The sequence below is a fragment of the Somniosus microcephalus genome, unplaced genomic scaffold (genome assembly GCF_052327205.1).
Source record: "Somniosus microcephalus isolate GS21.2 unplaced genomic scaffold, FLI_Smic_1.0 unresolved_chr7, whole genome shotgun sequence".
NCBI classification, from domain to species: Eukaryota; Metazoa; Chordata; class Chondrichthyes; order Squaliformes; family Somniosidae; genus Somniosus; species Somniosus microcephalus.
In genome coordinates, this window is record NW_028225185.1 from 8,967,922 (window position 1) to 9,039,820 (window position 71,899).

At 46.2% G+C, this 71,899-nt stretch overlaps 2 protein-coding genes and 1 pseudogene across 2 annotated transcripts; 2 read left to right on the forward strand and 1 right to left on the reverse strand.

The window, feature by feature from the left end:
* Positions 1–3,978: 3,978 nt before the first annotated feature.
* On the forward strand, positions 3,979–56,412 carry LOC147086455 (immunoglobulin gamma-1 heavy chain-like). Its single transcript, XM_085978255.1, has 7 exons — positions 3,979–4,123; positions 4,276–4,629; positions 8,111–8,437; positions 14,661–14,923; positions 52,090–52,168; positions 52,321–52,674; positions 55,752–56,412. Exons 1-7 carry the CDS (start codon positions 4,075–4,077, stop codon positions 56,078–56,080), a joined length of 1,755 nt encoding a protein of 584 aa, XP_085834381.1. The 5' UTR covers positions 3,979–4,074; the 3' UTR covers positions 56,081–56,412.
* On the forward strand, positions 21,979–27,209 carry LOC147086456 (Ig alpha chain C region-like; annotated as a pseudogene).
* On the reverse strand, positions 35,955–42,816 carry LOC147086457 (uncharacterized). Its single transcript, XM_085978561.1, has 8 exons — positions 42,762–42,816; positions 41,793–42,119; positions 41,382–41,702; positions 38,992–39,093; positions 38,863–38,893; positions 38,593–38,645; positions 38,043–38,091; positions 35,955–36,209 (listed from the first exon to the last, which is right to left on the reverse strand). Exons 1-8 carry the CDS (start codon positions 42,814–42,816, stop codon positions 36,005–36,007), a joined length of 1,143 nt encoding a protein of 380 aa, XP_085834687.1. The 3' UTR covers positions 35,955–36,004.
* Positions 56,413–71,899: the final 15,487 nt, after the last annotated feature.

The following is a 71,899-nucleotide window of genomic DNA, read 5'->3' on the forward strand; positions in this document are numbered from 1 at the left end:
CTTTATGTTCTGCGGGCATGGAAAGGATGTCACCGCCTCTACCTTCGAAGGTAAAGGAACCGCTCCCTCTGAGGTGATGCGATGCCCCAGGAAGTCAATTTGGTGCAGGCCAAACTGACACTTGGCCGGGTTGATAATCAGGCCGTGTTGGCTGAGGCATCGAAAAAGGGTGCGTAGGTGACAGATATGTTCTTCCTTAGTAGGACTGGCAATTAGAATGTCATCCAGGTAAACAAAGAGGAACTTGAGGTCCCGCAGCACGGAGTCCATCAGGCGTTGTAAAGCCTGGGCGAAGTTCTTTAACCCAAACGGCATTCGTAAAAACTCAGAGGCCGAATGAGATGATGACTGCGGTCTTCTGGACGTCTTGTGGATGAACTGGGACCTGGTGGTAGCCCCGGACGAGGTCGACTTTAGAGAACACGGTGTTCCCTGCCAAATGGGCAGAGAAATCCTGGATATGGGGGATTGGGTACCGATCGGGAGTGGTGGCGTCATTTAGGTGTCAATAGTCACCACATGGCCGCCATCCACCACCAGGCTTCAGGACGATATGGAGGGGTGAAGACCAGGGACTATTCGACCGGCGAATAATCCCTAACCATTCCATGGTTGCGAACTCTGCATTTGCAACTGCCAGCTTGCCAGGTTCCAGGTGCCGGGCCCGCGTGTAGACCGGGGGGCCGTTGGTGGTGATGTGGTGTTCCACCCCATGTTTTGTGGCTGTGGAGGAGAACGTGGGTCTTGTCAGGTCGGGCAATTCGCCGAGCAGGCGAGCGAACTCATCAGGAGTCGGGAACGCACAGGAGATGGTGCGTGACATAGTGTTACTACGGTAACACGGAAGTGAATTAAAAGTTGCTGCGTTGATGAGCCGCCGGTTCCTGACGTCGACCAGGAGGCTGTTGGCGCACAGGAATTCTGTGCCAGGGAGGGGCTGGGAAACTTTGGCCGTAACAAAATCCCAGTGAAAACGTTGCCCCCCAAGGCACACCTCCACTTGCCGTCTGCCAAAGGTCCGAATTGCTCCGCCATTGGCCGCTTCAAGGGTGGGGCCATGATTCCCTGTGTGCACGTCGAGGGCAGACCCAGGTAAAATGCTGCACTGCGCTCTGGTGTCGCACAGAAAACGACGACCGGAGAGAGTATCGGTAATGAACAGCAATTTTCCCGCATTGCTGATCGCCATCGTGGCCGCGGGGTGCCCGTTAGACCCTTTCCTCGGTGGTCGCAGTGTCAGTTGTTGTTTTTTTTGGGGAAAACTGCAGGAAGGGCGGCAACGCTTCGCCTTTGCGCCGAACTGCACGTGGTAGAAAGACAGTCCAGCAGGCTGATGAGCTGGGGTGGTGTCTGCGGGGGATGCGTGCCTTGTGGCGGCACAGTACTGCCGAGTTAAAGTGAAAATTTTGTCAGCCTCCGCAGCGAGTGTTGCGCAGTCTTCAACTTCAGATCTGGCCAGGGCAGCTTGTACCTGTTCAGGCAGTTGGCTGAGGAAACATTCCCATTCTGAGCCCAGGAGTGTGAGCATTTGGCTCATCAACTCTGAAGTCTTGGAGTGCCCGAGCCCGGGCATAGCGAGTAATCGACGGGTGCGCTCGGATTTTGTGAGCCCGAAAACCTGCAGTAACCGCGCTTTTAGGGTTTCATACTTGCGCTCCGTTGGGGGTTTTTCGAGGAGGCTGATGATCCGAGAGGTGGTAGAGCTGTCGAGTGTGGAGACCACATAAAGATACTTGGTCTGATCTGCATCGATGCTCCTCAGGGCGAACTGGGCCTCGACCTGAATACACCACGAGGGCGCTTGCTGCTCCCAGAACTGCGGTAGCTTCAGCAAAACGGCGTTTGCTTCCATGCTGTGCTCTTCTTTTGTGAAAACTTTCACAAAAACGGGATCACCAATGTAGGAATTAACGAATTCGTACGAATAACGGAGATCGACACAAGAGAACAATCAAACAGGTCTTTACTCAACGGAGATGCCATGAGGACTGCCTGTGCAGTCCCGTGGTTTGCAACGTGACATCATCGCATTTTCCCGCGCTCTTAAGGGGCCACGCCCCGTACATGCAAACTCTATATACAAAACACAGTAATGCCTAACAGGTTTAGGCTGGTGTTAGAACATCGTTAAAGAGAATTATATACAGTTAGCCAGAGTCATTCAGTGGTTCTGCCACATGATGATAAATACCATAAAAAAATTAACAGCTCCTCTGGGTAACACCTAATTATGTAACAGTAATTTTTTACACACATAATTTGTATTCTCTAAGTATCCTCGACTCACTGCATTATACTGGAGAAATCACCCAGCTTTTATCAGGCGAAGTTGCTCACTTCCGGTCATGAGTTCTGTTTGCTGTAGTTTTTAAATGCTCTTTTTAAATAGACCCTGTAGACTGTTTGCTGTCACGCGTTGCTTAAATAGACTCGGTCTACTGAATTAATAGAGTTTGGTCCTCCCAATATTTAGTTGGAGGAAGTTTCTGCTCATCCAGTGCTGGATGTCAGACAAGCAGTGTGACAATTTAGAGAGAGTGGAGGGGTCGAGAGTGGTGGTGGTGAGGTAGAGCTGGCACAGTGGTGTCAATAGACACGCTGATCTTGGCTATTGCCCAATGTGGAACTACAGTTCCCAAGGTGCAGTGCGTGGTGTGGCCAGTGCTGCGTTGTGATTGGTTTTCCAGTCAGCCGTGTCGGTGTCAGCAGTAACAAAGCCCTTGGATCCTGCGCAAGGTTGAGAGAGCAGCTCCAGTCACAGCTCCAAAGCCCCTTTAATAGTTCTAACAGACCAGAGGAATCAGTGATCAGTTCAAGCGCAGAAACAGAACCAAGCACCTGGGCTTCACCGAAAAGCCCCTTGTCCAGGTGAGAACCAATCCCCGCCCGAATTCAGTGCCGGCTACCCCCGTGGGCGAGAATCCCTCCGGCCGCTCTGGGTGATTTTCTAAGGAACAGGGGAATACCTAGCTTCACAGTTACACAGTTCAAATATTTATTAAACAAAAATATTATACCTTTAACGGTAATATCTCGAGACAGCCCAATTATTAACAATCTATTGCAGTTTCTTTCGCCCTCAAGTAACTGACCCCAACCAGTTTCAATCTGCCTTTTAAAAACATGAACCCAGACTCAGTGTGGGGAGTTAGGGACTGACTCCAAACAGGGGAAGTGTTCAACATCACAGAGCCCCAGAAACAACTGGCCCCGCCGCTTAATAATTCAACTGGAACAGGGTTTAAAACGGGAGCTGCGCGCATTAATCGGACCGGCAGCAAATTAAAGGCAAGGTGTCATTTTATTAATATTGTGCCGAGTTTTATTTGCCCTCCTGAGTTTTAAAGGGGGTGACTCAGACTATAATAGAACAACTTCTCTTTAATCCGGGGCAGGGTGTAAAATGCCGCTTTCTTCCCCTCTTTCTCATTCATCTAATTCACTCTTTACTCCGCCTCAGGAATATTCTCATCAGAAATGTATTTACAGACTGAAGCGCAAATCATATTTATCAATTGTAACACCAATTTTAAAGGGATTGACAAATCCAGGGCTGTCTTGCTGCTGATTTAGAGAAAAGGACGTCAGTCTATTATGAAATATGTATTTTAGGGGGAAACGTTTATTTTAAAATCTGATGCAGTATATCAGAGAGTAACAGCGCGTTATCAGAACGATTCCGGCCGAAGTGCATCAGCTGATTCCTATCTCTACAATCCGCCCCTCATTTTTCTGGGGTAGAACACAGGCTAAATATTCATTAAACGCAAAAATCTTCGGAATCTTGGAACTTTCGCTTAACAGATACTCCAATTGGAGATTAAACATTTTTATATTAAAGGTTTAAGATTTTAATAATTTAATCCGCCAAAAGCAGATTTAAATAAAACGAAATAATAATCTGACTCCATCCAATTCCTGGCCCCACCCAGTCATTTGCATACCGGGTAATAAATAGACCCGGAGTCTCGGGTTTGCAGACACTGTAACCGGACCGGGTCCCGGAGTTTACAGGAACAGCGCACGGTTCAGTCGGAAATTTGAGCGGCGGCTGTTGGCGCTTCTCCGGAGGAAATGGCTCCTGCGATGTATCTCCTGTGGGCTCTGCTGATCCATTTAACAGGTGAGAGATGGATGGTTTTAGTCACGGGTTTATCCGCAACTAAATCGGTTCAATACCGAGAATCGGACGGTTTTCTCTCCGTGTTTATTGAAGCATTAACGTCCTCTTTGTTCCAAGTCTCTGAATGAGTTGATTTTTTTCTTTTATTGAAGGTGTCCTGGCGGCTCCCGTCCTCAATCAGTCTCCAATATCCGATCCTGTCTCCGCGGGTCAGACGGCCCGGTTACAGTGTGCGATGCAGAACGCGGCTGTGGGGAGCAAGTATGTGTACTGGTACCGACAGCGCCCCGGGGAAGCTCCGGTGTGGGTGATAAGACATGATACAGATGGTGATATATACCGAGGCACCGGCTTCACGGATCGTTTTCAACCTTCCAGAGACGCCTCCAGTAACAGTTTCATTCTGACCATCGGAACCCTGGTGCCCGGTGACTCCGCCGTCTATTACTGTGCTGTGTGGGACTCGGGCTACATCTTCGGACCGGGGACCGTCCTGAGTATAAAGAGTAAGTGACTCTCTCATTCTATCATTCACATTGTTTCAATTATTATTAATTTACAGTCGCTTTCATTCCCGGGCGCCAGAGAAATCTCCATTCAGTGAATTTTGACGATAGATCTATTTATACCCAAAACATGTTAAACTGGTCAGAATTGGAATTATTGAAGCGCCTCGGGGAATAATACTGCGCTGAAATGAAGTTTGACACCATTTCTTGCTCCCATTCAATAGGGGAGATGAGGAGAAGTGTTCTTTTTACGCAGCGAGTTGTTGTGATCTGGAACGCGCTGCCTGAAAGGGCGGTGGAAGCAGATTCAATAGTAACTTTCAAAAGGGAATTGGAGAAATACTTTGAAGTTATAAATTAACGGAAATAGTAAAAAGGTTTTGAGAAAACACTTTAGGAAGAATGTCAAGTCCTTGGAGAGCGCGCAGAGGAGATTCACTAGAATGGCACCATGTGGAGAGACTGGAGAAGCTGGGATTGTTCTCCTTAGAGCAGACAAGGTTAAGGGAAGATGTGATGGAGGTGTAAAAAATCATGAATGGTTTCGATAGAATAAATAAGGAGAAACTGTTTCCACTGGCAGGAGGGTCGGTAACCAGAGGACACGATTTAAGATAATTGGGAACAGAACCAGAGGCGACGGGAGGTGATTTTTTTTTTACGCAGCGAGTTGTTGTGATCTGGAACGCGCTGCCTGAAAGGGCGGTGGAAGCAGATTCAATAGTAACTTTCAAAAGGGAATTGGAGAAATACTTGAAAAGGAAAATGCAGGACTTTCGGGAAGAACAGGTGAGTGGGAATAATTGGATAGGTCTATTCAAAGAGCCGGCACAAGCACGATGGGCTGCATGTCCTCATAGGAGAACTGATTGATAAAATAGTGACAGAGGGACAAGAGGAGGCCATTCAGCCTCTCGAGCCTGTGTGAAAAAGAGCTTCCCTCCTAAACGGCCCGGCTCTATCTTTAAGTTGATCTCCCCTTGTTCTTGATTCCCCGACCGGGGTAAATCGTTTCTCTGTGTTTACCTGATCGAATCCTTTTTCACATTTTAAACACCCCGGCCTCGTAATTTAACCCTCGAAGCGCCGGTATCATTCGGGTGCGGCAGGAGACAGAGAGAGAGAGAGAGAGAGAGAGAGAAAGCTGTGAGCTACACTGTGAGGTTCTGACAGTGGACACTGAATATGTCCCTATGTTACACTGAGACTTGAACAGGAGACTATTGCAGGGCTGTGGGGAAAGAGCAGGGGAGTGGGACTGATTGGAGAGCTCTTTCAAACAGCCGGCGCTGGCACGATGGGACGAATGGCCTCCTCCTGTGCTGTGTGATTCTATGCCATGCATTTCTTATTTCTTTGTGTATGTAGAATTATATCTATTGTCCAGAGTGGGGACCGTTTGATTTTTAAAGATTGACCGGAGCCGGCGGGAGAGCCCCCGGGGAATCCCAATCCATTTACGGACATTTGCAACTTTCAATGTTGCTGCTGGTTTTATTCCTGTGGCGTATTGTCCCCCTGACGGCAGCCGTCGGGTGTCCGGCTCTGGGCTGGGAGAGAGAGAGGACCCTCCCGAGACCCGCTGTCCCAGCACACAACCGGTTGGATCGACTCCCTGTCGCCAGCAACACCGGGACTAGTCGGGATTGTATTCACTTGCCGGGACTAGTTTTATTCTGAAATACGTGTTCAGATATTTAATCTGTCTGAGCTCATTATTCGCAATCTCCCCGCTGTTTATAGAGCAGAATCGGCGCTTTACCATGGAGCGGCGCAGTGACAATTACTGACCAGCCCCGTGTGTGTGAGTGAGACTGGATGATGTTTGTTGAAGGGAAATTTCTCTCCATCTCATTCTCTCGCTGCTGACCCTCTCCCCTCCCCCAGGCTGTGTCTGCTGACTCTCCCTGTCCAGTGTCCCCGGGGATAGCGCCGATTCTCCTGGGTTGATCTGTCGGGTCCCGCTACCGCCCAGTGTTGAACGGATCGCTCCGGGACCAGCGAGACTGAGCTGATCCCGAGAGAGAAATCAGTTAACCCGCGCGGGGAGGAATCCTTACTTGTCTCTGTAGCGAGAATCTTTTACAATCCTTGATCACCCTTTCACTAGAAATATTGAACAGTGAAAACCCTTCATCAAACCGGGGAAAGCGAAGGCTGAGGGGTGACCGAATAGAGGTCTTTAAAATGATGAAAGGTTTTGATAGAGTAGACACAGAGAGAATGTTTCCACTTGTGGGGAAGAGCAAAACTAAAGACCATCAATATAAGATAGTCACCAAGAAATACAATAGGGAATTCAGGAGAAACTTCTTTACCCAGAGAGTGGTGAGAATGTGGAACTCGCTGCCACAGGGAGTGGTTGACGAGAATAGTATAGATGCATTTAAGGGGAGGCTGGATAAACATATGAGGGAGAAGGGAATAGAGGGTTATGCTGATAGAGTTAGATGAGGAAGGATTGGAGGAGTCTCGAGTGGATCATAAACACCGGCATGGACTGGTTATTCCGAATGTCCTGCTTGTGTGTTGTATATTCTGTGTCATTCTGTGTTAACTATTTACAATATTGTTAGACAGAGTCAGTGCATTAATTCCCAGCCCGTGTACAATGTCCTCTCTTTATTCAGTGAACTCTTCAATAGCCGGAAACAGACCCGGCTCAATTATCATCGCCGCAACATTGAAAGCGGATCAGTTTCTAACACGCAATTCTGAAAAACATGAATTGAAAAAAAAAAACCCGAATCTTATAGAATGATGCAGCACAGAAGGAGGCCATTCAGCCCATCGTGCCCGTGGCGGCTCTTTGAAAGGGCTGCATCAGTTTGAGATATCAGAACATATGTGGACTCTCGGTGAAAAGCGGGTCACAGCTCCGTGAATTCACCTCTTTAAAGTTAACACTGACCGCATTTTAAGGCAATCAAACCCTTTATTATATTAAAGTAAAAAGGGAAAGAACTGCAATTATAGGAAATTAAATAAAAACAGAAAATGCTGGGACTACACGGCCGGCCGGTCAGTGTGTGTAACGGGAACAGACAGGTTAGTGCGGTTCCGGGGGTGTAACCTGCACCTGAACTGGTCAGTTACTGATCTTTCCACCTCACACATGCTGACTGACCCGGTCTGTATTTCCAGCATTTTCTATTGTTACTTTACAAGATAGAAAGAAAGAAAGAAAGAAAGACTTGTATTTCTCCAGCTCCTTTCACGACCTCAGGACGTCCCAAAGCGCTTTACAGCCAATGAAGTACTTTTGAACCAAGTCACTTTATTAATGTGGGTAACAGAATTGTCAGAGGAGCAGAGGAATTAGAGATTAAAGAATTTATTGGAACTCCTGTATTAATCAGTAATTTATTTTAAAGTGAATATTGTTCGGGGATTCTTTGGTGCCTTTGATTTCAGATCAGAGCGTCCCACTGCTGACGGATTCCATCAACTAATGAATTTTCTCTCCCCCCACACACAGGCAGCGAGGATCGAAGCCCCTCGGTTCTTCTCCTCCCTCCCTCCTCGGAAGAAATCGGCTCGGGATCGGCCACTCTGTCCTGCCTGGTGAGTCGCTTTAAGCCGGGCTTGGTGCGGCTCCGCTGGAGCGTGGATGGCCAAGAGACAGACAGCGGGGTGACGACAGGCGCCGTGTCCCCGGACAGCGATCAAACCTACAGCCTGAGCAGTTACCTGAGAGTCCCCGCCGCCGCCTGGAACAAGGGCTCAAGCTATTCCTGCAGTGTCAGCCACGGCTCCCTGAGCTCGCCTCTTCTCAAGACCATCAGCGCCTCCTCGTGTTCCGACTGAGGCGGTGCAAGTTGGCAGTGGAGTTTGATTTTTGCTGGTGTTTAATGTAATGGAACAGATCATTCAATGTGTGCAATCTGCATTTTTGCAATGTAATCGCTGTAGCAATTTCAGTTTTTGTCAAACAATCTCAATGTTTAATAATATCAGACGTCAGTGAAATGATTGTCCAGCTTTGTGAGATGGAGCTTTCGGTACAACTGTCCCCAATATCTTGTGTGTTAACTTTCGCTGTGTGTAGAATGGGGACAGATTCCCCTTTAGTCTGTGATCATATTGTGATTGGGAACTTGTGTAACACAGCTCTTAATAAACATGAAATGCTGCCACGAGCTTAATGTGGTCCGTCTTTACTCAGCACTCAAAGGGACATTGAGTGGATTACACAGAATGTACAGCAGAAACAGACCATTCAGCCCAACTGGTCCATGCCGGTGTTTATGCTCCACACGAGCCTCCTCCCAACCTATTACATCTCACCCCATCAATATATCCTTCTATTCCTTTGTCCCTCAAGTACTTATCGAGCTTCCCCTTAAATACTTCTCTGCTATTCCAGTCAACTATTGCATGTGGAAGTGAGTTCCACATTCTCAGCACTCTCTGGGTATAAAAGGTTGCTGCTGAATTCACTACTGAATTTATTAATTTTAAGGTTATGCCCTATTGTTCTGGACGACCCCAACAGAGGAGCAATGTCTCTCCATCTAACCTATTAATTCCTTACAAAATCCTAAAAACCTCAATGTTAAATCACCGCTTAACATTCTATATTCCAAGGATTACAAGCCTAGTTTTGAAATCTCTCCTCATAATTTAAACCTTGGATCCCTGGTAACAGTCTGGTGAATCTGCGCTGAACTCCCTCCAATATATCCTTTCTGAGATGCGGTGCCCAGAACCTGTACACAGTGCTCCAGATACTGGATTATTGAAGAAGGGTGGGAGAGATAAACTAGGATTAACATCAGTTGTGGGGGAGTTAATAGTGTCTGTCATTAAGGATAGAGTGACTGCACAATTATGCAAATATGAGCTGATCAGAGGGGGCCAGCGTGGCTTTGTTAAAGTTAAATCATGTCTGACTAATGTAGTTGCGTTTCTTGAGGAGGTCACTAATCAGATAGACAAAGGATTGTCTATGGATGTAATCTATATGGACTCCCAGAAGGCACTCAATAAGGTTCCACGTTAAAGATTATTGGCCAAGTTGAGACCGCATGGATTTGGGAGAGCCCATTGATCTGGGCTGGAGTTTGGATGGGAAGTAACAGACAGAGAGTCGGGATAATGAGCAGGAACTCAGATTGGCAGGATGTAGAATGTGGTGTTCCCCAGGGATCTGTTCCGAGACCTCAATCTTTCCATCGTATTTATTAATGAGTTGGATGAAGGAATAGAGAGTTGTATATCCAAGTTTGCAGGTGGTGTTAAGACAGGAGGCACAGTAACTTGTGTAGATGGGAGCAACAATTTGGAAGGGGATATGTACAGGCAGTGAGTGGAGTGAAATATGACAGATGACACTCAATGTGGGGGAGTATGAGGTAATCCACTGTGGATCTACTCCTGTTCCTACTGCCTGCGCTCCTAGATCAGCAAGTGAGGATTCTGAATATGTTTAATCATGCATGTGAAATGTCCAGAGAACACTGGACAGAGAGTGTCGCCAATGAGCATGTGCAAGGCTGGTGGGGGGAGGCGGGGGTGCGAGTAGCATGCGTGAGCACCAACGAGCTTACATAGGGGACACAGATTTAAGGTTTTGGTCAAGAAATTCAGGGGGGGATGTGAGAAAAAACGTTTTTACGCAGCGAGTGATGAGGACCTGGAACTCGCTGCCGACGGAAGTGGTGGAAGCGGAGACACTCAATGTTTTCAAGGGGAGACTGGATAGGCACTTGAGGGAAATAAGCTTGCAGGGCTACAGGGATAGAGCGGGGGAATGGGACTGACTGGATCGCTCTGCAGACAGCCGGCACGGACTCGATGGGCCGAATGGCCTCCTTCTGTGCGGTTATGACTCTATGACTCTATATTAACCCTGCGTGCGAACGTAATAACCGCACGTACTATGAACGTGCTGACGTACGATCACCGTGCTTACCTTGCATAATTAAACAGCTGTGCTTTGAGTACAATTGAGGTCATTCTGATAGAACAGGAGGTGCTAAGTGTATTGATAAATAACGACTATCAATCTCTCTATCTCTCGAGTCCACCAACATATGAAGGATAAGGATTATTCTGACACCACACATCACGGGGCTGTTTGGTTTCCAAACCTTCAGCTTCTGTAGATCGTTGCCAAGACCATATGTGTCATTTTGGCGCCCCAGCTTCAAAAGTAAAATTGATCCATTGCAGGCCATTCATTAAAGAGCGCCACGCATCATTCTGGGATTAGATTACGAGAGACATTGCTAAAACTCCGTCTGGTTCCGTTGCTCAATCAAGTATTGAAAGGGGACATCATCCAAGTCGGAAGATCACAGATATTGAATGTATGGTCAGGGTCTTTGGGCTGGACTGTGAACATGGAACTGGAGGATAGCTACTGGACTACACACGGGGCAGCAAAAGAGGAAAAGATGAACATTTCCCACACAGTATAGTCGGGATGTGTCAAAGGCTCCCTGTGGAGACACTTAAACCGAGATTTCCCCTAACTGGGCGTGTCCGTGGCGGGCGAGGTCATTGGCGGGTTGCGGCCTCACTGCTGGCTCAATCCCGCCCTCCGACATGACTTGCCCATGAATTGACTTGTTAATCCCGCCCAGTAAGTTTCCCAGCCAATTGACGGAAGCGGGTCTGATGACGTCATTTGCTGCCGCGTCATCAGCCGGTTTTCTTAAAGGGACCGTGTGCAAATTTACTTTGACATTTGTGCTATTCGTGTTCTGCAGCATTGAAGTGCTGCAAACATACACAAGCACTTCACAGAGGTGCACGGCTGCACCCAGGCTCTCCCATGACTCCCTCCAGAGCACGTAGGGAGGTTATTTTCCCTTCCAAAGAGACCTCCCCAGTTGACCAAAGCAGCCTGGTTCCACAATGCACAGGAGGACACAAGCAGGGACCAGGCTTCAGTGGCGCAAACCTTTCAGTGATCTCAGTAGAACACGCATTGTTAGTGCAAAGCCACTCTTAGCCTTATCCTGCTGTGTCACTCATCTCATCCCCATCATCTGTCTTCCCTATCCGACTCCTGCACAGCCTTACTCACACCAACTTAACTTGCACCTCCACCCATCCCACTTTATCTACATTCTCAGTTCCACATCTCATTAGCCAACCCTCACACTCCCCCTCATCCTAGTCCAATGACACCAACTAACAACACACAAGGGTAGGAACTTGTGTGTTTTAGCCGATTTTCATTTGAAATTTCTGTTCATGCGCTGTCAAACATTGAAATCTTTATTTTCAACACTTTCCGTTCTTGGACCGACTGGTGTTCTCCTTTGAAAGTAGCTTAGTGAGTTGCAGGGAATGGTGAAACATAATCGTACGCCCACCCAACAATGCTGATGAGTGAGAAAGGAATGGCTTGGGCATTGTAGGGATGCTTTACGTTGTTAGTGTGGGGTGGTACCAACCTGGCGCATTATGTGGCAGCCATATGGGTGTGAAGTGTTAAATGAAGTAAATCTGGCCACGGTGAGGCCATCCCTGATGCCCTCTGCCCTGTGCTGCATGAGCTGATTGTGGAGAAGGTTGGCGTTGCTGTTGGTGCTGCTGGTGTTCCTGGTGATGCTGGTGTTGCAGCTGATCGTGCTCAGATTCCGAGGACCAAGGTGAGAGGGTATAAACCGTAGCCATGCTGGTGGAATAGATGGCCAGTGAACTATAGACGAGAGAAGGAATCTGTCAGTGCTGCGAGAGGTTGTTCCAATGAGGTGACGCGAGATAGAGAGTTTGCTCCAAACACTTGCAAACTGCATAAAGCTCAATCTGCCTTCCAAATGCAGTAAGCAACAGCTTTTGAGCTTGGAAAGTGAACAGCTGTGAGATGGGAGCTTTTATGGCACATTTCCAGATGTCAAGCAATGAGATGATTCCATGACCATTCAATTCCCGCTCAGCTAACGCGACGTGATACCCGAGCTGCATGGACTTTGTTGGTGAGCTTTTAAATTCTAAAGGTGACCTCATAATGACTGACTTGCCTCCCCTACCACAGCGTGTCAGGACTGCTTAGCGCTGACAGACCCAACATTTTAATAATAATAATAATAATAATCAAATTTATTGTCATTGTTAGTGCACAAGTGCAGTACAACGAAATGTAGGCTTGCAGCTCCCGAGAGTGTACATTTAGATTAAGACATTTAAACATTCAACATTCATTTGGCTTGTAATACATTAACATAAACATAACCATAATAAAGTGCATTGGCAGATGTGCAGGCTTTAGAATTTATTTGTGGAATTCAGTTGGATGACAGCCCTGGGAAAGAAGCTGTTCCTAAATCTGGTCGTACGGCTGCGAATGCATCTGCAGCGTCTCCCAGATGGCAGGAGGGCGAACAGACTGTGGCTGGGGTGGGTAGGGTCTTTGATGATGGTCTGTGACCTCTGTAAACAGCGTTTCTGGTATATGTGCTCTATGGTCGGTAGCCGGGTGCCGGTAATGCATTGGGCAGTTTTGACTACCCGCTGCAGGGCTTTCCAGTCACAGCGGCTACAGCTGCCATACCATACCGCCGATTCTCCTGGGTTGATCTGTCGGGTCCCACTACCGCCCAGTGTTGAACGGATCGCTCCGGGACCAGCGAGACTGAGCTGATTCCGAGAGAGAAATCAGTTCACCCGCGCGGGCAGGAATCCGTACTTGCCTCTGTAGCGAGACATTTTACAATCCTTGTTCCCCCTTTCACTAGAAATATCGAACAGTGAAAACCCTTCATCAAACCGGGGAAAGAGAAGGCCGAGGGGTGACCGAATAGAGGTCTTTAAAATGATGAAAGGTTTTGATAGATTAGACACGAGAGAATGTTTCCACTTGTGGGGAAGAGCAAAACTAGAGACCATCAATATAAGATAGTCACCAAGAAATGCAATAGGGAATTCAGGATAATATTCTTTACCCAGAGAGTGGTGAGAATGTGGAATTCGCGATCACGGGGAATGATCAAGGCGAATATTATAGATGAATTTAGGAGGAGGAGTGTGAGGAAGAAGGGAATAGAGGGTTATGCTGATAGAGTTAGATAAGGAAGGATTGTAGGAGGCTCGAGTGGATCATAAACACCGGCATGGACTGGTTATTCCGAGTGGCCTGTTTCTGTGACGTATATTCTGTGTAATTCTATGAAATACATTGAGAATATTGTTTGACAGAGTCACTACATTAATTCCCAGCCCGTGTACAATGTCCTCTCTTTATTCAGTGTGCTCTTCAATACCCGTTAACAGACCCGGCTCAATTATCATCGCCGCAACATTTAAAGTCGATCAGTTTCTAACACGCAATTCTAAAAAAAATTGAATTCTTAAAAAAACTACCGAATCTTATAGAGTGAGACAGCACAGAAGGAGGCCATTCGGCCAATCGTGCCTGTGGCGGCTCTTTGAAGGGGCTGCATCAGTTTGAGATATCAGAACATATGTGGACTCTCGGTGTAAAAACGGGTCACAGCTCCGTGAATTCACCTCTTTAAAGTTAACACTGACCGCATTTTAATAAATCAAACGCTTTATTATATTCAAGTAAAAAGGGAAAAAAGTGCAATTATAGGAAATTCAATAAAAACAGCAAATGCTGGGAATACACGGCCGGTCGGTCAGTGTGTGTAACGGGAACAGACAGGTTAGTGCGGTTCCGGGGGTGTAACCTGTACCTGAACTGGTCAGTTACTGATCTTTCCACCACACACATGCTGACTGACCCTGTCTGTATTTCCAGCGTTTTCTATTGTTATTTTACAAAATCGAAAGGAAGACTTGTATTTCTACAGGGGCTTTCACGACCTCAGGACATCCCAAAGCGCTTTACAGCCAATGAAATACTTTCGTCCCAATTGACTGTTGCATGTAGGCAAAAGAATTGGCAGAGGAAGTAGAGATTTAAGAATTGATAGTAACTCCTGTATTAATCAGTAATTTATTTTAAAGTGAATGTTGTTCCGGAATTCTTTGGTGTCTTTGATTTCAGATCAGAGCGTCCCACTGCTGACGGATTCCATAAACTAATGAATTTTCTCTCCCCCCACACACAGGCAGCGAGGATCGAAGCCCCTCGGTTCTTCTCCTCCCTCCCTCCTCGGAAGAAATCGGCTCGGGATCGGCCACTCTGTCCTGCCTGGTGAGTCGCTTTAAGCCGGGCTTGGTGCGGCTCCGCTGGAGCGTGGATGGCCAAGAGACAGACAGCGGGGTGACGACAGGCGCCGTGTCCCCGGACAGCGATCAAACCTACAGCCTGAGCAGTTACCTGAGAGTCCCCGCCGCCGCCTGGAACAAGGGCTCCAGCTATTCCTGCAGCGTCAGCCACGGCTCCCTGAGCTCGCCTCTTCTCAAGACCATCAGCGCCTCCTCGTGTTCCGACTGAGGCGGTGCAAGTTGGCAGTGGAGTTTGATTTTTGCTCGTGTTTAATGTAATGAAACAGATCATTCGATATGTGCAATCCACCTTTTTGGCTATGTAATCGCTGTAGCAATTTCAGTTTCTGTCAAACAATCCGAATGTTTAATACTATAAGAAGTGACTGAAATGATTGTCCAGCTTTGTGAGATGGAACTTTCTGTACAACTGTCCCCAATATATTGTGTGTAACTTTCGCTGTGTAGAATGGGGACAGATTTCCCTTTAGTCTGTGAGCACATTGTGATTGGGAACTTGTGTAACACAGCTCTTAATAAACATGAAATGCTGACACGAGCTTAAAGTGGTCCGTCTTTACTCAGCACTGAAAGGGACATTGAGTGGATTACATAGAATGTACAGCACAAACAGGCCATTCAGCCCAACTGGCACATGCCTGTGTGTATACTCCACTCGAACCTCCTCCCAGCTTCTTCATCTAACACTATCAGCATAACCCTCTATTCCCTTCTCCCTCATGTGTTTATCTAGCTTCCCCTTAAATACATCTATACTATTCTCCTCAGCTATTTCCTGTGGTAGCGAGTTCCACATTCTCACCACTCTCAGGGTAAAGAAGTTTCTCCTGAATTCCCCACTGGATTTATTGGTGTCTCTCTTATATTTATGGCCCCTAGTTCTTGGTCTCCCCCACAAGTAAAACATTTTCTCTGTGTCTACCCCATCAAACCCTTTCATTATTTTAATGACCTCTATCAGGTTACAGACATAGTGAGCGGCGAAGGCATAAACGGATTTGAACAAGGGGATGACAATCTTAAACTGGGGCCTTGGGGGATGAGGAGTCCCTGCAGTTCAGCAAGACCGTGGATGGTGAGTGAGTGGGAGTTGTGGGGGATGGGCTACCGGCGGAAGAGTTTTGGATGAGCTCAAGATTACCAGGAGTCTTAGGTAAGGGTGTCCTGAGCATGGCACAAGTCACGTTAGGAGGTAACAAAGGCTTGGATGAGGGTTTACCGGCAGGTGGACTGAGGTAGCGGAGGAAGCACGGAAGGTTAGCGAGTTGAAAGTAGGCGGCCTTTGAAACGGACATGTCATGGGCCGGGGAACTCAGATATGGGTGGAATACAGCCCTGAGATTGCGAACAGTCTGGGTCAATTGAGACCGGGAAGGGGGTGGAATCAATGGGCGAGGGTGGCGAGTCTGTGGCGAGAGAGAGAGCGTGCTTCCCTCGGGAAAAGATTCCCTGGTGAAAAGTTCCAAAACACTACATGGAGACCACCTTCAAGTACAGGTGACCAGTTCTGCCACCTCGCTTTCAGATGTTCTCAGCTTCAGCCAGATGTGACCTGGAGCCAGCAGAGAGTGGACATCCTGGCATTTCCCAGGTGCAAGTGGTTTGGCGCTATTTTATTTCAGTCTGGGGCAGAGCTCAGTATAGGCGTTACTAACCGGTACCCCTCCCACCTCACCCCTCCCGCCGGTACATGTACAGTTACGGTCAGTGAGATAATCTGCATAACAGTGCTACATAAGAGTGTTCCTCAGAATCAACACAACCCATAGTTCAGGCAGGGAATCGTGCACCTTATTTTCCCCGTTAGGATCTTAGGAAGAGGAAGAGCCCAATCAGCCCCTGCAGTCTGTTACAAAGAAAAGGAGGAGGCCATTCAGGCCCTGGAGCCTGTTACATAGGATCAGGAGGAGGCCATTAAGTCCCTCGAGCCTGTTCCGCCATTCAATTAGGTCATGGCTGATCTGTATCTTAACTCCATCTACCTGTCTTGGTTCCGTAACCCTTAATACCCTTAAATCTATCAATCTCTGCTTTGAAATTTGCAATTGACCCCCAGCCTCAACAGCTTTTTGGGGGAGAGAGTTTCAGATTTCCACTACCCATTTTGTGAAGAAGTGCTTCCTGACATCTCCCCTGAACGGCCTGGCTCTAATTTTAAGGTGATGTCGTCTTGTCCTGTACTCCCCCCACCAGAGGAAATAGTTTCTCTCGATCTACCTGATCGACTCATTTAATCATCTTGAACACCTCAATTAGATCGCCCTTCAATCTTCTATACTAAAGGGGATACTAGCCAAGCCTGTGCAACTCTCACCCTTTTTGTCCTCAGTAGCGTTTGGTTTGTTATCTTATGCCGTTTAGTGTATATGCTCAACAGTGAGTGATTTTACTCCAATCTCTCCAGATTTCTCCAGTCTTTAATGGTAATTCCATCTCCTGACGGTTTGTGACTCTACTCTGAAGCTGGTGTAGGGCTGGGATGTCTCCCACCTGCTATGGGGCGCTCTATACTCAAAAGTTAGCCAGACTACAGATCAGTTTCCATCTCACAGTAACGTGTAATACTGATCGGGAATTCTGGCCTAACCAGACCCCGAAGAGGAGTGCTGTGTTGCCGGACTGTGAGCCAATGTAGGTCAGTGAACACAGGGGGTGATGGGTGAATGGGACTTTGTGCGAGTTAGGACACGGGCCAGCAGAGTTTACACCCCTGATTATTTTCCTTTACAGAGGCTGTGATACCAACATTCCATAACAACATTTACCACGAGCGACCCCTCCACCACTACGGGCTCCACTGAAGTCGTGAATTGATTGCACATTGTGGGTATCATTCTCCATTGAACATTGCAAGATATCTGGGAGTCACATGAAGGAAGTGGCCCTCACGCTGCTTCCAAACCTCAGCTCGAAAGTGTGAAAAGGAGTCGCCAGGGGGTGACAGAGAAACGCCATCAGACACACACACCCTTATCACATGTTGCCTCCAGGGGGCGTTTGGTTAAGTAAACGACCCCCTATATAGACTTCAGCTATATAAAGATTGAATCATTCATCTATTTTGCGACTAATTGACTGGAAATATTTAATGAGTCATTGGGATGTCAGAGCGATAAAATGAATGTTGTTTCACATTGTTATGATGAAATATTCAAGTACGTTGATGGTGGTGTTTGTGAATTATAGCGAGGTACATAAGAACATAAGAAATAGTATCAGGAGTAGACCATTCCGCCCTTTGAGTCTGCTCCGCCATTCAATAAGATCATGGCTAATCTTTTACCTCATCTCCACCTTCCTGAACTATCCCCATATCCCTTGATTCCCTTAATATTCACAAATCTATAGATCTCTATCTTGAATATTTTCAACAACAGATCCTCTACAACCCTCTGGGGTAGAGAATTCCAAAGATTCGCCATCCTCTGAGTGAAGAAATTTCTCCTAATCTCAGTCCTAAATGGCCGACGCCTTATTCTGAGACTGTGACCCCTGGTTCTTGAATCTCCAGCCAAGAGGTACACATTCTTATTGGTATTTTTTGGCCGAAGTTGTTATTTAAAAAAATATAATTCAGATGTAAAGGTTTATCAATCAGTTAACTAAAACATGGCCATTTGATTTGCAGTGAGTTATGCTGCGAGTTAATCTTATTTACCTGGATTCACTCCTGTGAATAATTGTTTACCTGGATAATTCTGAGAATTAAGAAATGCGGATTGTAGACAGCACCCAGTTGAACTCCATTCGTTCAGTCTCTATAAATTGTCCATCTCTGTTTATAGATTATAACTATCAGGCAAGATTGAACAGGCTGGGGCTCTTTTCTCTAGAAAGGAGAAGGCTGAGGGGTGACCTGATAAAGGTCTTTAAGATTATGAAATGGTTTGATAGGGTAGACATAGAGGAGATGGTTCCACTTCTGGGGGAGATCAGAACTAGGGGCCATCAATATAAGATAGTCACTAATAAATCCAATAGGGAATTCAGGAGAAACTTTTTCTTTGAATGTGGAACTCGCTATCAGAGGGACTGGTTGAGGCAAATAGCTTAGATGCTTTTAAGGAGAAGTTAGATAAACACGTGAGGCAGAAAGGAATATAAGGATATGTTGATAGGGTGAGATGAAGAGGAGTGGGGGGAGGCTTGTGTGGAGCATAAACACCGGCACGGACCTGTTGGGCCGAATACCCTGTCTCTGTGTTGCACATTCTATGTAATTCAATGTAGTGAAGGGGTTGCAGTGCAGGCGCCATTTGCACATCTCTCACTCTTTGCTGGTTTTCTCTACAGTTTTCCCCGCCAGGCTCTTCTCCATATTTTAGCTGGCGAATCCTAGTGGAACAGCACAGATTGCAGACAGCGCCGCTGCTCCAAGCTTGCACCGAGACATTGATGTGACTTCTGTTGCTGTCGGGGTCTATTGTACCGGGAATCCGTGCGTCGCCCTGTAACCCCGTCCGGAAACATCGCAGAAAATAGCAATCCGGTTCGAGGAAACATCACTGACCAAATACAATAAGGAGACTGTGTCCATCTAATAAACTTTGAATTTGCAGTAATGGGATTTTGTTGCTTTCGTGCCGACTCCTTACAGGTTTGAAACAAAGACTAAAGTCCATGGACAGGAAGAGACCATTCAGCCCTCGAGCCTGTCCCATAACTCAGTTACATCATGGCAGATCTGCATCTGGGCTCCGTCTACACGCCTTGGCTCCGTGTCCCTTAATAACTTTACCCCACAAAAATCCATCAATCTCAGTTTTGAGATTTCAATTGACCCCCAGCCTCAAAAGCTTTTTACGGGAGAGAGTTCCAGATTGCCATTACGCTTTGTGTGAAGAAGTGCTTCCTGACATCACCCCTGAACGGCCTGGCTCTAATTTAATTAACAAACTGTCCATTCTTTGTAATTATACAGAACCTCAATACACAAATCCTCTTGCTGCTCATTTTACATGTATAGAATTCAAAGGGAGCGACCCTTCCCCGCATTCACTCCCATTACAAGGAACTCCGATGGACACAAGTCCATTTAATTGATTGCTTTTGAATGCAACGGGGAAAATGTCTGTTAATTCTCATTGTGCATAATTCCTGAGCCGAATCCTTTCCCATTCATCTCATTCGAAGGGGGATGATCACCAACTATCTATGTGCAAAATACCAAAGGGTCAAACCTCATTATTGTTTGATACACCAAATATAATATTGGCAATTTCGCTTCAATCTTTATCAAAGTTAAGGTATTCTATATTAATGCAGTGTTTGATTGGTCAGACAGAGCATCTGACACAACAAGAATGTGTTGCAAAACATTGAATGCAATCAAGATGTGAATTTCGTGTTATGGTGCAGCGGTGATGAGAGGGGCACAGAATCCAGGAACCAGGAGGCTGAGGGTTTAAATAAGAACAAGAGCGCGGCCAAAATCGCAATCAGTGCCCATAAATAATGCTCACCCGGCGGCAGCGTTTGGTTAATAGCACGCCGGAGCAAAATCTGGGAAAAGAGGTAAGGAAGAACTTGCATTTCTATAGCGCCTTTCACCACCTCAGGACGTCCCAAAGCGCTTTAGAGCAAATGAAGTACTGTTGAAGTGTCGTCACTGTTCTAATGGTATGAAAACGGCAGACATTTCTTGCACAGCAAGCTCCCACAAACAGCACTGTAATAATCACCAGGACATCTATTTTATTGATGTTGACTGAGGTATAAATATTGGCCCCAGGACACCGAGGAGAACACCCCCTGCTCTTCTTCCAATAGTGGCCCTGGGATCTTTCACACCCACCTGAGAGGGCAGACGGGGCCTCGGTTTAATATTTCATCTGAAAGCTGGCACCTCCGACAGTGCGGCGCTCCCTCAGTACTGTCCCTCCGAGAGAGCAGCAGTCCCTCAGTACTGCCCCTCCAACAGTGCGGCACTCCCTCAGTACTGCCCCTCCGACAGTGCGGCGCTCCCTTAGTACCGCCCCTCCGACAGTGTGGCAATCCCTCAGTACCACGCCTCCGACAGTGCAGCGCTCCCTCAGTACTGACACCTCCGAAAGTGCGGCACTGCCTCAATACTGACTCTTCCGACAGTGCGGCACTCCCTCAGGGCTGCCCCTCCGACAGTGCAGCGCTCCCTCAGTACTGCACACCCGACAGTGCGGCGCTCCCTCAGTACTGCCCCTCCGACAGTACAGCACTCCCTCAGTACTGCCCCTCCAACAGTGCAGCACGCCCTCAGTACGGCCCCTCCGACAGTGCAGCGCTCTCTCTGTAGTGCACACCCAACAGTGCAGCGCTCCCTCAGTACTGCCCCTCTGACAGTGCAGCACTCCCTCAGTACTGCCCCTCCAACAGTGCAGCACGCCCTCAGTACTGCCCCTCCGACAGTGCAGCACTCCCTCAGCACCGCAATGGGGGTGTCGGCCTGGGTTATGTGTTCAGGCCTCTGGAGTGGGACCTGAACAACACACTGATCTTCTCCCTCAGAAGCGAGAGTGCTACCCACTGAGCCACGGCTGACACAGAATGAGTAATAGGATCAAATCCTGCAACAAAGATACAGGCGGCATTCAGATCCTGGGTAAAACAGTTAAAGAAAGAAGGACTGTCACCTCTTATAGCATGTCCCAACACTGGCACTGGGGTGTCGGACTAGATTTTTGTGCTCAAGTCTCTGGAGTGGAACTATGAACCCAGAACCTTCTGACTCGGAGGCGAGAGTGCTGCCCACTGAGCCGCGCCTGATATAATTGCACCTTTCTTCAATCTACTCTATTTTTGTTGGTACAAGTAAGGGTGTATGAATGAATGGGTTCTGGACCAATAATAAGCAACACTCGGAATAGGATCATGTTCTCGCGCCCACACGAATGACACAATCAGTCCGGTGCGTGCAATTCAGCACTGCCTGCCTTCAATTCACAGTTTAATCAGCCTACACTGCACGCCGACTTTCACGCCTGTTTAACACGAATTGGAATACATTGCCCTTTGCAGACAGATCTGTGGGTGGGCGTTTAATGTGTCAACCGGAAACCCGCAGCGAGCCTTGACATTGAGCTGTATTTTCCAGCCTGCTATTTTTAAAACGCAATTTCCGCAGGTGTGCCTTTCACATCTCTTGCGAGCCGGGCCCCTCGCAAAGATATCCCAGCACAGTGTTCAGTGTGCAGCTCACAGCAAGGGCCTCGGTCGCCGGCAATGAGCTTCTTAACACCCTGCGCGCTGTTCCATCTCTTTCCAGGTCAGTCTTATGTGCTTCTACTTCATGGCGGAATTCTGGCGTTATATCATTGAGCTAGACAGACAAGTAGAAAATTGCGCGCTGTATTCTGTAATATTAGTGTTGTGTTGAAGGACTGGATTTTCTCAGGCGAATGAAATTCGAACAAATGTCAATATTTTCCATTTTTCGGATGCCCCGTCCGCCCTATCAGGTGGAGGTAAAAGATCCCACGGCCACTATTGGAAGGAGAGCTGGGGAGTTCTGCCCGGTGTCCTTGGGGCCAATATTACATTCCTCAATCAACATCACAGGTTACCTGGTCATTATCACATTGCAGTTTATGGGAGCTTGCTGTGCACAATTTGGAAGCCGCGTTTCCTACATTAGAACAGTGACTACACTTCATAAAAGTACTTAATTGGCTGTAAATATTTTACTTTCTTTCTCTCTTTATTTCTTTCTTTCTTCCTTTCGTTCCTTCTCCTGTTACAGGCTTAATTTTAACCCCCAGCATTTGACTCATTTAGATATTAGAATCCATGATCATTAATGATCTGTTGGTCCTATTCACAGTTTACTGCTGTACCCGTTTCTTTAGAGGAATCGGTGTTTATTTCTGCCGTGTAACAGACCCTCTTGTGAATATGCTGTTCTCTCAGTTATTGTCTCTCAGGCAGTTTTTGGCCAGAATCCGCCGGTTGAGACTCTCTCCGTTGGAAGTATCTTTAAGGTAGATTGTCACACGGGTGGGTTGGCAGCAGGAGCTGTACACTGGTATAAGCGGCAGCACCGAGAGCCTCTAGAGCTGGTTTACACCGTGTGGAAGGACATGCCTCCTAAAGGAAGATTTTCCGGGCAAGTTAATGACGAATCCAGTATTTACTCTCTGGTTGTGAAAGATGTCCAGAGGAATGATTCGGGGGTCTATTACTGCGCAGTTATGAAATCTAGCGGAATGCCCTTTATATTCGGAAACGGCTCGAAATTGTTCATTGCAGGTAAGAATTGCGTTTGTTTCACTCATTTTATCATAAATAACGACGAATTTACGTCGAATAGTAATAGTATTTTAACCCCCCAAACTCCCCAGGGTCTCCGGAAATCTTTCTCTTAACTCCGCCGCCGGATGAAATTCCCTCTCTGGAAAGGGTCCCATTGATGTGTTTGGTGAAAAGCCCGTCTCCCGATTCACTTCCCATTCGCTGGAATGTTTCCGGACGGGTTACTGAGGGACGGGGCGATTCCGGGACAATAGACCCGGGACGTTCACTGTCAGGAGTCACATCAGCCTCTCGGCGGAAACTTGGAGCAGCGGCGCTGTTTGTACTTGCGCCGTTCCAATCAACTCCACTGGGGATCTGATCAGTGAAAGTGTCTCATCTCAGAGAGGTGACTATTGGCAGTGACCCTTTACTAATATCTTCAATCCTGATGTAAAAGTTAATTGTTAGCAATATCACTTTATACATTCAAAGTCGCTGCCTTTCTGCGTGTCCATGTAGAATTACACAATCATTGATCTCTCTCAATATTGCAGCGTTGAGCTTTCTGAATTATAAACTCCATCTGTCTAGCTAGGCCCTAGGTATATGGTGGGAGAGAATGTCTCGGTCTGAGCTGTCCATGGGTAAAATGGGAACATTTACCTGCCATTTCCAGTTAATCAGTTTCTCTCTCGATGCCTATATGTAGGTATCGGTATTACACAGTATGTACAGCACAGAGACAGGCCATCCGGCCTAACATGTGCCAGTGTTTATGCTCCACACGAGTCCCCTCCCATCCTACTTCATGATAACCCCATCAATATCCATCTATTCCTTTTTCCCTCATGTGTTTATCTAGATTCCCCATAAATGCATCTGTGCTATTCGCCTCAACCACTCCCTGTGGTAGCGAGTTCCACATTCTCACCACTCTCTGGGTAAAGAAGTTTCTCCTGAATTCCCCATTGGCTTTAATAGTGTCTATCTTATATTTATGGCGCCTAGGTCTGGTCTTTCCCCTCAGCCAAGTGGAAACATCTTCTCTACGTCCACTCTGTCAAAAGTTTTATTAGAGTAGATAGAGAGAGAATGTTTCCACTTGTGGGGAAGAGCATAACTAGAGGCCATCAATATAAGATAGTCACCAAGAAATTCAATAGGGAATTCAGGAGAAACGTCTTTACCCAAAGAGTGGTGTGAATGTGGAACTCGCTACCACAGGGAGTGGTTGGAGCCAATAGTAGCGATGCATTTAAAGGGGGAGGCTGGACAAACACATGAGGGAGAAGGGAATAGAGGGTTACGCTGATAGATTTAGATGAGGAAAGACGGGAGGAGGCTCGAGTGGATCATAAACGCCGGCATGGACTTGTTGGGACGAATGAGCTGTTTCTGTGCCGTATATCCTATGTAATCCTATGTAAATCTTTTCATAATCTAAAGTCCTCCGTCAGGTCACCTCTCAGTCTTCACTGTTGTAGAGAAAAGAGCCCCAGCCTGTTCAATCTTTCCTGATAGGTATAACGTCTCAATTCTGATATCATCTTAGTTAATCTCTTTGTATCTTCTCCAGTGTCTCTATATCCTCTTTATAATATGGAGCCCAGAAATATTCACAGTATTCCAAGTGTGGTACATCCAAGGTTCGATAGAAATTTAAAATATCTTCTCTGCTTTTCAAATCTTTCCCTCTAGATATGAGCCTCAGTGCTTGGTTTGCCTTTTTATGGCATTATTAACCTGCGTCGCTACTTTTAGTGATTTGTGTATCTGTACCTCCAGAGCCCTCTGCTCCTCTACTCCATTTAGACACTTATTTTCCAAGGAGTAGGTGACCTCCTTAGTCTTCCTACCCAAACGGTTTCTATCGAATGTTTCATCTAAGAGAGGAGAAAGGTGTCACTTGGGTTACCGTAGACCAGATGTGTTGCGGACAAAAGCTTAGAATCCGTAATTTGAACTGAAAGTGGTGAGCATTTCTAAATGGCTGGGCTAGTTAAGGACAACCAGCACCCATTTGTGAAAGTGGAGTCGTGTTTAACAAATTTAATAGAACTTTTGTAGAAGTGCCCGATTGGATAGTTAATGGGATTGCTTTAGATGTAAGGTGTATGGATTTCCAGAAGGCGTTTGATAAGGTGTTGCTAAGAGGGCTTTTGGGAAACACTTTAGAGGTATGGTGTAAAGGAGATGTGGCAGCATTGATGGAAAGGTAGATGACAGACAAGAAATAAGGAGGTAGGGTAAATGTGTATTCCTCGGATTGGCGACGTGTTGGGAATGGTGCATTCCAGGGGACAGTGTGGGCTTTGGAGTTTGTTTTGGATTGATACAGGAATATGGAGGGAGAGCCGGGTAATGGGATTAGTTTTGGATCCATCTACCAAAGAGCCGGCACAAACATGGAGGGCCTCATAGTCTCCTTCTGTGCCCCACCCTTCGATAGGTTCATGGTTATATGGTTCTGTCTGTCTGTGCGCCTGTCTATTTGTTTGTTTGTCTGTCTGTCTGTCTGTCTGTCCTTCTGTCTGTCTATCTATCTATCTATCTATCTATCTATCTATCTATCTATTTGTCTAACTATCTATTTCTCTCTCTAACTCATTCCCTCTATCATCTATCTATCTATCTATCTATCTATCTATCTATCTATCTATCTATCTATCTATCTATCTATCTATCTATCTATCTATCTATCTATCTATCTATCTATCTATCTATCTATCTATCTATCTCTCTGCCTCTCTCTCTGTCTGTCTCTCTCTCTATATATATATATATCTACCTATCTATCTATCTCTCTCTCTATCTATCTATCTATCTATCTCTCTCTCTCTATCCATCTATCTATCTATCTATCTTTACCTTCACTTATCTAATGATTTTCAGCAACATTTTTAATTTGTTCTCGTGATGTTGGTGACGCTGGTGAGTCTGTTATTGATTGTCCATCCCTAGTGGTCCTGAGAAGGTGGTGGTGGGCCTCCTTGAACCTTCTGCAAGAACCAGAAGGCTCGGGTTACGGGAATTTTTTCAATAAAAGGTTGTTTTGTTCTTTCTTCAGAGCCCCCGCTACAAGCCAGCTGCAGATTGCTGCTTTACGGGAGTTCGGCGGTGGCGCTTCTCCTTCTGCTGATGGTTATTGTCGCCGCGGGAAGGAGCTGCAGGAACCGGCGGTCAGGTAGCGGTTGTCGGGAGGCGCTCCAACTCCCCGGCGCTCCCAATCAATCCATTTATTGTGTCATTGGCTCATTACATGTTAGTGGGCCGGTTCAGTGTGAAATGTGTTCATTTAGACTGAGATTAAGTTTCTCTTTATATCAGGCAACACGGACAGCGATCAGAAATTGACGGATTGGAGACCACGTGCACAAGACAAGGAGGTAGATATGAAAATAATTGTTTTTGCTTAACACATGTCGATACCTTGCACAGATTTTAACCCAATGTTCAAGACTCATGGTTAATGAGTCTATACATCTTTGCATAGTGAGCAATACAGGATATCTCTGTTTTCCTTTAATGTAAAACTGCGAATGTAGATTAAAAAATATAGATCTGGAAATTTAAATTGCAGAATGATGATTCACCAGAGTGATACCCGGGGGTAAAAGGGTTAAATTATGAGGACTGGTTACACAGACTCGGGCTTGTATTCCCGCGAGTATAGAATATTAAGGGGTGATCTGATCGAGGTGTTTACGATGATTAAAGGATTCGATGGGGTAGATCGAGAAAAACTATTTCCTCTGGTGGGGGGAGTCCGGAAGAAGGGGCGTCACCTTAAATTAGAGCCAGGCCGTTCAGGGGTGATGTCGGGAAGCACTTCTTCACACAAAGGGTGGTGGAAATCTGGAACTCTCTCCCCCAAAAATTTGTTGAGGTTGGGGATCAATTGAAAATTCCAAAACGGAGAGATTTTTAATAGGTTCTTGTTGGGTAAGTGTATTAAGGGTTAGGCAAATAAGGCGGGTAGATGGAGTTAACATACAGATCAGCCATGATCTGACTGAATGTAGGAACGTGCTCGAGGGTCTGAACGGCTTCCTCCTGTCCCTCTGTTCCTATGATGATGATGTGGGCCATGATAATGGTTTCTGTTTGCTCTCATAGACTCTTTACGCCCACCTGGCGTTTAACGCCGTTACGACCCTTTGACGGGAAAGGAAAGCGAGGGCCTGCCGGATATGAAGCGTTGTGGAAAGTTGCCTCTGCTTTGCTCTCATTGTGGGATCAGTAAGACACGCTGCTCAGTAACAATTCAAGCCAGCTTTTCCTCAATTGTGTGCTGCTTCCGCGTGCTTATGGGATCCATTGACAGGAAATTGTCAATCTCATTCAGAAGACCAACCAGTGCAGTAGAGCCCTGAGGTGTGAACCCTTCCGAGAGAATTTGATACGCCGGGTTCAAGTCCCAAAGCACTGCAGAAATCCGACTATTGGAAGCAGTGGCGTGCAGCTAAAGGGTTTAATTGCTACCTTCACTGAGTCTCACTGCGGCGATCTCACGTTCTGTGACCGACTTGATGCACATTTATCAATAATTAACCCTCACTCGGAAGAGAGACTGACCAATGCAGAACCGGCGTATCGCCTACTGGAGAGTCTTAACGCCGAACAGAACCAACGCAATTTCAAGCGCATTTTGCAAATGGGAAATTTCGTCCCAAAGCGGAAATTCTAAACATATTTAACGTCGCTCTTACACATCGTCCGCTACTCTTAAGATGACACATCGCCTGCAGTTTCAGTTCAATATCGACATTTTTTTCCTGTCCTGTATTAGTGTTTTTAGATACATTTTGCGTCTTTGTATGTGAGCACGATATAATTCAAATAATCTTTACAGTGCATCAGTGTCCGAGTTCCAAACGCAATAAAATAGGTTTTCAAACTCCAGCATTGTGTTTGTGATTCCAGCCCCTGGTTCATTCAATCCAGATGCGCTCAGTGTATCTCTAACGCCGATTTACAATGCACATTTATAGAGCAAATTTATGCGGTTGAAAAGAGGTTCTCAAAACGACTGGGCAGCTCAGGCACTGCCTCGGGATTTAGGCTGCATTGATATTAAAGCTGGAGTTTAGAAGAATGAGAAGTGATGTCATTGAAACATATAAAATTCTTACAGGGCTTGACAGGGTAGATGCAGGGAGCATGTTTCCCCTGGCTGGGGGGTCCAGAACAAGGGGTCACAGTCTCAGAATACCGGGTCGGCCATTTAGGACTGAGATGAGGAGGAATTTCTTCACTCAGAGGCTGGTGAATCTTTGGAAATCTCTGCCCCATAGGGCTTTGGAGGCTCAGTCGCTGAGTATATTCAAGACAGAGATCGATAGATTTTTGGACAGTAGGGGACTCAAGGGATATGGGGATAGTGCAGGAAAGTGGAGATGAGGTAGAAGATCAGCCATGATCTTATTGAATGGCAGAGCAGGCTCGAAGGCCCAAATGGTAGATTCCTGCTCGTATTTCTTATATTCTTATGTAAATGGCCCCCGAATGTTCACTGGTTCTGTCCTGGGAGTGAACTCTGTCACATTTACTATCGAAAGTAGATTATTTTAAATCCATCTGCTCTTTTTTAATAATGGCCCAGAAATTAGGTTCGGTGCAAGCCCCCGATGTGCACTCACCCGGCGCTATGACATCTGAAGCCTGGGCCTGCTTGGGATTCCTGTCACAGGCCCGGTTCCGATGTCGGCGCGCTGTGCTTACCTGACCCAGCGGCGTAGTTAGTGCGATGTGCCGGCTGGGATCAGATGAGCACTGTGCAGCCAATCAGGGGAGGGGAAACTTCATTCATGAGTTTGATAGTAAGAACTGTCAAACTCATGAAAAGTACGGGCGCCCAAAAGAGTAGTTTAACTTTAAATAAAATTTAAAAAAACATCCCAATAATTAAATGATCTAGAAATAACGTTAAAACACTATTTTAAACAATTAATCAAATTTTTGAAAAAAATAACTTTTTAAAAAATCGGCTCTAAAACTACACTTACTTTACTGTACAGTCCTTAAAAACAATAAAGCTGTGGAAAAAATGTTATAATTTGAAGTAATAGACCACTTGCCTTAAAGAATGAAGTCCTTACATCTTTTTACATACACACGTGCAATCCTATGGAAAAAACGGAATTTCAGCGCGCACGCGCAGACTCCTGGGTGCACGCCTTAGTTCAGAGGACAGGAAATGCCGGTTTTCCGTGCATGCGCTGTGCATGCTGAAAACCGGCATGAAGTGTGGGCCCACGCGCCAGTGCCCCGTCTGTACTCACGCGTTGGGCCCGGAATTACAGGGCCAACATAGTTAAGTGGTTTTGTCAGCAAATGTATGGTTGCTTTTACCCATTATTAGTCACAGAAATCACAGAAACCCCACAGTGCAGATAGAGGCCATTTCGGCCCATCGAGCCTGCACCGACACATATCCCACCCTATCCCCGTAACCCCACGTATTTAATCCCCCTAACACTAAGGGTCAATATATCATAGCCAATCAACCTAACCCGCACATCTTTGGACTGTGGGAGGAAACCGGAGCACCCGGAGGAAACCCACGCAAACACGGGGAGAATGTGCAAACTCCACACAGACAGTCACCCGAGGCCGGATTCGAACCCGGGTCCCTGGCGCTGTGAGGCAACAGTGCTAACCACTATGCCACCGTCTGTTAATTCTTTGAAAATACGTTTTCAAATGTGATAGAGTGTCTGGGGTGCCGTTACACAAATCACTAAAAGTAGTGGCACAGGTTAACAAGGCCAATAAAACAAGCAAACCAAAGCACTGGGGTTAATTTCTAGAGGGATAGAATTGAAAAGCAGAGTTGTGTTAAACTTGTATCGAACATTAGTTAGACCACACGTGGAGCACTGTGCACAATTCTGGTCTCCATGTACCTTGGTTAGACCACACTTGGAGCACTGTGCACAGTTCTGGTCTCCATAAACCTTGGTTAGACCACACTGGAGCATTGTGCACAGTTCTGGTCTCTATATACCTTGGTTAGATCACACGTGGAGCATTGTGCACAGTTCTGGTCTCCATAAACCTTGGTTAGACCACACTTGGAGCATTGTGCACAGTTCTGGTCTCCATAGACCTTGGTTAGACCACACTTGGAGCACTGTGCACAGTTCTGGTCTCCATATACCTTGGTTAGACCACACTGGAGCATTGTGCACAGTTCTGGTCTCCATAGACCTTGGTTAGACCACACTTGGAGCACTGTGCACAGTTCTGGTCTCCATATACCTTGGTTAGACCACACTGGAGCATTGTGCACAGTTCTGGTCTCCATAAACCTTGGTTAGACCACACTTGGAGCATTGTGCACAGTTCTGGTCGCCATAGACCTTGGTTAGACCATACTTGGAACACTGTGCACAGATTTGGTCACCATAGACCTTGGTTAGACCAGACCTGGTGCACTGTGCACAGGTCTGGTCTCCATTGACATTGGTTAGACCACGCTTGGAGCACTGTGTACAGTTCAGGTCTCCATAGACATTGGTTAGACCAAACGTGGAGCACTGTGCACAGATCTGGTCTCCATAGACCCTGGTTAGACCACACTTGGAGCACTGTGCACAGTTCCGGTCTTCATAGACCTTGGTTAGACCACACTTGTAGCACTGTCTACAATTCTGGTCTCCATATTATAAAAATGATATAGAGGCACTGGAGAAGGTGCAAAAAAAGATGTACAAGGATGATACAGAACTGAGAGGTTATACCTATCAGGAAAGGATGAACAGGCTGGGGCACTTTTCACTAGAAAAGAAAAGGCTGAGGAGTGACCTGATAGAGGCATTTAAGATTATGGAAGGGTTTGATAGGAAGAGAAGTTGTTTTGACTTGTGAAGTGACCAGAACTAGGGGCCATACATATAACATAGTCACCATTAAATACAATGAGTTCAGCAGAAACTTCTTTACCCAGAGAGTGGTGAGAATGTGGAACTCGCTACCACAGGGAGTGGTTGAGGTGAATAGCATAGATGCATTCAAGGGGAAGCTAGATAAACACACGAGGGAGAAAGGAATAGAAGGTTATGCTGATGGGGTAAGATGAGGAGGGGTGGGAGAGGGCTCATGTGGAGCAGAAACACCGGCACTGACCAGTGGGTCAGAATGGCCTGTTTTTGTGCTGTGAACACTTTGTAACTTTGTAAAGCAGAACCCTTCGGCTGTGACTGAAAGCGATTTGCTGGCGATGTTAATAATTCGCAGCAGTAACACAATTCGGTCTTCACATTAGGAATTCTGTCAAATATAAGAGTAAAATTCAAAGGCTGTTTGGTCCAGATGCTGTGATATATTTCGGGCACACCTTCGATTTCATATAAATTTAAAATCTGGGTATGAGGCCGTTGGTGTGGTGATTAATGGATAATTGAGCTGGTTATTAGGCTCTGATCTCATCGAGAATCTCTTGTAATTCATGTACCGAGGGGATAGAAACTTACCGAAATTAACAATGGCCCTGAATATTCGGGTCGGAGGCTTCCCGCAGGTGCAAGCCCCCGACCTACACTTACCTTGCGCGCCGGCCGTTGAGCTGTAGGGCCCCGTGGAATTCCGATCCGGGGCCTGGTCCAGCTGCCGGCGTGCAGTGCTTGCGTATCCAAGGGGCGCAGTTAGTTCGAAGCATCCCCTGGGATCACGTGGGCCATTGGCAGCCAATCTGAGCAGGGAATGCTCCATTCATAAGTCTGACAGGAAGTGCTGTCAAGACTTATAAATACTACGGCCCCAAAATAACACTAAACCTTCAAATAAATGTAAAAAAAAATCACATTTTTAAAATAAACTACAAATTACATGAAATTACTATTTTAAACAATAATTTAAATTTTTGAAAAAAATAATTTTATATTCTAACGGGGCTAAAAATAAACTTACCTTGCTTTAAAGTATTTAAAAATAATAAACCTGTGGAAAAAATGTTTTAATTTTCATTAATACACCACTGTATTAATATTAATTAATATTAATTTTCATTAATACACCACAGGGCAACATGTTCCCATAAAGGTCAAGAGTGGTTCCAAAAACCACAGGGAACCGTGGATGTCAGGGGATATACGGGAATGGATTAGGAAAAAAAGGAGGGCTTTTGGTAGATACAAAAGGCTAAAGACGGAGGAAGCCCTAGAGGAGTACAAAAAGTGCAGGGGGATACTTAAAAAAGAAATTAGGAGATCAAGGAGGGGCCATGAAATAACACTGGCGAGCAAAATAAAGGAAAATCCGAAGATGTTTTATAAGTATATTAAGGGTAAAAGGATAACTAGGGAAAAAATAGGGCCCATTAGGGACAAAAGTGGCAATCTGTGTGTGGAGCCGGAAGATGTAGGAGGGGTTCTAAATGAATTTTTTGCATCTGTTTTCACTATGGAGAAGGACGATGTAGACATAGAAATAGGGCGGGGGGACTGTGATATGCTCGAACATATTAACATCGAGAGGGAGGAGGTATTGGCGGTTTTAGCTGGCCTAAAAATGGATAAATCCCCAGGCCCCGATGAAATGTACCCCAGGCTGCTGTGTGAGGCAAAGGAGGAGATTGCGGGGGCTCTAACACATATATTCAGGACCTCTCTGGCCACAGGGGATGTGCCAGAGGACTGGAGAACCGCTAATGTAGTACCATTATTCAAGAAGGGTAGTAGGGAAAAACCGGGGAACTACAGGCCAGTGAGCCTAACATCAGTGGTAGGAAAATTACTGGAAAAAATCCTGAGGGACAAAATTTGTCTCCACTTGGAGAGGCAAGGATTAATCAGGGATAGTCAACATGGCTTTGTCAAGGGAAGATCATGTCTGACTAATTTGATTGAATTTTTTGAGGGGGTGACTAGGTGTGTGGATGAGGGTAACGCAGTGGATGTGGTATACATGGATTTCAGTAAGGCCTTCGATAAAGTCCCGCACAGGAGACTGGTCAAGAAGGTAAGAGCCCATGGAATCCAGGGTGCCTTGGCACATTGGATACAAAACTGGCTTAGTGGCAGAAGGCAGAGGGTGATGGTCGAAGGTTGTTTTTGTGACTGGAAACCTGTGGCCAGTGGGGTACCACAGGGATCGGTGCTGGGTCCCTTGCTGTTTGTGGTCTACATTAATGACTTGGATATGAATGTAAAGGGTATGATCAGTAAATTCGCGGATGATACTAAAATTGGTAGGGTGGTAAATAGCGAGGAGGGTAGCCTCAGTCTGCAGAACGATATAGATGGGTTGGTCAGATGGGCGGAACAGTGGCAAATGGAATTTAACCCGGAAAAGTGCGAGGTGATGCACTTTGGGGGGTCTAACAAGGCAAGGGAATACACAATGAATGGTAAGACCCTAGGCAAGACGGAGGGTCAGAGGGATCTGGGTGTGCAGGTACACAGATCCCTGAAGGCGGCGGAACAGGTGGATAAGGTGGTAAAAAAGGCATATGGGATACTTGCCTTCATTAGCCGAGGCATAGAATATAAGAGCAAGGAGGTTATGATGGAGCTGTATAAAACACTGGTTAGGCCACAGCTGGAATACTGTGTGCAGTTCTGGTCGCCACACTACAGGAAAGATGTGATCGCGTTAGAGAGGGTGCAGAGGAGGTTCACCAGGATGTTACCAGGGCTGGAGCGCTTCAGCTATGAAGAGAGACTGGGCAGATTGGGTTTGTTTTCCTTGGAGCAGAGGAGGCTGAGGGAGGACATGATTGAGGTGTACAAAATTGTGAGGGGCATAGATAGGATGGATGCTGAGGAGCTTTTCCCCTTAGTAGAGGGGTCAATAACTAGGGGGCATAGATTCAAGGTAAAGGGAGGGAGGTTTAGAGGGGATTTGAGAAAGAACTTTTTCACCCAGAGGGTGGTTGGAGTCTGGAACTCACTGCCTGAAAGGGTTGTGGAGGCAGAAACCCTCACAACATTTAAGAAGCATTTGGATGAGCATTTGAAATGCCATAGCATACAAGGCTACGGGCCAAATGCTGGAATATGGGATTAGATTAGACAGGGCTTGATGGCCGGCATGGACACGATGGGCCGAAGGGCCTCTATCTGTGCTGTATTACTCTATGACTCTATGACTTACCTTGTAAAAAGCAGGCCTTACGCCTGCTTTTTACATTTCTAACTTCTGCAGGCTTACGCTCCCGGAGAAACCTGTAAAAAAAATGTAAGTTTGATGCACACGCGCAGCCTCCCCCACGCACGCGTTCGACCTCTGAACCCCTTCGTTCAGAGGAACGGAAGTGCCGGTTTCCCGCGCATGCGCAGTGCATGCAGGAACCCGGCACTTCCATCAGGGCTACGGGCGAGTACCCCGTGCGTACTCACCCGTGGAGACCCGAATTTCTGGGCCAATATTAATTCTGCTGTCAAAATATTCTGCACAGATATTGCAAAGAGTACTTGGAGACACTTGTCACAAGGTCACTGCAGGTGAAAAGGCCTTTCTGCCAAACGTAGCTCAGGAATCCAGAAAGGCTCTGACCGTCTCGCCCATCAGGGCAGCCAAACTGTTTCCTAAATGACTCCAGGGGTTTTCATTCACACCATCCTACCCAGAGGACCATTCCCTGTGCTGATCACTCTTTGTGTGATGAAGCTCCAGAAATCAGTCTTCGTTTGTCTTTCAGTAGTCCGAACTAATTATCCTACTAGCGACAGGAACAGAGGAACAGGGGGAGGCCATTCAGCCTCTGGAGCCTGTTCCGCCTTTCAGTTAGATCAGAGCTAACCTGTAGGTTAACTCCATCTAGCCGCCTTGGCCCCATAACCCTTAATACCCTTGCCAAGCAAAAATCTATCAATCTCAGTGTTGAAAATTTTTATTGACCCCCAGCCTCAACAGCTTTTTGGATGAGAAAGTTCAAGATTTCCACCACCCTTTGTGTGAAGAAGTGCTTCCTGACATCACCCCTGAACGGCCTGGCTCTAATTTTAAGGCTTTGCCCCCTTATTCTGGATTCCCCAACCAGAGGAAATAGTCGCTCTCTATCTACCCCATCGAATCCTTTAATCACCTTAAACACCTCAATAGGTCACTCCTTAATCTTCTAAACTCTGGAGAATACAAGGCTAGTCTATGGAACCTGTCCTTAGAATTTCACCCTTTTTTGCCCCGGCATCATCTTGGTGAACATCGACCTGCTTTATAGAACCCTACAGTATAAATTAACATTAACAAGAACGCAGTTGTTATGAATTTGTTGAAAACCTCATGCGATTTATTGGACAGTTTCTGACAGGTGGTTTTCAAAGTGTCTTTGCCAGGAACAGTTTTTATTGCTCCTGAATCTCATTCGGTTGTACATGCTGATTCCAAACTAATCAGAAGGGGAATAGTTAGACTGATCTGACGCTGATGGATAAAGCAATATAACCACCTATGTTGCAATCCTGTCTTTGGCTTAATATTCTCTCCCAATACTGTGCAAACCTGGGAGCTTGAACATAGGAATTGCTAGACGAGAAAAGGCCAAGGTTCACCGAGTTCACCTTCTACCATCCTGGTATTCGCATGATACAATGATAATGGGGTTGCAAGTATATCCTTCCTCAAATAAGGAGACCAAAACTGTACACAGTACGCCAGGTGTGGTCTCACCAATACCCTGTACAGTTGTATCAGGATTGCCCTGCTTTTATACTCCAAACCTCTTGCAATAAACCGACATTTCCAGCTGAATAGTCATTGAAGTTTTATCCTGATCACATTTAATTATAAGTGAAGTATTGATCGATAGGAACCTCTCATGCAGCGTTACATTCGAAGAATAATTTATTTTATTTATACACAGGCATTTACAAATAAAATCTTGTTATTAACTGGAGCTGCAGGGTGAGCAGGAAAGGTTCAGAGAAACACCAAACCGAGAACATTCTGCTCTGAATGTTTGTCTCACACTTGAATTACACTAATGCAGTGGAATATCTTTACAATACTCAAAGCACGTTCGTTTACATTGAACAGAAAGAGTCTTTGCAAACTCTGGCGAGGGCAGGCAGATAGTTTAGATGTTTGACGGGAGTCTCCGTGGCTCCCTTTTTCCCCCCGCAGGCTGTGGGTTCTTTTGTAAGTCCGGTCTCCTCCCACATCCATCGGATCGAAACCCTCCGGGTTCTCGTCCGCGACCCGCCTTCTTTTTTGATGACTTTTCCGAGGCAGCAAATTCCAGAGAGGCGTAAAGTATCTGGCCTCGAGGGCCGCCCTGAGAGAGGAAAATATATTAAACATTGACATTTCAAGATATTTAAAGGCAGGTCAAACTATCTCGACATGCAGTCGTGTTTCATGTAATCAGAGAACGATGCAGCACAGAAGCAGGCCATTCGGCCCATCGTGCCTGTGCTGGCTCTTTGAAAGATCAGAGAACATAAGAATTAGGAGCAGGAGTCGGTCATACGGCCCCTCGAGCCTGCTTCGCCATTCAATAAGATCATGGATGATCATCGACCTCAACTCCACTTTCCCACCCGATCCCCATATCCATTGATTCCCCTAGAGTCCAAAAATCTATCGATCTCAGTCTTGAATATACTCAAAGACTGAGCATCCACAGCCCTCTGGGGCAGAGAATTCCAAAGATTCACAACACTCTGAGTGAAGAAATTCCTCCTAAACTTCGTCTTAAATGACATACCCCTTATCCTGAGACTGTGGCCCCTGTTTCTAGACATTCCAGCCAGGGAAAACAACCAGCATCTACACTGTCAATCAATCCACTTCAGAATTTTGCATGTTTCAATGAGATCACCTCTCATTCTTCGAAACTCCAGAGAGTATAGGCGCAATCTAAACAATCTCTCATCTAGGGCAGCCCTCTCATCCCAGGAATCAATCTAGTGAACCTTTGTTGCACCGCCTCCAAGGCAAGTACATCCTTCCTTAGATAAGGAGACCAAAACTGTGCACAGTACTCCAGGTGTGGTTTCACCAAGGGCCTGTACAATTGTAGCAAGACTTCCTTACTCTTATACAGACACTCAATCACTCTCACACACACACACACACAAAATCAACCACACCCAGACAGAGTCACACACACACTCAATTACACATACATACACACACTCAAATACACTCATACTCACACTCAGTGACACACGCACAATCAGTCATACCCAGACTGAATCACATGCCATCACACGTCCTATAAGAAAGAAAGACTTGCATTTCCACAGCATCTTTCATGGCCTCAGCACGTTCCAAAGCAGTTTACAGCCAATGAAATACTTTGGAATTGTATTTACTCTTGTAATATAGCAAACGTGGCAGCCAGTCTGCGCACAGCAAGCTCCCATAAACAGCAATGTGATAATGACCAGATACTCTGTTTTTTAATAATGTTGGTTGTGGGATAACTATTGGCCCAGGAAACCAGGGAGAACTCTCCTATGCTCTTCTTCGAGAAAGTGGCGTGAGTTATTTTACGTCCACCTGAGAGGGCAGACGGGGCCTCAGTTTAATCATCTCATAGATGGCACCTGCGACGGTGCAGCACTCCCTTAGTACTGCCCCTCCGACAGTGCGGCGCTCCCTTAGTACTGCCCCTCTGACAGTGCGTCACTCCCTCATTACTGCCCCTCTGACAGTGTGGCGCTCCCACATAACTGCCCCTCTGACAGTGCGGTGCTCCCTCAGTACTGCCCCTCCGACAGTGCAGCACTCCCTCAGTACTGCCCCTCCGACAGTGCAGCGCTCCCTCATTACTGCCCCTCTGACAGTGCGGCGCTCCCTCAGTGCTGGCCCTCTGACAGTGCGGCGCTCCCTCAGTACCGCACTGGGAGAGCAGCCTAGATTTTTGTGCAAAGGCATTCTACCTGGAACATTAACCTATCCTTTCTATTGTCAGATGGGAAGAGGGCTGCAGGATTTGTTTGTTTCCAGTTGGAGCAACGAGTGCGATTCGCTGCAAATTAAAATCATCTGGACGATGACTTGCTCAATGCCAACCATGTGAAATATCCCACATGCAGCACATTGCACCCATCCCAGAAATCATCAAGTTCCTGTATATTATTGCAACAGGTTCACTGAACCTACTTACATGTATTGCACCCTGATGTGTCCACTTCGCCTCCATTTGATGGGTGTCACCTGTGTATTAACAGTTAAGAATATGAATTTAAATATGATCAATTCTGGCTAATCTATATCTAATTATAGAGGCATCATGCGCCAATGGGCCCCTAATATGCCAATGGTCCAGCAATACGCCAATGGTACCCCAATAAGCCAATGATCATCCAAAGGTCCAGCAATATGCCAATGGTACCCCAATAAGCCAATAATGCCCCAATACGCTAATTGTCCACCAATACCCCAATGGTACCCCATTATGCCAAATATCCGGCACTATGCTAATGGTTCCCCAATACGCCAATGGATGGACATGGATGATTCACCCCCGGTGTCTGGCGTCTATTGTCCATCTGATACATAATTGTCAGCATTAATAACCAATAATTTGCCTTTCTGGAGATTCGGCTGACAGGAGAACGATGGCAGGTCATTTTGATGGCGGGAAATGAACTTATTGATCTTTGAAATATTCCACAATTGATGTTCTATCTGCACCAACAATTCAACCCAACTCACCCAAGACTCGTTCATTTCTTCCCGCTCTTGTCGTTCTCTCTCTCAAACTAAAACTGTATGCAAATATAAATTTTAAACAAGCATTACTTCTTGTCAATCCTTGGTAACATGCCATAAATATTGTGAACAGAATTGCGGAATGGACTTTAAATCAATCTTAAAAGAATGTGGGATATGCTGAAATTGTAGTCGGGGTGAACTGGTTTTGACACAGTGTTAAATAGAGTGAGACTGTTACTGAGGAACTTTGTGAATGGTTCAGTTACTCACCTTTCATTGTGGGGTCTCTTGACTCGTTCTTCTGAAACAATTAACTGCAATTAGCATTTAACGCTTTGAGAAGAGAATCACATTAAACAAACATTTATTAAAATATTCCTCATAAACATAAATTCTCACCTGATCTGCCGCTTTTATGATTCCAAATGGAAATGAGGATCAAGACTAGAACCAGGATCACCGTGACAGTTATGGCAATGGGAAGGGACGGAATGCACCACTCTACAGAGAGAAACACATAGAAAATGCTGCTGGATCAAATCATTACTTTCTGGGATTCTCTTCTGAGAAGCTTAAAGCACTTACAATGAAGGAGCATCAGACTCGGGGTGTGAAAGGAAAAGCCAGCCAATGTGACTAATGTTGGACAAGTGAAAGTTGTTGCAAATTGACAGACGGCACTCTCAGTATTGCCCCATAATTTTAATAATGCACAATGAAAACATACTATTTGAAAACAGAATCATAGAATGATTACAGCACAGAAGGAGGACATTCAACCCATCGTGGCTGTGCCAGCTCGTTCGTGGAGCTACCCAATTAGTCCCATCCCCTTCTCTATCCCCATAGCCCTGTTAATGTTATCCCTTCAAGTGTTTATCCAGTTCCCTTTTGAAAGTTACTATTGAATCTGCTTCCACCGCTCTTTCAGGCAGCGCGTTCCAGATCACAATAACTCGCTGCAGAAAAAATTGTCTCCTCATGTCGCCTGTGGTTCTTTTGCTAATCACCTTCAATCTGTGTCCTCTGGTTACCGACTCTTCTGCCACTGGAAACCGTTTCTCGTTATTTATTCTATCAGAACCCTTCATGATTCATGATTGACCACTTCTATTAAATCTCCTCTTAAACTTCTCTGCTCTAAGGATTACAATCCCAGCTTCTCCAGTCTCTCCACATAACTGAAGTCACTCATTCTTGGAACCATTCTGGTAAATCTCCTCTGCATCCCTCTCCAAGGCCTTGACATCCTTCCTAAAGTGCGGTGCCCAGAACTGGACACAATACTCCAGCTGGCGCCCAAACATTGCTTTATAAAGGTTTAGCATAGCTTCCTTGCTTCTGTACTCTATTCCTCTATTGATAAAGCCAAAGAGTCCATATGTTTTTTAATAGTTTTCTCGACTTTTTCTGCCACCTTCAAAGATTTGTGCACATATAACCGCCATGTTTTATGAGTGATAAACTGGAATGATTACCCAATTTAACTGAGGCTTCATAACCCGATTACATGAAAATATATTCCACGCGGAAAGTGGGGATTGATAAGGAGGGTTTGTTCTTCAAAACAGGAAACGAGAAAATAAACAGGTGGAAATGAGCGAGAGTCTGATCCCAGCAGACGTGTTCAGCCAACTATTTCACGGCATCTCTTGACTAGTTTCAGGTCAGAAAGCACGCTCACTCCAATCCATTCCATCGCCCGTGTCCGCCCTTGCCTCAGCTCATCCGCTGCTGAAACCCTCATCCATGCCTTTGCTACCTCCAGACTTGACTATTCCAATGCACGCCTGGCTGGCCTCCCAGATTCCACCCTACATAAACTTGAGGTCATCTAAAACTTGGCTGCCCGTGTCCTAACCCGCACCAAATCCCATTCGCCCATCTCCCCATTGCTCGCTGACCTACATTGGCTCCGGGTTAAGAAGCACCTCGATTTCAAAATTCTCATCCTTGTTATCAAATCCCTCCATGACTTCGCCCATTCCTATCTCTGTAAACTCCTTCAGCCCCACAATCACCCGAGATATCTGCGCTCCTCTAATTCTGCCCTCTTGAGCATCCCTGTTCAAAATCGCTCAACCTTTGGTGGTCGTGCCTTCTGTTGCCTAGGCACTAAGCTCTAGAATTTCCTGCTTAAACCTCTCCGCCTCTCTACCTCTCTTTCCTCCTTTAAGACGCCCCTTAAAACCTACCTCTTTGACCAAGCATTTGGTCACCTGCCCTAATTTATACTTATGGGGAACGGTGTCAAATTTGTTGTATTAAAATACCCTTGTGTAGCGCCTTGGGAGGTTTTACTACATTAAAGTGCTATATAAATACAAATTCTTGTTGTTGTTGTTGATGCGCTGCCTGAGAAGCTGATTCACTACTAACTTTAAAAAGGGAATCGCATAAATACTTGAAGGCGAGAATCCTGCAAGGGCTATGGGGAAAGAGCAGGGCGGAGTGGGATTAATTGGATAGCTCTTTCAAAGAGCCGACACAGGCACGATGGGCCGAATGGCCCTCTTCTGCGCTGTATCTTTCTAAGATGACACGCAGAAATGTAAAGTCAGCCAAGAGCGGCGAAAGTTTTTACAAGACCTGTGAGGAAGGGTAAACATAGCTTATTTCAATGTATTTTATAACAGACTGACCACGCTATCTCTCCTAATATATAGATACTAATGCTTATCCCGTGGTGTTGTTTTATTTACAGACTTCAGGCGCTTAGGAGCGAGTGAACTACTCCAACTGACGCTAAAGCTGAATACTGACCTTCGCTATACAGATCACCGACTCACCTGCCACTGTTTTGGGGAGCGACACGCTCTTGGCCCAAGATTTGTCCTTGAAACCCAGCTCAACAATGCAGGTGCAGACCCCGCCGCTTCTCCAGGCTTCCCCCGAGACCATCACATGGCTTCTGATGCTGTAGGTCCCGTCCGGGTCCAGTGTACCGGAATCGCTCCGTCCCTCGGTCATCTGGCCGGTAACGTTCGAGTAAATAGCAATCTGGTTCGAGGAAACCCCAGTGACCAAACACACCAAGGGGACGGTGTCCCTTAAATGCGGCTCCCCCGGCGGAGCAAACACCAGCACAGCCGTCTTGGGTGTGGAACTGTCTGGACAGGGATTGGGACGCAGTTAACTCTTAGTTTACACTGAATTATATTGCTGTGCATGATCTGAATTCAATTTGGTTTCGCTCTTACCTCCAACCAGCAGTGTAGATCCATTCTGGAGTGGTGCATAGCCGTCCCTATCAGCACAGTAATAGGAGCCAGTGTCAGCCACCTGCACATCGCGGTTTTCTAGGATAAATTTGGTGTGTCCACTTTTAGAAGTAAACTTGCAATCGGTCCGATCACAGGATGGGATATCGATTAGTCTCGGGGCTTCACCCACACGCTGCTTGTACCAGAAATAGCTATTGACAAATTCCACTTCATAATTCTGGTGACATTCCAATTGAACCGACTGGCCGACTCCGGCTGTCACTGTGAAGGGGCTCCGAGACAGAAAGTGCTGAGACTCTGCAACTAGAGGGGTTATTGTTACATTAGAACTGATTATTGAGCGATAGAAAGAAGCCACGTTGAAACACTTCGCCTGTAATTTAAGAACAGCATCATTATTGCCTTCAGTTATTGCTGGTTATATCCATTCTCTATTTCCCCTTTACTTCACCTTACAGAGGGACTAGAAAGTAAACCAACATTATCAACAACAACTTTCTTTGATACAGCGCCTTTAACGTCATTAAACGGCCCAAGGCGCTTTACAGAAATTTAACACCGAGTCACAGAATTAGAGTCACACATATTAGGGCAGGTGACCAAAAGCTGGGTCAAAGAGGGAGGTTTTAAGGAGAGTCTTAAAGGAGGAGAGAGAGGCGGAGAGGTTTAGGGAGGGGATTCCAGAGCTTAGGGCTCAGGCGGCTGAAGGCTCGGCCCGCCAATGCTGGACCGATTAAAATTGGGGAAGTTCAAGAGGCCAGAATTGGAGGAGCGCAGAGATCTCGGAGGGTTGCAGGGCTGGAGCAGGTTACAGAGATAGGAAGGGGGAGAAAATATAGCCAAAAAGCTGTTAGCTCGGAAACACTTTCAACTTAGTAAACACAGTCCATTGTTTCCAGTTATTGCCTGATTCCAGTTAGGAGTTTGGAACCGTGTCCCACTCACCGTAAGGCCAGGACACGTGGACAATGAGGATCAGGGGAAAAGCTTCCTTGAACATCTCAAGGCCGGAACCGCGCTCAGTTATTCCCGTGCTCGCTCCCAACATCCTGCAGTGGGAGTGGGCGCCGAGTGACCCGAGCGCACACACAGTTGGTTACACCCCCTTCCGATGCAGTGGAAACTATCACGAGCTAAGCCTCTGGGTGCAGTATCCTGTTGCATCCCACGTCTCATGCATTATACATGTGGGCAGCGTCTGTGCGTCACAGCGGTCAGTCTAATGCAAATTGCAGAGTGGCCATAAAGAGCTTTCGATTATAGTTCGGAGAGGGTGGCAGAAAGGTCATTGTATGTATGTGTGCATTTGTCATTGTTCTGAATTTTAATTTTGGTTGTTAAAGTTTAGAAATGTATTTACTTCATTCACGGGGTGTGGGCATCACTGGCAAGGCCGGCATTTATTGCCCATTCCTAGTTGCCCTTGAGAAGGTTGTGGTAAGCCGCCTTCTCGAACCGCTGCAGTCCGTGTGGTGAAGGTGCTCTCACAGTGCTGTTAGGGAGGGAGTTTCAGGATTTTCACCCAGCGACGATGAAGGAATGGCCGATATATTTCCAAGTCAGGATGGTTCAAAATCATGAGGGGTCTAGACAGAGTAGATAGAGAGAAACTGTTCCCATTGGCAGGAGGGTCGAGAATCAGAGGGCACAGATTTATGGAGATTGGCAGAAGAACCAAAGCGGACATGAGGAAATACTTTTTTATGCAACAATTATTTAGGATCTGAAATGCACTGCCTGAAAAGGTGGTGGAAGGAGACCCAATTATGGCTTTCAAAACGGAATTGGATAAGTATCTGAAGGGAAATTAATACAGGGCTACGGGGAAAGGGCGGGGGGTGGGACTAGCGGAAGTGCTCTTGCAGAGAGCCGGCACGGGCTCGACGGGCCGAATGTCCTCCTTCTGTGCTGCAACCATTCTATGATTCTATGATTCTATATCTGTGACTTGGAGGGGAACTTCGAGGTGGTGCTGTTCCCATTCACCTGCTGCCCCTGTCCTACTAGGTGGTGGTGGTCACGGGATTGGGAGGTGAAAGCCAGAGGTTCAGAATGTAATCCAAAAGCAGTGACGACACGGAAGCGTTTCCAATCACCGAATAAATGAGGGACATTGAACCCTGGCTACAATCTGTTCGCAGCATCGTGAATAAGGGTGTCTAATGGTTGCTATTGGACCATAAAGGTGTTCCAGAAAGAGCTGGCTTGTGATTTCACCGGAAATACTTATCAGAGGAAATTCAGCAGGTGGCCGACAGAGCAAATCTCCGAGAATCTGCACTGGCCAAATCCTTAGAACAATGAAACCTAGGGACGGTGAGTTTCTGAGAATTTGATGTAAACACACTTTTCTTTATCTTTTGATCAAAGTAAGAAGCTGGTCGTTTATTTTTACTCGTTCGTGGGATGTGGGCATCGCTGGCGAGGCCGGCATTTATTGCCAACCTTTAATTGTCCTTGAGAAGGTGGTGGTGGACTTCCTACTTGAACCGCTGCAGTCCGTGTGGTGAAGGTGCTCCCACAGCTCTGTTAGGGAGGGAGTTCCAGGATTTTGACCCAGCGACGATAAAGGAACGGCCGATATTTGCCCAAGTCAGGTTGGTGTGTGTGAATTGGAGGGCGGAACTTGGAGGTGGTGGTGTTCCCAAGCGCCTGCTCACCTTGTCCTGCTAGGTGGTGGAGGTCGTGGTTTTGGGAGGTGCTGTCGGAGAAGCATTGGCGAGTTGCTGCAGTGCAGCCTGTATGGAGATAGTACACACTGCAGCCACGGTGCGCCGGTGGTGGAGGGAGTGGATATTTAATGAATGATATTGAGGGTCAGAATAGTATCAATTACTCCTGTGCAAACACCGGGCAATGCAGATAAACAGGACCCAGTGTCACATGGAAGGAGAGGCTGTAAATGAGGTCAATATACTCGAGTCTGCTCTCTGTTCAGTTGAATCTACCCTCCGTGACAACTGTCTTCTGCGTGCGGTTGAACATGGTGCCTCACTGTTTGACCTTTCTGTGTGTGAACGGCTCACCTGCAGAAACAGGAAATCCACAGAGAGCATCTAGCTCGGCCATTATTTTCCAGCTCAAGTCAGAATCTCGGCCAGCCGCTTCCCCAACTCGCTGCACTTTGCACATATTTTCGCAAGCGGCCCGAGCAGCGTGGTCTGTGGTATTCAGAGCAACAGGCGCGGTCACAGCCAAAGCGCGTCTTCGCTGCCAACGAGCTGTCCACTCTCTGCTTCAAGGCCAGGCTCGCTTCTTTTTCAGCTGAGGTCAGGCATTTCCGCATCACTGTTCAGAAATTCAGTAAGGTACTAAAATGGTCTTCTCAGTTCAAAACCAGTTCTACCAGTACTTCATTCTAAAATTAAAACTGAAGTAACTTTCTCTTATCTGCCAGTTTCCAGACCGCTTCATCCTTCTGAAGATGGCGACCCTTGACTTAGGTTCCTTCGGCGCCTTCCATAGAATTACACAGAATGTGGAGCACAGACACAGGCCATTCGGCCCCACCAGTCCATGCCGGTGTTTATGCTCCGCACCAGTCTCCTCCCGCCCCTTTTCATCTCACCCCATCAAAATATTCTTATATTCCTTTCTCCCTCATGTGTTTATCTAGCTTCCCCTTAATTGCATCGAAGCTATTCGCCTCAAACACTCAAAGGAATCTTTCGCCCCATGAACAGAGAGCCGACCGCAGTCTACGTCATCTTAATTTCCATCCAATCCCCATTATCGCTCTGAATGGAAACAAAGCGAATCCATCAACCGCACTGGCATCTACTGATAGAAATGATGAGTTAATGATTTGGGCATAATGCCTTCGACAGACACTCATCCGCAGTGTAATTCCAACAGTTTTTGTTTGTATTTCAGATACCCAGATGTTGAAATATTTTTATTACCTCTACAGGTGTCGAGGCCCCCCGCCCCGGCCCCCTGCGGGGTGATTGATTTTAATACTTTAGCCACAGGAATTATTGTAGAGATGCAGAAATGCGACGACAATCCTGGATAATTGTGAAGATAACTCAAACTATGTTGCTAAATGGCTTCCATGCTAAGTCGATATGCAAGACTTAAGCAGACATTTATGTGCGTGCGTATGTCTGTGTTTATATTTGGTGAGTGTGTTTATATTTCTGCGTGTCTGTGTGTGTGTGGCTGTGCGTCTGTGTGTGTGTGTGTGTATATATACGTGTGTATGTATGTGTGAGGATGTCTGTGTGTATATATGTGTTTCTGTGTGTGTGAGAGTATTATTCTTTATTCACGGGATGTGGGCGTCGCTGGCAAGGCCAGGATTTATTGCCCATTCCTAATTGCCCTTGAGAAGGTGGTGGTGATCCACCTTCTTGAACCGCTGCAGTCCATGTGGTGAAGGTGCTCCCACAGTGCTGTGAGGGAAGGAGTCCCAGGATTTTGACCCAGCGACGATGAAGGAACGGCCGACATATTTCCACGTCAGGATGATGTGTGACTTGGACGGGAACTTTGAGGTGGTGGTGTTCCCATGCCCTTGTCTTTCTAGGCGTATGTTTACGTGTGTAGTTGTTTGTCTGTATGTGTTTTGTGTGTATGTATGTGCGTATGTAAGTGCGTGTATGTGTGTATGTGTTTTTGCACCTGTACATTTCTGTGTGCTATAAGGAGAAGCTGTTGCTATCTGTCTACGCCACTAAGCAGCGAGCTTGGCCCTCCGAACTGGCAAGCAACTTTTTCATTGAGTCCCAGGCACACGCAGACTCTGCGCTAGCCGGTAGGGGCGCCATATCACCGGTTTCCATTCTCTTAAACCAATGACCTGGGTCCATTGTTCGGAACTATGCCCCTTGACCCTGGAAACACTTGTCCTGGCAAATGGCGTATGATGAAACGGCTGATTGGATTGGGTGGACGTGTCAACCAATCAAACATTGCAGTTGGCTGAATGGATACTTTGATTTTAAAAAGAATCTTGTTGGTTTCTAATTTGAGATTATTTATGGTCAATATCCGTCTACTGTTGCCTATAAACAGTAAGCCAGAACCGTGTCTTATGGAGAACAAGTAAGCTGATATAAACATGATCTAAATATCTATATATTTCTCTGTTTTAACATGTTATCCAGGCTCGGGACAGCCCGCGTGACCACACTCGACACATCGGCGGGTTTTGCTGCATTGAAAATGTCATCAAAAAAGAAGGTGGGAAAGAGACGCGAACTCGAATGGGTTCTATCAGATTTACGAGCGAATCCACAGCAGGCGGGAACAGTAATTTAACTTGCAATGTAAAGCCACAGAGACCCTCAACAAACACCTAAACTATCTCAAACTAAGGTGTTTAAGATGATTAAAGTTGATAGAAAATAGAAAGACTTGCATTTCTATAGCGCCTTTCACCAGCACCGGACATCCCAAAGCGCTTTACAGCCAATGACATACTTTTTGAAGAGAGAGAGACAGAGAGAGGGAGAAAGAGAGAGTCAGAGAGAGAAAGAGAGAGAGAGAGAGACAGAGACAGAGGGAAAGAGAGAGTCAGAGAGACAGAGAGAGGGAGAAAGAGACAGACAAAGAGAGAAAGAGAGAGAGAGAGAGACAGAGAGAAAGAGAGAGTCAGAGAGACAGAGAGAGGGAAGTTGCTGAAATTTGGGTCTGGAATTCTATTTGCTGTAGTTCGTACAGACTCTTCTTAAATAGACTCTGTAGACTGTTTGCTGTACTGCACTGCTTAAATAAACTCTGTTTGCTGAGCAAATAAGGTTTGTTTGCTGTAAAATAGGCTGTTTGCTGTGAGTCCGGCCTTAAGTCCCGATCCAAATACAACAACAACAACTGGTATTAATATAGCGCTTTTAATGTCGTAAATGTCGCAAGGTGCTTCACAAGATGATTTTCGGAAAAAAATGATTCCAAGCCACGTAAGAACGAACGCTATATTAGGACAGATAACAAAAATCTTGGTCAAAGATGTAGGCTTTAAGGAGCGTGTTAGAGGAGGAGAGAGAAATAGACAGGTGGAGGGATTTCAGGAGGGAATTCCAGACCTTAGGGCACAGGCAGCTGAAAGCACAGCCAGTAATGGTTGAGAGATTATAATTGGGGATGTTCAATAGGCCAGAATTAGAGGAGCGCAGATATCTCGGAGGGTTGTGGGGCTGGAGGATGTTACAGAGAGAGGGATAGTGACGCCATGGAGGAATTTGAAAACAAGAATGAGATGTCAAAAATCAAAGTGTTGCCTAAACGGGAGCCAATCTAGGTCAGCGAGCACAGGGGTGATCATTGAACAGGTATTGGTACGAATTAGGGCACGGGCAGTCGAGTTTTGGGTGACCTCAAGTTTACGGAGTGTAGAAAGTGTTAGGCCGGCCAGGAGTGCTTTGGAATAGTCAAGTCTGGAGATCACAAAGGCATGGATGAGGGTGTCAGCAGCAGATGAGCTGCGGCAAGTGCAGAAATGGGCGATGTTAAGAAGGTGGAAATAGGCAGTCTTACTAATGTTGCAGATATGTGGATGGAAGATCATCTCAGGGTCCGATATGACAACAAGATTGTGAACAGTCTGGTTCTGCCAGGGAGAGGGATGGAGTCCGTGGTGAGGGAGCAGAATATGTGGCGGGGGACCAAAGACAATGGCTTCGGTCTTCCCAATATTTAGTGGGTGTAAATTTCTGCTCATCCAGTGCTGGATGTTGGACAAGCAGTGTGATAATTTGGAGAAAGTGGATGGGTCGAGACAGGTGGTGGTGAGGTAGATCTGACACAGTGGTGTCAATAGACGCGCTGACATGGCTATTGGCCATAGAAACATAGAAAAATAGGAGCAGGAGTAGGCCATTCGGCCTTTCGAGCCTGCTCCACCATTCAATATGAACATGGTTGATCCTCTATCTCAATACCATATTCCCGCTCTCTCCCCATACCCCTTGATGCCTTTTGTGTCTAGAAATTCCACCAACTCCTTCTTAAATATATTCAGTGACTTGGCCTCCACAGCCTTCTGTGGTAGAGAATTCCACAGATTCACCACACTCTGAGTGAATACATTTCTCCTCATCTCAGTCCTAAATGTCCTACCCCGTATCTTGAGACTGTGACCCCTCGTTCTAAACACCCCCCAGCCAGGGGAAACATCCTCCCTGCATCCAGTCTGTCTAGCCCTGTCAGAATTTTATACGTTTCCACGAGAACCCCTCTCATTCTTCTAAACTCCCGTGTATGCAGGCCTAGTCGACCCAATATCTCCTCATACGACAGGCCTGCCATCCCAGGAATCAGTCTGGTGAACCTTCACTGCACACCCTCCATGGCAAGTATATCCTTTCTTAGGTAAGGAGATCAAAACTGCACACAGTACTCCAGGTGTCGTCTCACCAAGGCCCTGTACAACTGTCGTAAGACATCCTTGCTCCTGTACTTAAATCCTCTTGCAATGATGGTCAACACAACATTTGCCTTCCTAACTGCTTGCTACACCTGCATGTTTGCTTTCAGTGACTGGTGTACAAGAACACCCAGGTCCCTCTGTGAATCAACATTTCCCAATCTATCACCATTTAAATAATACGCAGCCTTTCTGCTTTTTCCGGCCGAAGTGGATAACTTCACATTTATCCACGTTATACTGCATCTGCCACGTACTTTCGCACTCACTCAAATTGTCTAAATCGCCTTGAAGCCTCTTTGCATCCTCCTCACAACTCACAATCCCACCTAGTTTCGTGTCATCAGCAAACTTGGAAATATTACATTTGGTCACTCATCCAAATCATTGATATATATTGTGAATAGCTGGGGCCGAAGCATTGATCCCTGCGGTACCCCACTAGTCACCGCCTGCCTCCCCAAAAAAGACCCATTTACTCCTACTCTCTGTTTCCAGTCTGTTAGCCAATATTCAAACGATGCCAGTATATTTTTCGCAATCCCATGTGCTTTCATTTTACACACTAACCTCTTAGGTGGGACTTTATCAAAGGCCTTCTTAAAATCCAAATACACCACATCCACTGGTTCTCCCTTATCTATTCTACCAATTACATCCTCAAATACTCCATTAGGTTTGTCAAACACGATTTCCCTTTCTAAATCCATGTTGACTTTGTCTAATCCCGTTGATATTTTCTAAGTGTCCAGATATCACATCCTTTATAATAGACTCTGGCATTTCCCCTACTACTGATGTTAGGCAAACTAGTCTTTAGTTCCCTATTTTCTCTCTCTCTCCTTTTTTAAATAATGCGGTTACATTTGCCACCCTCCAATCTGCAGGAACTGTCCAATAATCTACAGAATTTTGGAAGATGACAACCAATGCATCCACTATTTCCATGGATACTTCTTTTACTACTCTGGGATGCAGATTATCAGGCCCTGGGGATTTATCGGCTTGCAGTCCCATTAATTTCTCCACTATTTTTTTTACTAATACTAATTTGTTTTAATTCCTCCTTCTCACAAGACCCTTGGTTCCCTAGCATTTCTGGAAAGTTATTTGTGTCCTCTTCCGTGTAGACAGAACCAAAGTATTTGTTTAATTGTTCAGACATTTCCTTGTTCCCCATTATAAATTCGCCCGTTTCTGACTGTAAGGGACCTACATTTGTCTTCACTAATCTTTTTCCTTTTTAAATACTTGCAGAAGCTGTTACAGTCCTCTTTTATGTACCTTGCAAGTTTACTCTCATACTCTATTTTTCCCCTGTCAATCAATCTCTTGGTCCTTTGCTGCTGAATTCTAAAGTGCTCCCAATCCTCAGGTTGTTACTTTTTCTGGCAACTTTTTATGAATTCGCTTTGGATCTAATACTATCCATAATTTCTTTTGATAGCCATGGTTGAGCCGCTTTTCCTTTCGTGTTTTTGCGCCAGAAAGGAAACTATAACTGTTGCAATTCATGCATTCGTACCTAATGTGGAACTACAGTTCCCAAGGTGCAGTGCGCGGTGTGGCCAGTGCTCTGCAATGATTGGTTCTCCAGTCAGCCGTGTCGGTGTCAGCAGTGACAAAGCTCTTGGTCCCTGTGCAAGGTTGAGAGAACAGCTCCAGTCACAGCACCAAAGCACATTTAATAATTCTAACAGAACGGAGGAATCAGTGATCAGTTCAAACGCAGAAACAGAACCAAGCACCTGGGCTTCACCGAAAAGCCCCTTGTCCAGGTGAGAACCAATCCCTGCCCGAATTCAGTGCCAGGTACTCCAGGGGGCGAGAATCCCTCCGGCCGCTCTGTGTGTTTTTCTAAGGAACAGGGGAGTACCTAACTTCACAGTTACACAATTGAGATATTTATTAAACAAAAAATATTATTCCATTCACGCTAATATTTCGATCCAACCCAATTATTAACAATTTGATGCATTTTTCTTTCGCCCTCAAGTAACTGACACCAACCAGTTTCAAACTGACTTTTAAAAACATGAACCCAGACTCAGTGTGAGGAGTTAGGGATTGACTCCAAACAGGGGAAGTGTTCAACATCACAGAGCCCCAGAAACAACTGACCCCGCCGCTTAATAATTCAACTGGAACAGGGTTTAAAACGGGAGCTGCGCGCATTAATCGGACCGGCAGCAAATTAAAGGCAAGGTGTCATTTTATTAATATTGTGCCGAGTTTTATTTGCCCTCCTGAGTTTTAAAGGGAATGACTCAGACTATAATAGAACAACTTCTCTTTAATCCGGGGCAGGGTGTAAAATGCCGCTTTCTTCCCCTCTTTCTCGTTCATCTGATTCGTTCTTTAATCCGCCTCAGGAATATTCTCATCAGAAATGTATTTACAGACTGAAGCCCAAATCATAGTTATCAATTCTAACACCAATTTTAAAGGATTGACAAATCCAGGGTTGTCTTGCTGCTGATTTAGAGAAGCGAACGTCAGTCTATTATGAAATCTGTATTTTAGGGGGAAAAGATTATTTTAAAATCTGATGCAATATATCAGAGAGTAACAGCGCGTTATCAGAATGATTCCGGCCGAAGTGCATCAGCTGATCCGTATCTCTACAATCCGCCCCTCATTTTTCTGGGGTAGAACACACACTACATATATTGATTTAGCGCAAAATCTTCGAAATCTTGGAAATTAAGAGTTTAATAATTTAATCAGACACAAATAGATTTAAAAAATACCCGAAATAAAAATTCTGCCTCCTTCCTTTTCCTGGCCCCTCCCACCCATTTGCATACCGGGTAATAAATACACCCGGTGTCTCGGGTTTGCAGACACTGTAACCGGACCGGGTCCCGGAGTTTACAGGAACAGCGCACGGTTCAGTCGGAAATTTGAGCGGCGGCTGTTGGCGCTTCTCCGGAGGAAATGGCTCCAGCGATGCATCTCCTGTGGGTTCTGCTGATCCATTTAACAGGTGAGAGACGGATGGTTTTAGTCACGGGTTTATCCGCAACTAAATCGGTTCAATAACGAGAATCGCGTGGTTTTATTTCCGTGTTTATTGAAGCATTAACGTCCTATTTGCTCCACGTCTCTGAATGGGTTGATTTTTTTCTTTTATTGAAGGTGTCCTGGCGGCTCCCGTCCTCAATCAGTCTCCAATATCCGATCCTGTCTCCGCGGGTCAGACCGTCCGGTTACAGTGTGCGATGCAGAACGGGGCTGTGGGCAGCACGTATGTGAGCTGGTACCGACAGCGACCCGGGGAAGCTCCGGTGTGGGTGATAAGCCATTATACCAGTGGCAGCATCTACCGAGGCACCGGCTTCACGGACCGATTTCAACCTTCCAGAGATGCCTCCAGTAACAGTTTCATTCTGACCATCGGAACCCTGGTGCCCGGTGACTCCGCCGTCTATTACTGTGCTGTGTGGGACTCGGGATTCATCTTCGGACCGGGGACCGTCCTGAGTATAAAGAGTAAGTGACTCTCTCATTCTGTAATTCACATTGTTTCAATTATTATTAATTTACAGTCGCTTTCATTCCCGGGCGTCAGAGAAATCTCCATTCAGTGAATTTTGATGTTGGATCTATTTATACCCAAAACATGTTAAACTGGTCAGATTTGGAATTGTTGAAGCGCCTCGGGGAATAATACTGCGCTGAAATGAAGTTTGACACCATTTCCTGCTACCATTCAATAGGGGAGATGAGGAGAAGTGTTCTTTTTACGCAGCGAGTTGTTGTGATCTGGAACGCGCTGCCTGAAAGGGCGGTGGAAGCAGATTCAATTGTGACTTTCAAAAGGGAATTGGAGAAATACTTGAAAAGAATAATGCAGGGCTTTGGGGAAAGAACAAGGGAGTGGGAATAATTGGAGAGCTCTATTCAAAGAGCCGGCACAAGCACGATGGGCTGCATGTCCTCATAGGAGAACTGATTGATAAAATAGTGACAGAGGGACAAGAGGAGGCCATTCAGCCTCTCGAGCCTGTGTGAAAAAGAGCTTTCCTCCTAAACGGCCCGGCTCTATTTTTAAGTTGATCTCCCCTTGTTCTTGATTCCCCGACCGGAGTAAATCGTTTCTCTCTGTTTACCTGATCGAATCCCTTTTCACATTTTAAACACCCCGGCCTCGTAATTTAACCCTCGAAGCGCCGGTATCATTCGGGTGCGGCAAGAGACAGAGAGAGAGAGAGAGAGAGAGAGAAAGCTGTGAGCTACACTGTGAGGTTCTGACAGTGGACACTGAATATGTCCCGATGTTACACTGAGACTTGAACAGGAGACTATTGCAGGGCTGTGGGGAAAGAGCAGGGGAGTGGGACTGATTGGAGAGCTCTTTCAAACAGCCGGCACTGGCACAATGGGCCGAATGCCCTCCTTCTGTGCTGTGTGAGTCTATGCTATGCATTTCTTATTTCTTTGTGTATGTAGAATTATATCTATTGTCCAGAGTGGGCACCGTTTGATTTTTAAAGATTGACCGGAGCCGGCGGGAGAGCCCCCGGGGGAATCCCAACACATTTACGGTCATTTGCAACTTTCAATGTTGGTGCTGGTTTTATTCCTGTGTCGTATTGTCCCCCTGACGGCAGCCGTCGGGTCACCGGCTCTGGGCTGGGAGAGAGAGAGGACCCTCCCGAGACCCGCTGTCCCAGCACACAACCGGTTGGATCGACTCCCTGTCGCCAGCAACACCGGGACTAGTCGGGATTGTATTCACTTGCCGGGACTAGTTTTATTCTGAAATACGTGTTCAGATATTTAATCTGTCTGAGCTCATTATTCGCAATCTCCCCGCTGTTTATAGAGCAGAACCGGCGCTTTACCATAGAGCGGCGCAGTGACAATTACTGACCAGCCCCGTGTGTGTGAGTGAGACTGGGTGATGCTTGTTGAAGGGTACTTTCTCTCCATCTCATTCTCTCGCTGCTGACCCTCTCCCCTCCCCCAGGCTGTGTCTGCTGACTCTCCCTGTCCAGTGTCCCCCCGGGGATAGCGCCGATTCTCCTGGGTTGATCTGTCGGGTCCCGCTACCGCCCAGTGTTGAACGGATCACTCCGGGACCAGCGAGACTGAGCTGACCCCGAGAGAGAAATCAGTTCACCCGCGCGGGGAGGAATCCTTACTTGTCTCTGTAGCGAGAATCTTTTACAATCCTTGATCACCCTTTCACTAGAAATATTGAACAGTGAAAACCCTTCATCAAACCGGGGAAAGCGAAGGCTGAGGGGTGACCGAATAGAGGTCTTTAAAATGATGAAATGTTTTGATAGAGTTGACACAGAGAGAATGTTTCCACTTGTGGGGAAGAGCAAAACTAAAGACCATCAATATAAGATAGTCACCAAGAAATGCAATAGGGAATTCAGGAGAAACTTCTTTACCCAGAGAGTGGTGAGAATGTGGAACTCGCTACCACAGGGAGTGGTTGAGGAGAATAGTATAGATGCATTTAAAAGGAGGCTGAATAAGCATATGAGGGAGAAGGGAATAGAGGGTTATGCTGATAGAGTTAGATGAGGAAGGATTGGAGGAGTCTCGAGTGGATCATAAACACCGGCATGGACTGGTTATTCCGAATGTCCTGCTTGTGTGTTGTATATTCTGTGTAATTCTGTGTAAACTATTTACAATATTGTTAGACAGAGTCAGTGCATTAATTCCCAGCCCGTGTACAATGTCCTCTCTTTATTCAGTGAACTCTTCAATAGCCGGTAACAGACCCGGCTCAATTATCATCGCCGCAACATTGAAAGCGGATCAGTTTCTAACACGCAATTCTGAAAAACATGAATTGTAAAAAAAAAAAACGAATCTTATAGAATGATGCAGCACAGAAGGAGGCCATTCAGCCCATCGTGCCCGTGGCGGCTCTTTGAAAGGGCTGCATCAGTTTGAGATATCAGAACATGTGTGGACTCTCGGTGAAAAGCGGCTCACAGCTCCGTGAATTCACCTCTTTAAAGTTAACACTGACCGCATTTTAAGGCAATCAAACCCTTTATTATATTAAAGTAAAAAGGGAAAGAACTGCAATTATAGGAAATTAAATAAAAACAGAAAATGCTGGGACTACACGGCCGGTCGGTCAGTGTGTGTAAGGGGAACAGACAGGTTAGTGCGGTTCCGGGGGTGTAACCTGCACCTGAACTGATCAGTTACTGATCTTTCCACCTCACACATGCTGACTGACCCGGTCTGTATTTCCAGCATTTTCTATTGTTACTTTACAAGTTAGAAAGAAAGAAAGAAAGAAAGAAACACTTGTATTTCTCCAGCTCCTTTCACGACCTCAGGACGTCCCAAAGCACTTTACAGCCAATGAAGTACTTTTGAACCAAGTCACTTTATTAATGTGGGTAACAGAATTGTCAGAGGAGCAGAGGAATTAGAGATTAAAGAATTTATTGGAACTCCTGTATTAATCACTAATTTATTTTAAAGTGAATATTGTTCGGGGATTCTTTGGTGCCTTTGATTTCAGATCAGAGCGTCCCACTGCTGACGGATTCCATCAACTAATGAATTTTCTCTCCCCCCACACACAGGCAGCGAGGATCGAAGCCCCTCGGTTCTTCTCCTCCCTCCCTCCTCGGAAGAAATCGGCTCGGGATCGGCCACTCTGTCCTGCCTGGTGAGTCGCTTTAAGCCGGGCTTGGTGCGGCTCCGCTGGAGCGTGGATGGCCAAGAGACAGACAGCGGGGTGACGACAGGCGCCGTGTCCCCGGACAGCGATCAAACCTACAGCCTGAGCAGTTACCTGAGAGTCCCCGCCGCCGCCTGGAACAAGGGCTCCAGCTATTCCTGCAGCGTCAGCCACGGCTCCCTGAGCTCGCCTCTTCTCAAGACCATCAGCGCCTCCTCGTGTTCCGACTGAGGCGGTGCAAGTTGGCAGTGGAGTTTGATTTTTGCTGGTGTTTAATGTAATGGAACAGATCATTCAATGTGTGCAATCTGCATTTTTGCAATGTAATCGCTGTAGCAATTTCAGTTTTTGTCAAACAATCTCAATGTTTAATAATATCAGACGTCAGTGAAATGATTGTCCAGCTTTGTGAGATGGAGCTTTCGGTACAACTGTCCCCAATATCTTGTGTGTTAACTTTCGCTGTGTGTAGAATGGGGACAGATTCCCCTTTAGTCTGTGATCATATTGTGATTGGGAACTTGTGTAACACAGCTCTTAATAAACATGAAATGCTGCCACGAGCTTAATGTGGTCCGTCTTTACTCAGCACTCAAAGGGACATTGAGTGGATTACACAGAATGTACAGCACAAACAGACCATTCAGCCCAACTGGTCCATGCCGGTGTTTATGCTCCACACGAGCCTCCTCCCAACCTATTACATCTCACCCCATCAATATATCCTTCTATTCCTTTGTCCCTCAAGTACTTATCGAGCTTCCCCTTAAATACTTCTCTGCTATTCCAGTCAACTATTGCATGTGGAAGTGAGTTCCACATTCTCAGCACTCTCTGGGTATAAAAGGTTGCTGCTGAATTCACTACTGAATTTATTAATTTTAAGGTTATGCCCTATTGTTCTGGACGACCCCAACAGAGGAGCAATGTCTCTCCATCTAACCTATTAATTCCTTACAAAATCCTAAAAACCTCAATGTTAAATCACCACTTAACATTCTATATTCCAAGGATTACAAGCCTAGTTTTGAAATCTCTCCTCATAATTTAAACCTTGGATCCCTGGTAACAGTCTGGTGAATCTGCGCTGAACTCCCTCCAATATATCCTTTCTGAGATGCGGTGCCCAGAACCTGTACACAGTGCTCCAGATACTGGATTATTGAAGAAGGGTGGGAGAGATAAACTAGGATTAACATCAGTTGTGGGGGAGTTAATAGTGTCTGTCATTAAGGATAGAGTGACTGCACAATTATGCAAATATGAGCTGATCAGAGGGGGCCAGCGTGGCTTTGTTAAAGTTAAATCATGTCTGACTAATGTAGTTGCGTTTCTTGAGGAGGTCACTAATCAGATAGACAAAGGATTGTCTATGGATGTAATCTATATGGACTCCCAGAAGGCACTCAATAAGGTTCCACGTTAAAGATTATTGGCCAAGTTGAGACCGCATGGATTTGGGAGAGCCCATTGATCTGGGCTGGAGTTTGGATGGGAAGTAACAGACAGAGAGTCGGGATAATGAGCAGGAACTCAGAATGGCAGGATGTAGAATGTGGTGTTCCCCAGGGATCTGTTCCGAGACCTCAATCTTTCCATCGTATTTATTAATGAGTTGGATGAAGGAATAGAGAGTTGTATATCCAAGTTTGCAGGTGGTGTTAAGACAGGAGGCACAGGAACTTGTGTAGATGGGAGCAATAATTTGGAAGGGGATATGTACAGGCAGTGAGTGGAGTGAAATATGACAGATGACACTCAATGTGGGGGAGTATGAGGTAATCCACTGTGGATCTACTCCTGTTCCTACTGCCTGCGCTCCTAGATCAGCAAGTGAGGATGCTGAATATGTTTAATCATGCATGTGAAATGTCCACAGAACACTGGACAGAGAGTGTCGCCAATGAGCATGTGCAAGGCTGGTGGGGGGAGGCGGGGGTGCGAGTAGCATGCGTGAGCACCAACGAGCTTACATAGGGGACACAGATTTAAGGTTTTGGTCAAGAAATTCAGGGGGGGTTGTGAGAAAAAACGTTTTTACGCAGCGAGTGATGAGGACCTGGAACTCGCTGCCGACGGAAGTGGTGGAAGCGGAGACACTCAATGTTTTCAAGGGGAGACTGGATAGGCACTTGAGGGAAATAAACTTGCAGGCCTACGGGGATAGAACGGGGGAATGGGACTGACTGGATCGCTCTGCAGACAGCCGGCACGGACTCGATGGGCCGAATGGCCTCCTTCTGTTCGGTTATGACTCTATGACTCTATATTAACCCTACGTGCGAACGTAATAACCGCACGTACTATGAACGTGCTGACGTACGATCACCGTGCTTACCTTGCATAATTAAACAGCTGTGCTTTGAGTACAATTGAGGTCATTCTGATAGAACAGGAGGTGCTAAGTTTCTATAAGTGTATTGATAAATAACGACTATCAATCTCTCTATCTCTCGAGTCCACCAACATATGAAGGATAAGGATTATTCTGACACCACACATCACGGGGCTGTTTGGTTTCCAAACCTTCAGCTTCTGTAGATCGTTGCCAAGACCATATGTGTCATTTTGGCGCCCCAGCTTCAAAAGTAAAATTGATCCATTGCAGGCCATTCATTAAAGAGCGCCACGCATCATTCTGGGATTAGATTACGAGAGACATTGCTAAAACTCCGTCTGGTTCCGTTGCTCAATCAAGTATTGAAAGGGGACATCATCCAAGTCGGAAGATCACAGATATTGAATGTATGGTCAGGGTCTTTGGGCTGGACTGTGAACATGGAACTGGAGGATAGCTACTGGACTACACACGGGGCAGCAAAAGAGGAAAAGATGAACATTTCCCACACAGTATAGTCGGGATGTGTCAAAGGCTCCCTGTGGAGACACTTAAACCGAGATTTCCCCTAACTGGGCGTGTCCGTGGCGGGCGAGGTCATTGGCGGGTTGCGGCCTCACTGCTGGCTCAATCCCGCCCTCCGACATGACTTGCCCATGAATTGACTTGTTAATCCCGCCCAGTAAGTTTCCCAGCCAATTGACGGAAGCGGGTCTGATGACGTCATTTGCTGCCGCGTCATCAGCCGGTTTTCTTAAAGGGACCGTGTGCAAATTTACTTTGACATTTGTGCTGTTCGTGTTCTGCAGCATTGAAGTGCTGCAAACATACACAAGCACTTCACAGAGGTGCACGGCTGCACCCAGGCTCTCCCATGGCTCCCTCCAGAGCACGTAGGGAGGTTATTTTCCCTTCCAAAGAGACCTCCCCAGTTGACCAAAGCAGCCTGGTTCCACAATGCACAGGAGGACACAAGCAGGGACCAGGCTTCAGTGGCGCAAACCTTTCAGTGATCTCAGTAGAACACGCAATGTTAGTGCAAAGCCACTCTTAACCTTATCCTGCTGTGTCACTCATCACATCCCCATCATCTGTCTTCCCTATCCGACTCCTGCACAGCCTTACTCACACCAACTTAACTTGCACCTCCACCCATCCCACTTTATCTACATTCTCAGTTCCACATCTCATTAGCCAACCCTCACACTCCCCCTCATCCTAGTCCAATGACACCAACTAACAACACACAAGGGTAGGAACTTGTGTGTTTTAGCCGATTTTCATTTGAAATTTCTGTTCATGCGCTGTCAAACATTGAAATCTTTATTTTCAACACTTTCCGTTCTTGGACCTGTTAAGTCTGTGGGTTGTATTATAAATAATCACAGACTCCACTGTTAACAAAATAAAACACGTCTTTACTATTCAGAGGCTCGGGCGATTCTGCCCTAGTTAACGTATCACAACCCTTATATACTGGTGTGGTCACTATCGGTATTGCAGTATACATGAGCCAATAGATAGTGCCACCCTAAAGTAGTGCTCTTAAAGGCGAACGGTTACATTCTATAGTTCCCTTAAAGGTAAACGGTTACATACACAACACTCCTCCCTTCCTAGCTTATTACTTACAGAATCCCGTTAAACATACAATCTTCAACTTTATATAAACAGTTTGCAGATATACTCTCGATGGAGTCAACGTCATATAACAATTTACAGATATACTCTCAATGGAGTCAACGTCATATAACAGTTTACAAACATACTCTCAGTGGAATCAGTTTACAGGTTCAGTCTCTGTGGGAACAGTTCATAAATTCAGTCTCTGGTATTAATTCGTTCCAGACAGCATCCTCCATAGCCTTTTTTTTTTTTTACAGCTTGTACTTTCGTCCTGTTGAACCAGCAGTGCGGACTTATACAACCCACTGGCTGTCTTGATAATGTCCCTGGATTTATTTTACAAATTTAGCACCTTTCGTAGTGTTCGGACTGAGGTAGTAGAAGTAATAATGTTTTAAACAGTTATTATTTTCTGCTTCTTCTTTTTCTTTTCTGCCTTTTTGAAACTCTCCGAGCTCTTTTCCCGGCTGCCATCTGTAGCGCCACCAACTCTCTATGTTCCTTAGACCTTAAGTGCTTCCTCAGGATTTCAGCACTTTGGGAGTTCCCATCACAATTTGGGCAGACCACATCCTCATAACATTCGGTGTCACTCAACAGGTCAAAACCCTTCTTCAAGCAATCATATTCATCCTGCTCTTCCTCGGATGTCTGCCCTTCCTTCCCTCCTGGCCTCATTTGTGCGTTCAATCCTTTCCCTTCCTTCAGGGATTTCGTTATCAGGCTATTTAATCCTTCTACTGAAGTAGCTGTTTCCCCATTCTCCTGTTCCCCTGGACGTAATTCAGCGTACTCCTCCATTTCATCCATCATTTTCTCCAATGCTTTCATCTTCTCTTCCTCTTGTACTTTGGCTTCCAGTGCTTGGAGAAGTTGCGCCTCGATGCTCTCTAGCTCATGTTCAGGGCCCATTCCCAGTTGAAACTGTTCTTCAAGTCGGTCAACCTCGGTAATTGCCACCTCATATTTGTCTTGGGCTTCCTTCCATATTTTTATGAGTTCTGCCATGTCTTTCACCTCTACATCCTCATCTATGTATGGAACTTCTACCGATGAGTCTGTCTTGGCCCTGAGCTCCTCAAGAATTTCCTGCAGCCTTTGGACTTCTTGCTCATGTTCAACCTTTAGTTGCTCATATACTTCCAACGAAACTAGCTTTTCGGAGGTTGCTGAGTTAACCCCCTCCAGAATTGTAGTCTGGGCCTGTTCATACTGTTTTTTCAACTTCTCGCACTCTGCTTGTAAGGAGTCGTAGAGAAGAACTGGAATAAAATCCTGGCTTCCTGAAGATTCCTCTTCATTTGTTTCTTTCGCAATTTCCTGTTGGAGTTCAGCCACTCGAAGTCTCACTGCCATCAACTCTTCTTTATTCTTGCAGTCCATCTCAGCCATTTCCCGTTTACTTTCATTTAACTGAGTGAGTAGTCCCTTATTTTGGGCTGAGAGATATTGCACCTTCTCATGTAGACCCTTGCACTCCTTCTCTGCTTGACATAGCTGATTACCGCTGATTTGGTTCTGCGTTTCAAGTTCCAACATCCTTTGCTTAGCTTCTTTCAGTTTCGCCCCTATAAGCTCCTCTTGCAACATGGCCACATTATTCTCATCAGGTAAAGAAGCGTTTCTCTTTTCCATGTCCAAGATTTGTTTCTGCATCTCCTTAAGAGCACCCTGTGATTCAACTTCTCTTAACTTTGCCTGCACTAGCTCCGTCTCTAATTGCAGAACAAAATCCTCAGTGCAGCGTGATTTGCCCTTCTGCTGTATCTCTAGATCATGCAAATATTCTAACCCCTGAACATCATCAGGGAGATGTGATCGGTAATTGGTCACGATGGCTCTATGGTCGCTCTCTGCTTGAGCCAGTAGGTTCTGTTGTCTTTCCAGACTCTCCCATTCGGTGTCATAGAACTTTTTCATTGTTTTCATCTCTTGTACGAGGCGGTAACTTAATTGTTCTAATTGTTGTTGTACTTTGAAATAGCGTTGAGTTCGAGCCCGGTGTTCCTCCGTAATGCATATGTCTGTAGCTTGAACAGACTCAGAATTCTCTGTCTTTATGCACGCCATCGATTTTCCAACCTTAGTCTGTGAGTTAATGTTAACCTTGTTTTCCATACATAAGCTGGACTTATCGTCTTCCGGCTCAGAGTCTGAGCTGCTTGTCTGCACCGAGTCCTCACTCGTCATTGCTTGTCGGTAGTGCCATTCCATGTCTATTTTCTTGATCCACTCCCGTCCTAGAAGTGGTGGTCCTCCCTCAGGTAGTACGTACAAATTCATTCTTGGGTGTACTTTACCCCTATCTCTCACCTTGACTCTTATTTTCCCCATGGGGTATACGCGATGCCCCGTGTATGTCTGTAATACGAACTTGGTATTTCTTAAGGGTATGTGAGAGAATAGTCGGTGGTAGTCCTTTTGGTTGATGACTGATACAGCTGATCCCGTGTCCAGCTCCATTCGTACTTGGACTCCAGCTATTTTTAGTGTGACCCAGATCGTCTGTAGATCAGTTACTTTACCCACATTGTGGATTCTCAGACTATCCAACTCCTGGCTGTTTGGGTCTGAGTCTGAATTTTGTTCGTCTGAACTCTTTTCAGCCACCTGATGCACCTTGTTGTACTTTTCTTGTGGTGGTGGCTTCCTTTGTTTGTTGGTCTTCTTTCTGGACCTGCATACCTTCGCGATGTGACCCAGTTTGCCACATTTCCTGCACTCTTGATTCTTAAACCAGCACTGATTCTGGTCGTGCGTTGTCTTTCCACAACGGTAGCATTCGGAAATGCTTGCAGTCATTTGGTCCACCCCGAGTGCCGCCGCCTTTAGCTGCATTTCCGCCGTTCCTTTCACTGCGGCTTCGTGCGATGAAGCTATGAGGACAGCCCTGTCCAGTGTGAGGTCGTTTTCCTCCAGGAGTCGCTTCTGCGTTCCTTCTTTGGCCAAGCCGCATACGAACTTGTCCCGCAGCGCCTCTGTCAAATTCCCTCCAAACTGGCAGTATTTCGCTAGCTTACGCAGTTCGACTAAGTATTCCGCATTGCTTTCATCTTGCCTCTGGGTTCTGGCGTAAAATTTAAATCGTTCAGCCAGTATCAACGGTGTGGGGTTCAAGTGATCCTTCAGCACTGCTGCGATCTCTTCGAAGGTCTGGTCCACTGGTTTAACTGGTGCTATTAGATGTTTCAAAAGCCCGTATGTTTTTGCTCCCATCGAATTTAACAAAGTTATTGCCTTGTCGTCATCCTCAATGTCGTTGGCTACGCAATATATTTCTATGCGTTCCACATACGTGGCCCAGTCTTCTATTTCAGCATTAAAGTCATTAATATTTCCTCGCTTAGGCATCTTCTTCTCTTTTCGAGTACAGTACAAGTATTACTTTACTTATTATTAATTTTCTTCTCTCTTCTTGAGAACACCACAAGTATTGCTGTACTTATACTTATTTTCCCTCTCTTCTTGAGAACACACCAGCCTTTCTGAAAAATCTTATTACTTTCCTGAAATTCTTAATAATTTCCAAGATGGCGGTTTCCCGCTTCTTCCTTCTTCTTCAGCGGTTTCCCCGCGAAAAATGGCAGCTTCCCCGCGCTTCTCGCTCTCCCCGCCCACTTCGATGGCGGTTTTCCCGCGCTTCTCGGCGCTCTCCGCCCACTTCAATGGCGGTTATCACCCGTTCCCCGACGCTGACTTTCAGCCCGAGTGCGGCCCTTATCAGCGGATGCGATAGATGGCCCGGCTGCGCCTCGCACTTGAAAGCGGCCCCCGGCCTCTGGCTCACCCGCTCGCGCGGCTCTTGCTCGCTCCCTCCCGGGCTCTGGCTTACCCGCTCGCGCGTTTCACCGCGGCTCTTATCAGGGATTGCGATCGCCCTGTCTTTGCAGCCAACGCTGCGGCTTACCCACGAGGTTATGGAGGCTTCAGGGTCCTAATGCCTGTCGCTTCCAGCCTGTCGGTTCCAGACTGGTGAGGATTGAAACCTCTCTTCAACGTCCTGTCTTCGGACGAAGCCGCCGTGGAACAACTGCCGCAGGGTTCGAATCCTGACTCGTCGCCAATGTTAAGTCTGTGGGTTGTATTATAAATAATCACAGACTCCACTGTTAACAAAATAAAACACGTCTTTACTATTCAGAGGCTCGGGCGATTCTGCCCTAGTTAACGTATCACAACCCTTATATACTGGTGTGGTCACTATCGGTATTACAGTATACATGAGCCAATAGATAGTGCCACCCTAAAGTAGTGCTCTTAAAGGCGAACGGTTACATTCTATAGTTCCCTTAAAGGTAAACGGTTACATACACAACAGGACCGACTGGTGTTCTCCTTTGAAAGTAGCTTAGTGAGTTGCAGGGAATGGTGAAACATAATCGTACGCCCACCCAACAATGCTGATGAGTGAGAAAGGAATGGCTTGGGCATTGTAGGGATGCTTTACGTTGTTAGTGTGGGGTGGTACCAACCTGGCGCATTATGTGGCAGCCATATAGGTGTGAAGTGTTAAATGAAGTAAATCTGGCCATGGTGAGGCCATCCCTGGCATCGCGGGCAGCAATGTGGTCGCGTGCTGATGCCCTCTGCCCTGTGCTGCATGAGCTGATTGTGGAGAAGGTTGGCGTTGCTGTTGGTGCTGCTGGTGTTCTTGGTGATGCTGGTGTTGCAGCTGATCGTGCTCAGATTCCGAGGACCAAGGTGAGAGGGTATAAACCGTACCCATGCTGGTGGAATAGATGGCCAGTGAACTATAGACGAGAGAAGGAATCTGTCAGTGCTGCGAGAGGTTGTTCCAATGAGGTGACGCGAGATAGAGAGTTTGCTCCAAACACTTGCAAACTGCATAAAGCTCAATCTGCCTTCCAAATGCAGTAAGCAACAGCTTTTGAGCTTGGAAAGTGAACAGCTGTGAGATGGGAGCTTTTATGGCACATTTCCAGATGTCAAGCAATGAGATGATTCCATGACCATTCAATTCCCGCTCAGCTAACGCGACGTGATACCCGAGCTGCATGGACCCCGTTGGTGAGCTTTTAAATTCTAAAGGTGACCTCATAATGACTGACTTGCCTCCCCTACCACAGCGTGTCAGGACTGCTTAGCGCTGACAGACCCAACATTTTAATAATAATAATAATAATAATCAAATTTATTGTCATTGTTAGTGCACAAGTGCAGTACAACGAAATGTAGGCTTGCAGCTCCCGAGAATGTACATTTAGATTAAGACATTTAAACATTCAACATTCATTTGGCTTGTAATACATTAACATAAACATAACCATAATAAAGTGCATTGGCAGATGTGCAGGCTTTAGAGTTTATTTGTGGAATTCAGTTGGATGACAGCACTGGGAAAGAAGCTGTTCCTAAATCTGGTCGTACGGCTGTGAATGCATCTGCAGCGTCTCCCAGATGGCAGGAGGGCGAACAGACTGTGCCTGGGGTGGGTAGGGTCTTTGATGATGGTCTGTGACCTCTGTAAACAGCGTTTCTGGTATATGTGCTCTATGGTCAGTAGCCGGGTGCCGGTAATGCATTGGGCAGTTTTGACTACCCGCTGCAGGGCTTTCCAGTCACAGCGGCTACAGCTGCCATACCATACCGCCGATTCTCCTGGGTTGATCTGTCGGGTCCCACTACCGCCCAGTGTTGAACGGATCGCTCCGGGACCAGCGAGACTGAGCTGATTCCGAGAGAGAAATCAGTTCACCCGCGCGGGCAGGAATCCGTACTTGCCTCTGTAGCGAGAAATTTTACAATCCTTGTTCCCCCTTTCACTAGAAATATCGAACAGTGAAAACCCTTCATCAAACCGGGGAAAGAGAAGGCCGAGGGGTGACCGAATAGAGGTCTTTAAAATGATGAAAGGTTTTGATAGATTAGACACAGAGAGAATGTTTCCACTTGTGGGGAAGAGCAAAACTAGAGACCATCAATATAAGATAGTCACCAAGAAATGCAATAGGGAATTCAGGATAATATTCTTTACCCAGAGAGTGGTGAGAATGTGGAATTCGCGATCACGGGGAATGATCAAGGCGAATATTATAGATGAATTTAGGAGGAGGAGTGTGAGGAAGAAGGGAATAGAGGGTTATGCTGATAGAGTTAGATGAGGAAGGATTGTAGGAGGCTCGAGTGGATCATAAACACCGGCATGGACTGGTTATTCCGAATGGCCTGTTTCTGTGACGTATATTCTGTGTAATTCTATGAAATACATTGAGAATATTGTTAGACAGAGTCACTACATTAATTCCCAGCCCGTGTACAATGTCCTCTCTTTATTCAGTGTGCTCTTCAATACCCGTTAACAGACCCGGCTCAATTATCATCGCCGCAACATTTAAAGTCGATCAGTTTCTAACACGCAATTCTAAAAAAAATTGAATTCTTAAAAAAACTACCGAATCTTATAGAGTGAGACAGCACAGAAGGAGGCCATTCGGCCAATCGTGCCTGTGGCGGCTCTTTGAAGGGGCTGCATCAGTTTGAGATATCAGAACATATGTGGACTCTCGGTGTAAAAACGGGTCACAGCTCCGTGAATTCACCTCTTTAAAGTTAACGCTGACCGCATTTTAATAAATCAAACGCTTTATTATATTCAAGTAAAAAGGGAAAAAAGTGCAATTATAGGAAATTCAATAAAAACAGCAAATGCTGGGAATACACGGCCGGTCGGTCAGTGTGTGTAACGGGAACAGACAGGTTAGTGCGGTTCCGGGGGTGTAACCTGTACCTGAACTGGTCAGTTACTGATCTTTCCACCTCACACATGCTGACTGACCCTGTCTGTATTTCCAGCGTTTTCTATTGTTATTTTACAAAATCGAAAGGAAGACTTGTATTTCTACAGGGGCTTTCACGACCTCAGGACATCCCAAAGCGCTTTACAGCCAATGAAATACTTTCGTCCCAATTGACTGTTGTAATGTAGGCAAAAGAATTGGCAGAGGAAGTAGAGATTTAAGAATTGATAGTAACTCCTGTATTAATCAGTAATTTATTTTAAAGTGAATGTTGTTCCGGAATTCTTTGGTGTCTTTGATTTCAGATCAGAGCGTCCCACTGCTGACGGATTCCATAAACTAATGAATTTTCTCTCCCCCACACACAGGCAGCGAGGATCGAAGCCCCTCGGTTCTTCTCCTCCCTCCCTCCTCGGAAGAAATCGGCTCGGGATCGGCCACTCTGTCCTGCCTGGTGAGTCGCTTTAAGCCGGGCTTGGTGCGGCTCCGCTGGAGCGTGGATGGCCAAGAGACAGACAGCGGGGTGACGACAGGCGCCGTGTCCCCGGACAGCGATCAAACCTACAGCCTGAGCAGTTACCTGAGAGTCCCCGCCGCCGCCTGGAACAAGGGCTCCAGCTATTCCTGCAGCGTCAGCCACGGCTCCCTGAGCTCGCCTCTTCTCAAGACCATCAGCGCCTCCTCGTGTTCCGACTGAGGCGGTGCAAGTTGGCAGTGGAGTTTGATTTTTGCTCGTGTTTAATGTAATGAAACAGATCATTCGATATGTGCAATCCACCTTTTTGGCTATGTAATCGCTGTAGCAATTTCAGTTTCTGTCAAACAATCCGAATGTTTAATACTATAAGAAGTGACTGAAATGATTGTCCAGCTTTGTGAGATGGAACTTTCTGTACAACTGTCCCCAATATATTGTGTGTAACTTTCGCTGTGTAGAATGGGGACAGATTTCCCTTTAGTCTGTGAGCACATTGTGATTGGGAACTTGTGTAACACAGCTCTTAATAAACATGAAATGCTGACACGAGCTTAAAGTGGTCCGTCTTTACTCAGCACTGAAAGGGACACTGAGTGGATTACATAGAATGTACAGCACAAACAGGCCATTCAGCCCAACTGGCACATGCCTGTGTGTATACTCCACTCGAACCTCCTCCCAGCTTCTTCATCTAACACTATCAGCATAACCCTCTATTCCCTTCTCCCTCATGTGTTTATCTAGCTTCCCCTTAAATACATCTATACTATTCTCCTCAGCTATTTCCTGTGGTAGCGAGTTCCACATTCTCACCACTCTCAGGGTAAAGAAGTTTCTCCTGAATTCCCCACTGGATTTATTGGTGTCTCTCTTATATTTATGGCCCCTAGTTCTTGGTCTCCCCCACAAGTGAAACATTTTCTCTGTGTCTACCCCATCAAACCCTTTCATTATTTTAATGACCTCTATCAGGTTACAGACATAGTGAGCGGCGAAGGCATAAACGGATTTGAACATGGGGATGACAATCTTAAACTGGGGCCTTGGGGGATGAGGAGTCCCTGCAGTTCAGCAAGACCGTGGATGGTGAGTGAGTGGGAGTTGTGGGGGACGGGCTACCGGCGGAAGAGTTTTGGATGAGCTCAAGATTACCAGGAGTCTTAGGTAAGGGTGTCCTGAGCATGGCACAAGTCACGTTAGGAGGTAACAAAGGCTTGGATGAGGGTTTACCGGCAGGTGGACTGAGGTAGCGGAGGAAGCACGGAAGGTTAGCGAGTTGAAAGTAGGCGGCCTTTGAGACGGACATGTCATGGGCCGGGGAACTCAGATATGGGTGGAATACAGCCCTGAGATTGCGAACAGTCTGGGTCAATTGAGACCGGGAAGGGGGTGGAATCAATGGGCGAGGGTGGCGAGTCTGTGGCGAGTCTGTGGCGAGAGAGAGAGCGTGCTTCCCTCGGGAAAAGATTCCCTGGTGAAAAGTTCCAAAACACTACATGGAGACCACCTTCAAGTACAGGTGACCAGTTCTGCCACCTCGCTTTCAGATGTTCTCAGCTTCAGCCAGATGTGACCTGGAGCCAGCAGAGAGTGGACATCCCGGCATTTCCCAGGTGCAAGTGGTTTGGCGCTATTTTATTTCAGTCTGGGGCAGAGCTCAGTATAGGCGTTACTAACCGGTACCCCTCCCACCTCACCCCTCCCGCCGGTACATGTACAGTTACGGTCAGTGAGATAATCTGCATAACAGTGCTACATAAGAGAGTTCCTCAGAATCAACACAACCCATAGTTCAGGCAGGGAATCGTGCACCTTATTTTCCCCGTTAGGATCTTAGGAACAGGAAGAGCCCAATCAGCCCCTGCAGTCTGTTACAAAGAAAAGGAGGAGGCCATTCAGGCCCTGGAGCCTGTTACATAGGATCAGGAGGAGGCCATTAAGTCCCTCGAGCCTGTTCCGCCATTCAATTAGGTCATGGCTGATCTGTATCTTAACTCCATCTACCTGTCTTGGTTCCGTAACCCTTAATACCCTTAAATCTATCAATCTCTGCTTTGAAATTTGCAATTGACTCCCAGCCTCAACAGCTTTTTGGGGGAGAGAGTTTCAGATTTCCACTACCCATTTTGTGAAGAAGTGCTTCCTGACATCTCCCCTGAACGGCCTGGCTCTAATTTTAAGGTGATGTCGTCTTGTCCTGTACTCCCCCCACCAGAGGAAATAGTTTCTCTCGATCTACCTGATCGACTCATTTAATCATCTTGAACACCTCAATTAGATCGCCCTTCAATCTTCTATACTAAAGGGGATACTAGCCAAGCCTGTGCAACTCTCACCCTTTTTGTCCTCAGTAGCGTTTGGTTTGTTATCTTATGCCGTTTAGTGTATATGCTCAACAGTGAGTGATTTTACTCCAATCTCTCCAGATTTCTCCAGTCTTTAATGGTAATTCCATCTCCTGACGGTTTGTGACTCTACTCTGAAGCTGGTGTAGGGCTGGGATGTCTCCCACCTGCTATGGGGCGCTCTATACTCAAAAGTTAGCCAGACTACAGATCAGTTTCCATCTCACAGTAACGTGTAATACTGATCGGGAATTCTGGCCTAACCAGACCCCGAAGAGGAGTGCTGTGTTGCCGGACTGTGAGCCAATGTAGGTCAGTGAACACAGGGGGTGATGGGTGAATGGGACTTTGTGCGAGTTAGGACACGGGCCAGCAGAGTTTACACCCCTGATTATTTTCCTTTACAGAGGCTGTGATACCAACATTCCATAACAACATTTACCACGAGCGACCCCTCCACCACTACGGGCTCCACTGAAGTCGTGAATTGATTGCACATTGTGGGTATCATTCTCCATTGAACATTGCAAGATATCTGGGAGTCACATGAAGGAAGTGGCCCTCACGCTGCTTCCAAACCTCAGCTCGAAAGTGTGAAAAGGAGTCGCCAGGGGGTGACAGAGAAACGCCATCAGACACACACACCCTTATCACATGTTGCCTCCAGGGGGCGTTTGGTTAAGTAAACGACCCCCTATATAGACTTCAGCTATATAAAGATTGAATCATTCATCTATTTTGCGACTAATTGACTGGAAATATTTAATGAGTCATTGGGATGTCAGAGCGATAAAATGAATGTTGTTTCACATTGTTGTGATGAAATATTCAAGTGCGTTGATGGTGGTGTTTGTGAATTATAGCGAGGTACATAAGAACATAAGAAATAGTATCAGGAGTAGACCATTCCGCCCTTTGAGTCTGCTCCGCCATTCAATAAGATCATGGCTAATCTTTTACCTCATCTCCACCTTCCTGAACTATCCCCATATCCCTTGATTCCCTTAATATTCACAAATCTATAGATCTCTATCTTGAATATTTTCAACAACAGATCCTCTACAACCCTCTGGGGTAGAGAATTCCAAAGATTCGCCATCCTCTGAGTGAAGAAATTTCTCCTAATCTCAGTCCTAAATGGCCGACGCCTTATTCTGAGACTGTGACCCCTGGTTCTTGAATCTCCAACCAAGAGGTACACATTCTTATTGGTATTTTTTGGCCGAAGTTGTTATTTAAAAATATATAATTCAGATGTAAAGGTTTATCAATCAGTTAACTAAAACATGGCCATTTGATTTGCAGTGAGTTATGCTGCGAGTTAATCTTATTTACCTGGATTCACTCCTGTGAATAATTGTTTACCTGGATAATTCTGAGAATTAAGAAATGCGGATTGTAGACAGCACCCAGTTGAACTCCATTCGTTCAGTCTCTATAAATTGTCCATCCCTGTTTATAGATTATAACTATCAGGCAAGATTGAACAGGCTGGGGCTCTTTTCTCTAGAAAGGAGAAGGCTGAGGGGTGACCTGATAAAGGTCTTTAAGATTATGAAATGGTTTGATAGGGTAGACATAGAGGAGATGGTTCCACTTCTGGGGGAGATCAGAACTAGGGGCCATCAATATAAGATAGTCACTAATAAATCCAATAGGGAATTCAGGAGAAACTTTTTCTTTGAATGTGGAACTCGCTATCAGAGGGACTGGTTGAGGCAAATAGCTTAGATGCTTTTAAGGAGAAGTTAGATAAACACGTGAGGCAGAAAGGAATATAAGGATATGTTGATAGGGTGAGATGAAGAGGAGTGGGGGGAGGCTTGTGTGGAGCATAAACACCGGCACGGACCTGTTGGGCCGAATACCCTGTCTCTGTGCTGCACATTCTATGTAATTCAATGTAGTGAAGGGGTTGCAGTGCAGGCGCCATTTGCACATCTCTCACTCTTTGCTGGTTTTCTCTACAGTTTTCCCCGCCAGGCTCTTCTCCATATTTTAGCTGGCGAATCCTAGTGGAACAGCACAGATTGCAGACAGCGCCGCTGCTCCAAGCTTGCACCGAGACATTGATGTGACTTCTGTTGCTGTCGGGGTCTATTGTACCGGGAATCCGTGCGTCGCCCTGTAACCCCGTCCGGAAACATCGCAGAAAATAGCAATCCGGTTCGAGGAAACATCACTGACCAAATACAATAAGGAGACTGTGTCCATCTAATAAACTTTGAATTTGCAGTAATGGGATTTTGTTGCTTTCGTGCCGACTCCTTACAGGTTTGAAACAAAGACTAAAGTCCATGGACAGGAAGAGACCATTCAGCCCTCGAGCCTGTCCCATAACTCAGTTACATCATGGCAGATCTGCATCTGGGCTCCGTCTACACGCCTTGGCTCCGTGTCCCTTAATAACTTTACCCCACAAAAATCCATCAATCTCAGTTTTGAGATTTCAATTGACCCCCAGCCTCAAAAGCTTTTTACGGGAGAGAGTTCCAGATTGCCATT

What these genes read in the sequence shown, in the direction of transcription:
- LOC147086455 (XM_085978255.1), top strand. Translation starts at nt 4,075, where the DNA reads ATGGCTCCTGCGATGTATCTCCTGTGGGCTCTGCTGATCCATTTAACA. An exon ending in GACCGTCCTGAGTATAAAGA is followed by an intron (nt 4,630 to 8,110) that starts GTAAGTGACTCT and finishes CCCCACACACAG; the next exon opens with GCAGCGAGGATCGAAGCCCC. An exon ending in GACCGTCCTGAGTATAAAGA is followed by an intron (nt 52,675 to 55,751) that starts GTAAGTGACTCT and finishes CCCCACACACAG; the next exon opens with GCAGCGAGGATCGAAGCCCC.
- LOC147086457 (XM_085978561.1), bottom strand. Translation starts at nt 42,816, where the DNA reads ATGTTCAAGGAAGCTTTTCCCCTGATCCTCATTGTCCACGTGTCCTGG. An exon ending in CCACGTGTCCTGGCCTTACG is followed by an intron (nt 42,120 to 42,761) that starts GTGAGTGGGACA and finishes TAACCCCTCTAG; the next exon opens with TTGCAGAGTCTCAGCACTTT. An exon ending in ATCTACACTGCTGGTTGGAG is followed by an intron (nt 41,703 to 41,792) that starts GTAAGAGCGAAA and finishes ATCCCTGTCCAG; the next exon opens with ACAGTTCCACACCCAAGACG.